This window comes from Apium graveolens, chromosome 5, assembly GCF_009905375.1.
Source record: "Apium graveolens cultivar Ventura chromosome 5, ASM990537v1, whole genome shotgun sequence".
NCBI classification, from domain to species: domain Eukaryota; kingdom Viridiplantae; phylum Streptophyta; class Magnoliopsida; order Apiales; family Apiaceae; genus Apium; species Apium graveolens.
The window spans coordinates 113,048,661-113,120,749 of record NC_133651.1 but is presented as its reverse complement, the minus strand read 5'-3'; the positions used below and the strand labels follow the sequence as shown (position 1 = coordinate 113,120,749).

General features: G+C 37.5%; 1 non-coding gene across 1 annotated transcript; it reads right to left on the bottom strand.

The window, feature by feature from the left end:
- Window positions 1–31,540: 31,540 nt before the first annotated feature.
- LOC141663420 (small nucleolar RNA R71) lies at window positions 31,541–31,647 on the bottom strand. Its single transcript, XR_012551492.1, has one exon. It is a non-coding gene; the product is annotated as a small nucleolar RNA R71 (small nucleolar RNA).
- Window positions 31,648–72,089: the final 40,442 nt, after the last annotated feature.

The window sequence follows — 72,089 nt, the reverse complement described above, 5'->3', positions numbered from 1 at the left end:
ATAATTTTTGGATCGTTATATGATTTTAAAATGATTTACGAATTTATTAATTATTTTCTGTATAATTACAAAACTATTTCATAAAACCGGTAATCGTCCAACCTCAACCGTTTTTACATTTTTACAACCCGAAATTCTTCGGAAAACTCCTTCCTAACCTAATCTAATAATTCCAGACATATTTCGTGTTTTGACTTTTTCAATCCGTCACGGTGCAAAATTTTCGATACGATAATCATTTCGATAAATCAACAAAACTCGTATTCTCGAAAGACGGGATAATGTTACATTATTTTCATATAAAATGTTTTATAAGAAGCCCGGATACGGGTATCAAATCAGATCATTTTTCCAGTTACTTAGCGGCTGAGTAACTTATTTACGATCCAACATGTACCAATATTCCATAAATATAAATAGCCCTCTTCTTATTTCATTTTTATTCGTATAATCATAATCAATCAGTAAAAATATAGAATTTACAGAGAAAATCCTAATTAATCATCTTGTTCTTGAAAATCAAACTCACAAACGAAGGCGTTATCGAACTCCGATTTGAGCGTGTCATATATCAAATCGAAGCTCTCAAAAAGTTCTTTCTGAATCAATCATCACTTTTGGTGCATAAATCAAGGTTAATTTCTTATTTATTTATTTTAATTTTAATTATTTAATGATCAAAATAGGAATTTTTGTTCTTGATGTTGTTTGTGTGATTTGATGGCCTAGTTTTGTAGATAATTTTGTCCTGGTTATTTTGGTATATTATATGATGATTTTGGAGTTCAATAACATATAGAAATTGAGGTTTGATTCTCGGATGGTAAAATTAGGGTTTTTAATTATTTGAATGTTCTTAATTCGATTTGGGGATTTCGTTTTGGTTGATTATGGGTTTGATTGAGTTGCATAAGCTGATAAATCATTTCATGATCAATCGAACCATATAAAAAAATCAAAGATTGGAGGCCCGGAACGACTCGCCGGAAAACCTCGAGTTCACCGGTTTTTATGGCGATTTTCGCCGAATTTTGCGTTAGGATCGTTGTTTGTTGTGTTTAATGATGCTAATAGATTCCTGGAAGTATTTAGAACACAAGCCACACCAGAAACAGGCCAAACAATACAGTATTTACTTGAATTAGCCTCGCCAGATTATTTTCCGGCCGTCATGTTCTTCAGAATTTGGGTGACCCATTCGGGTCAATTTTGACCCAGTGTTTGACCCGGTTTTGATCCAAATAAATTCATTATTTCAAAAATTTATTTTAATTATTTCAAAAATAGAAAATTGATTTTAATTATTTCAAATAAATTTGGTTTTGGCCCGGTTTATATTTATTTTTCAGAAATTGATTTTAATTATTTCAAAAATTCCAAAAATCCATTATTTAATTTCTGAAAATTATTTTTTTGTTAAAAATAAATCTCAATTATCTAATTAATTAATTTTAGTTGATAATTAATTATTTCATTAGTAAATTAATTTAAATATTAATTGATTAATTAATTTAATTAGTTATTAATTAATTTTAATTAATTAATTAATTAGATTTAATTATTTATTTTGATTTAAAAATTCCAAAAAATAGTTTCGAGCTTTAAAATATTATTTTAAATTATTTTCAAAGCTCGATGTTTATTATAAAATTATTTTAACATCAGATTCAGGTGTTCAAACCCTATTATTTAATTATAAAATGATTCGGAGTCCCATTTTAATTCCGAAAAATGTTCAAAACTTCATATTAAATACCTGGAAAATCATTTTAACCCCGAATCTTCTTCGAATAATTATTTTAATTGAATATCTTACGTGCTACGTGTTATATGTGATTTGATTGATATATAATATGACTGTATGTGCATTGTTTGACATTTTTTATCATAACTTTCAATCCGTACGTCGGATTTGGTTGAAACGAAGGGTAGTTAGAAGTTTTTAACGAATAGAACAAGATGAGAATGATTATTGATACATACAGGTAGTGTTTAACAGAGGAAGCGGGACGTAGAAAGGGAAAACAAGTAGTCAGTGAGTGGGAACCAATTGACAAGTACGAGTAAAGTAAAAGCGAATTGATAAGGCAAGTGTTTCTGCCCTTCCTTGTAGTATAATTGCAAGTATTCCTAATAGTTCTTGTTCTATATTGCAAGTACTTTGAAGTACTTAACCCTAAATCCTGATTCTTATTGATCCTGAGCCGCAGGCCTGATTTCTTGTAAACCATTGATTATTGAATTCTTGGATACGAACCACACCTATACGATACTACTCCACAAATACATATCTACCACATACTGATTCTTGATATGAGATTACTTAACATACCAACCCTTATGTCTTGTATAACAAAAGACCAATTCTTGTAACTTTTGAACTTTTGGTCTTCTGCTTTCTAATTTTTTCCTTGATTGAAAACCAACCTTTATGACTTCCTTGTTATACCTTCATGGAATTATGAATCACCCTATACTTTAAGATAAGTGTTGTTTATGATTCAGCTTATTGAAATTTCATTGTTTATCATGCTGTTATTATAGAATTGGATTGTTTTCAAATATGGAACAGATTCATGATCGGACCAGCTTCGTGGTTATAATAGGCCAATGTGTGCCTTGGATCCAGTATATAGAGCAAAGCTGGCAGCCTTGCTCGGGGTTAGTGCATGACTGATCAACAGCCTAATCTTGATTTTTAAAATGAAAGTGAATATCCAATTCTAATCATTCCTTATCAGTAAACTTGATTTCTTATATCATTTCAATTGATCATTTTTTAAACTCAGTGTTGTCATTGCGACTTGCTGAGCTAGTTAGCTCACTTTTGCAAACCTGTTTATATTCTTTTCCAGTTAAAAAGGAAAGTGGTGGTAGCGAGGATCCCCAGACAAGTGGGCGAGCTAGGTATCCAGGTTGAAATGGGATAAGCTAGCAGATGATATTTGGCTTAGTGTGTGTTGATAGTTTGTAATAAAGTTTACTTCCGTTATAAGATAAATAAACTGGGATTTGGAACGTTTGTAATATAAATAAGGTTGTGGCTTGTGGGCATACTTCAAACTGCTTCGATCCGTGGAAAATGGTAAGTAGGGCCATTGCATATATATTATTATATTCATAAACATGTTTAAATATGGTGTGTGTGTGTGTTGTGGACCTCAAACTTCTGACCCGGATTTGGAGGGCGCCACAATTATGGCTAAAAAATTAGGAAAAAAGAGTGCATGTTGAAGTGGATTTCAAAGTAAGGGGATGCAAACTTCAATTCATGAAAATAGGTATACGAAATTGAGTTTTGGCCAAATATAAGTGGTGCAAAATGCAATTATCTCCTTGTTATAATAATTCATCTTAATCAGACTAATTTTGCTCTAGAGGCGCCTATTTTCCTTCGTACTAATATGATCCAACCCCGTAACTCTTTCCTCTAACGTAGGTTTTTTGGAAATTACTTTTTTTAAGTTATTTTTGTAAGACAGATAGTTTTTAAAGTTTTTATCTGCTAGAATATGATTTTCAAAAATATAATTTTACAATCCGATACAGTTTCGAATGCAATCAAACTAAATCTTAGGCATTTTTCAGATAACTTTAAAAAAATTACATATCTTGTTATTTTTTAGCGCAACCCATTTTTTGCAAATAAATATGTTATTGCAAACAAATTTAAAAAGAATAGTATTATTGATTATTTTTCTATATAAATATGTTATTGTTTAGTCTGCGAATAATCCTAACATTTTTTCTTGACAAACAAAGAGATTTTATTAACTTGATAAATTACTCAAAAAACATCCTTGACTTCAATCGGGACATTTCCCCTATTAAAAGACCGATCTGGATACAAATATGATACTTTAGTTAGGTTATGAGCCACCATTATGGTGGCACCTAAGAAGCAGGGATACGTGGGTCGATGCCGAGTCCCCGTGTTAGATTTTCGAACACATGTATACCTATATTGGACACACGGATTCTTTCATGATACTGATATGAAATTTTATCTTTAGGAATTGTAGTTAAAATCAATTTTGAGCAAACTACATTTATAATATTAAGTATCCATGTCTATTAGTTACTATAAAAATATTAATTATCGTATTCATTTTGCATTAACTAAAAGGATTTTACTTGTATTTTTGTGTTATAAATTAATAAATGATGCATTCGATTCATTTTTCATGCAATTTTTGATATTGTTAGTAAGTTTTAGTATGTTTAATATGAAATATATATGATTTTTTTGTTAATTTTTCCCGTGTCCCCGCACCTGTATCCCGATATTTTTATATTTGTCAAATTCACGTATCCCTGTACTACGCACTCGCACTCCCGCACTTGTGTCCTTGCTTTTTAGGGTGGCACCATATTTGTAGACCGCTTAATAAATAAAATACACCGTGTTTAGCATTTTAATCAAGTGTCGACACTCAATCATCACCCGTCAAAACGGTGACACCTTGTCCGCCTGACTTTTGATAGCCTGAATCGTGACTAAACATGTTTTGGAATAAAAACTAGAGTGCGTTATTAATTAATTCTAGGGTTTGTGAGCTTCGGGCTTTAATGGTTGCTCTCACGTTCGGGACTATCGGTCCTTACAAGATGCCTACTTATCCCTGTGTAGTAGAGAATCAAGCCAAAAATATAGTTATAGGTTGAGGGGTAGAGCCCTTTATATAGAAGTGAATCTAGGATTAGACTTGTGTTGGGAGACTTGGTGGATAAGTCTCCAACTTAGATGGTGATTAAGAGTCCTATAAAGGAAGGAACTCCAAAACCTTCTGTGTAGGACTTTGAGTCCATTTAGGACACATGTCTCTGCTCTTCCAGCCGTATTGGGCCTAGTCCGTGAACAGCTTGTGTTCGTGGACCTTGACGACCTCTACTGGTGGGCCTTGTCTACATGGGTTGTCTTGAGTCTGCTACGAGCTCGGACCAGACAGGTCTGTAATGGACTTCAGACAAGAAGCCCAAGTATAATTAATGTGATATTTAATATGTCTTTCAGATGTATTTTTATCCATATCATTTGGCCCCCAACTTCCTGGAATATTGCTCGAGTTTTTGTGGGAGTTATAATGGTCTTTTCGCGACTCGGGGTACTTTTGGCCCTTCTCAGATATTGTCCCTTCATGGGTATCGGCCCTTCATGGGTGTCTCTATTTTATTATAAAGTGTGGAGCGACCTACACGTTTACAATGACTTATTAGTGTGAGCATACACACTTAAGGCCTTTGTACAAGCTATTTGGATAGTGTTTAACACTAAACAGTTCTAATCTGGACTAAAAACGAGCATTTATCACCCCTTAACCTTCATCAAGGTTAATTATAGGGTGAAAGATCCTAACAGGCCCTACTCGGGGCTAATTAATCGAGGTTAATTTACATGTACAAGCTGCTAACTAGGCTTAAAAGAGCCTAATTTTAAGCTAGAATGCACTATCTGGCCTTAATCGAGACTAAACTGCCCTAAATGGGGCTAATTTATCTTAATTAGGACTAATCAGCATGCATAAGACACTAATTATCCCTAATTCGCATTAATCACATGAGTGAATAGGTTAAACGGCCCTAATCGGGGCTAATTTCATCATACGGGTCACTAATTCCCCCTGATTCGTGTTAATTACGCGTAATATACACTAATCGGCCATAAATGGGGCTAAAATTCACTAATGGCCCTAATCGGGGCTTAATTTTAAATCCTGAATATTTTAAAAAGAATCGAATTTTTCTATTTTTTTCATTTTTGCAAAAAAATTCAAAACATTTCGCTGGGGAGTCACCGGGTCTCTGCAAGACCTCCTGCTGCAGGAGATCCTGCTCGTCCACATGCCCCTTATTGTAGCCTGGTCGGACTCATGTGGTCGAACACCTCCTGGTCGGCCAGGGGCAGGTCCCTATGTCCCACATGTCCCCTGCCGACTAGGGGTGCTTGCTCCAAATTTTTTCCCCGTAGAACCTTCTACTCAGACTCAAACCCTTTGTGCTCTTTGATAGGCTATTTTTACTCTTAGTTATCCATGGAATTAATCTCATGGTTGCTCTAGAGTTTCTCAGGGCTCTGCTACGCTTATTTTAGTGAACTTTTCGTACTCATTCTATTGAACGTTCTGTACTCGTTCTAACTGAACATTTTGTGCTCTATTGAACTTGTTCTATAGGAAGTCTTATACTTCAATGAACTTGTCCAAACTTGTGTACTCCAACGTACTCGTTCTCGTAGACGTTCTAGTCTTCACAAAACTTAGCTCCGCTGAGAGTTATCCTTTTCAAGAAATTTCCAAGAGACTTCTCAGGAGGGTCTTCAGAACAACTTTAGAAGGCCTCAGGGCTCTCTTAGAGGAGCTCCTAGTCGGCCTCAAGGCACTAATTTTAGCATGGTCAGCCAGGCTTGGTCTTAGTAGGCCTCGTGGCCAATCTCAGGGGGTCTGTTCGGGCGGGAGGAAAAATTCCCTGAATTTGTCAAGGTGAATGCTTTACTCTTCACAAAACTTTTTCCATGAATCCTCTGGTCTTCACGGAACTTGTTCTCGCTGACCTTCTGATCTTTATGAAATTCATTCTTGTGGACGCCCTAGTCTTCACGAAACTTGTTTCCTTTGGAGGTCAACCCCTTCTTACAAATTCACATAAAATTTCTCAAGGGAGCCACCAGAACAATTTTGGAAGACCTCAAGTGTAATAACCCCAAAATTTTGAACTTTTTGTAACCCTTATGAATAGTGTTTTTGCTGATATTGCTGAATAAGAAAACTGTTCATGCCACACTATGTAGGGTTTCTTTTATGGATATTCTGAGATTTTATTGGTACTCTATATGATATATAAGTGTATATAAAGATCGTCAGAATCCAAATTTGAACCTTTTAATTTTTCCCAAAAATCCACCAGATATCAAAAGAATTGAGTATAAGGTAACAGGATAAAAAGGATTTAAATTCAAAGATTTTATTAGAGGATCATAAAAAAGAATATAATGTATTGAGAAAGGTTAAGGGAACCTAAGTAATAAGACCCCGGGTATGATCCCTCAAACGATAAACGAAAACGAAAGTTAAGCGAACCGTATAACAGATCAGCGACCATTAGCCAAGTAATTAGAAGCTAATCAAAGAGATTAGAGGGGATGATGTCATCCAACCAATGAGAAGAGGACAAAGGAGGGAGGGTGACATCACATGATGACAAAAGCATGACATAAGGGAAGGAATTGTTGGATGATTGTGAGCCACACAAAAGTTACCATGGTAAAAAGGTAAGAAATCAAAACAAAACAAATCAAAAGCAACCAACCAAGCCAAAACATTTCATTTTCATCAAAAAACACAAAACACCTCCATTTTCAAGAAGAGCTCTCGGCTTTTCTTCTTTTTCAAAGAGGAAAATTCCAAAATTCAAGATCCAAGCCTTGTTAATTAGTGAGGTAATTATCTAAGACTCTTTATGCATAGTTATGGATATCCTATAAGTTTGAGCTCCTAAATCATTCACAATCTCTTCCTAAAAATCATGGAAGAAGATGGTGAATAGTGTTTTTCAAGAACTAAAATTTTTGTTCTTGAAGTTTTGTTTAGTTTAAGCTTGGATAAGGACTTTAAGGGTGATTCCAAGCCATTCTCTTGATTCTCCACTCTCCAAGGAAGGTATAAACTCCAAACCCTAGCTTTAGTTTTGACTAATTAGGAATAAATATGATTGATATAGTATATGTGAAGCATGATGCTTGTTTGTTTAAAGTTTGGTTGAGTTTGTAGAGATTAGTTGGTTTTGTGGTGTTTTTGGAGTTGTAAATCTTGATAATTAGTTAAAGAACTTAAGTAAAGCTTTTAGTTCATGTGGGGAATAAGTATAAATTGTTAATGTTGAGTTGTTGGGGCTGTTATGATGTATTATGGATGGATTTTTGATTTGGTTGTGATTGTGGATTGATTGTGGGTTGAATTGGAGTGTTTTAAATTTGGGTAATCGCGTAAACATAGCCGTCGTAATGTCCGATTTACTTTAGGCTGTTTTTGTTCTTAACATTAGGACCCGGGAACTCACTAATAGGTTTTGACCATTGCCATGATTAGATAGTTCATGTTACGATCTTCGTTTTGATATGTAGTTCGTTTGATTCCGATGTACGATTTAGGAGAAACGACCGTTTTAAGTAACTGCGTTTCGCGACCAAACCATTACCCCTCGCCTTACTTTGAAACATAGGTTAAAGACCTTAAAGGACTAATTGGAGTATGAAGCAATTATGTTAAGTGGATTAGGCAGTTGGTAAGGTACTCGCGAAAGAATCGCCTTAAAACTCGTAATGGTTAATTTATTAAAAATGGTGGAGCCGAGGGTACTCGAGCGACTTAAGATAATCAGTAAGCGCAAAGCGAGCGTTAGAGTCTAATTTGGTTAAAGTATAGATTTACAAGTGACTTTGGTTTAATTCCAGCTTACATGTTGTTTATAGGTTACCAGACTCGTCCCAAGCCATTTGTAACCCCCAGTCGCTAAGGCAAGTTTTCTACCTGTATAACTCTTGTTGTGATGTATATGTGTATATGCATGATCTTGTGATAAATGCATATTTGTTATTAGCAAATTCTTGCGATATATTGGAGCATGTGATATGGTATATATGCATGTCTGTTTCGTATTCTTGATGTATATATATGTTGGTTCAAATGCTTATTAGTTGCATAATACCTATGCTAGAGATAAGCAGTAGTTGCGTATACCCTGAGTACAGGGGACCCAAAGGTGAACCCTTTTCTATAAACCGGGAGTAGATGTTCCCGAGTATATGATATATATATATATATATATATATATATATATATTTATATATATATATATTATAGTTTTCAAAACTATTAATCGAATAAGGTTTATTCGATAACTTTATTTTTATTAAGGAATATTATCTTGAATATTAATTCGAGGACTTATGACTCGGTTTATTTAATTTAAGGAATATTATCTTGAATATTCATTCGAGGACTTATGACTCGGTTTATTTTATTTAATGAATATTATCTTGAATATTCATTCGAGGACTTATGACTCGGTTTATTTTATTTAATGAATATTATTTTGAATATTTATTCGAGGACTTATGACTCCGCTTATTTACTAAATGATATTCTTTATTTTATTAAAGAATAATGTTTCGATAATCAAACTTATTTTCGATTATTCAATTAAAGATCATACTTTCGTATAAGTATATCTTTGGTTAATTATTATTATTCATTTGAAGTATGAGTTTTAAAACTTCTACTTCAACTATTATTATAAAAATCATCCTTGATGGGAATATTATTTAAATGATAATATTCAGATATTTTCTAATATATCGGTACTGATTTATTTTATTAAATCAGCATTACTCCAAACACTCTTTAAAGTGTTTTCGAGTCTTCAAAATGATTTTTAAAGGTTAGAGCGGATCCCAAAACTCGTTTTCAAATTTAAGATCTTCCTTTTTGAAGGGGACTTGAATACTCGCTCAAAAATTTAAGGGATCCGGCTCTGTGGTGTATTTTATATTCGCAACGAGGTTGCTGTTTTGATAAATGAATTGATTACTTACCCAACGTTCGGGAAGTAAGTACATCTATTTGAGTCGGCATAAGCAACATGGGCTCAGTGGGCGTCCATGAAAGTGTAAGTTGTTCAGTGGGAGTCCATCAAATGCGTAAGTGGCTGAGTGGCAGTCCAGCATAAGGTCCTATTGCGGCCAGGGTGATGACCAGTGGGGAATTCGTCCATCTACTAGTAGAAAAGGTTACTTATTGGTATCTTTGCCTGATCAGCAAGATATCAGGTTTATGCCAAGGTTTTCTCCTTTCCAAATTCATTGGATATTGCAACTCTGTTTATAATTTTCATAACAGAGATTTTCAAGGAGTGTATGAAATGTATATATATATATAGGTGTATATATATATCAGGACTTAATGAAGTATCTCGTAACTTCATTATTTATAATGATGTTCAAAGATTGAATCTATTCAAATCTTGTCTTGTAGTCTCATCTATGTGATGAACTTTTGAAACTAATTATAACTTGAACGGTGGTAGTTCAAGTAGTATTTGGAAAAGATATAAGTATATTGGAGTATCTTGTAACTTCATCTTTTAAACTTATATCTAGTAAATGATTATCTTATGCATATCAAAGGTTTCAGAAAAATGTTGAGACAAGGTTAGATATATGAGATCACCTTGCAACGATATTTTTATACAGTTATACACTGGAACTCCGTGTGTATTATGCATGGAAGAGGACTTCCAAGATTTTGAAAAGTATATATGTATATATACTTAATATTTTGCGACTTCATCGCATTAAGATATCAGCTTGGTTCATTTCTTCTTGACCAAGACTTTCACGAGTACTATGAGAATGCTCATATATTGTTAATTATTATACATATTATTTTGGTGGGCTTATTGCTCACCCTTGCTTTCTTCTTTCATCACACAACATCAGATAGACAAGATGAACAGGACCAAGCTCCCAATTTGCGAGCGGATAGGAAACGTTCCGCAGTTTCCTATAGGCGTTGATGTCGCTGTAGCTGAGGTAGGAACTACCAATAGGCTAGGCTTTCAACTTTTGATGTACCAGACTTATGTATCTTTATCAATTGTAATAATGGCAAAGAAATGTAAATTTATTCAGAAACCCTTTTATGGTGTAATGGCATATAATTTTGGAATAAAATGACTCGTGTTATTTTTGGATATTCATCTCTGAGACTATAACTTGTGGTGTGTGTGTTTATTGTGGGGTCACAGTACAGAGTAGTTGATTGTTTATTAAGATTGTGTGTTATTAAGGGAAATGGAACTCGTGACAACCCGGATCCCCGACCCCGGATTTGGGGGTGTTACAGAAGTGGTATCAGAGCCAAGCGTTATAAACCTCAGAGATGATGTGACGTTAAGATAATAAGTTCACTAAGATAATAAGAACTCTTGCCAAGTTCATAGTCGGACTACCTAACGTAGTAATGACAGTTAAAACCCTTATGGGAACCCTTATAAATATCGTGATAGAAGTATAGTTCGTTATCGTATATGGTAGCGGGAATCCGAACCCTGAGGTTGAGGAGCAACAACGCGATGATGTTTTATTAGTTATTGGAGATCAGATTGTGGATCCGATAGAGCGTCCTAACACGGGACCGGATGATGTTCATATTGAGGATGTAGCGGTTGAGGATGTTGTCCTAGAAGGGATTATCGCTGAGAAGGATCCTGTGAAGGATCCTCACAAGAATGAATAAAGGACCACTGAGGAATTGATGGCCATGGTTAGGGCAACTACCAGAGGTAGGATTGGCCGGTCACTACCAGAGGTTCGTTCAAGTTTGTAAAGATAGTAGCCCCTTTAACGCGACTTACTCGTAAGACTGAGAAGTTCTAATGGACAGAGAAATTCGAGAACAGCTTTTAAGAACTGAAGCAAAGATTGGTGGCGGCCCCTATGATGGCATTGCCGGATGGAAAAGGAGATTTTGAGATGTGTAGTGACGCTTCGCATAAAGAATTAGGGTGCTTCTTATACAGCACAACAAGGTAATCGCGTACGCGTCAAGATAATTAAGGGAATATAAAAATTCGATATCCTCACCCATGAGCTTGGGCTCGTGGCAATAGTTTTGCCCTAAAGATTGGAGGCACTACTTGTATGGAGAGAAGTGCGAGATTTACCTAAGCCATAAGTGCTCTAGTACATTTTCCCGTAGAAAGAGCTCAACATACGCCAGAGGAGGCAGTTAGAGCTAATCAAGAATTATGATTGGGAGATTCTTTATCATTCGGGGAAAGCCAATGTGGTGGCTGATGCCCTTAGTAAAAAAGGAGAAACTCAAGATGATAATGTCTTTGGGAGAGTTTATAAGAGATTTTGAGAAAATGGAAATAGGAGTGAAGGTAACCGGAGCCGGTACCGAAAAGATGTTTGAGATTGCAATATAGTCCGAATTATCGGAAAAGAACATATTATGCCAGAAAAAGTGATGAATGAAGACAGAGAGCCAACAATTAGATATTAAGATTACTACCGAGAAAGATGATAAGGGAATAATGAGGTATTCCTACAGAATTTGGGTTCCAAATGTTCAAGAGCTTAAAGATGAAATCTTAGATGAAAGCTAGTTTGAGAAATAAGATTTAGAGCTAACCTTGAACGTGATAGTCAGGGAGGTCGCCATCAAGATAGAAGGAACCCATAACATAATGGAGTGGAAAATGAGGATTTTAACGTATAAGATAACCCCAAGTATGGGAGAAGGATGAAACATTTCATACTAAGGAAACAGAAAGTCGAGTAAGGAAAGGAGACCCGAGACGGTACTCCTATACGGCAATTCATGGACCTGTCTAAAAAGAACTTAGACTATTATCCCCAACCACCACCTTGAGGAAACAATGCGGCGAGAAATTCTTTCAGGTTCTTTAAGTCGCTAAGCTCTCAGAGTTCCGAGGAACAAGCTGACCCAGTCGAGGCAAGAGCCTGGCTAAAGGAAATACAGGAATCATTTGAGATTCTAAATGATTGACGAATCACAAAAGACTGTTTTTGTCACTTACCCTCCTAAGAGAGAGACCACCCACTGGTGAAAGACCAAGAAAGGCACGGAGCCAGAGGTTAGAATAAACTGATTAAAGTTCAGTCAATTGTTTTCGGGAAAGTAATTCCCACGGTTATGGAGAGAGTGTAAAAGCTTTAGAGCCAGAACAAAGGCGGACGAGTATGATGAAATATGAAGCTAAGTTGTAAAAGTTGTCAAGATTCGTTCTGATGACAAGAATCTCAGAATGATGTGATGTTTGAAATCAATGCTTATGTTGGGTTGGTTCATGAAATAATGATAAGAGAAAGGAAAATAAAAAGAAATTGAAGTGGAAAGGAATATAAAGGCAATAGAGATTGAGGAATGATAAGGAAGTTGGGTATGAGGAAACCCTAAAGACTCGTAGCAATAGAAATAGAAAAGTATGTAATCGTCAGGATGAGGGTGATTCACCATGAGTTAAATAGATGGTTGAAGGCATAAGATATACATATATTTTATCCCCTGTAAGTTGGGAGGACTCAAGGAAACCTTGAGATAGTTCGAAGGATAAATAATGAGACGCGGATAGACTGAGGAGACAAGTAAGAAATTAGGAAAATTGGATGAAGGAAGTGACCTTCAAGAATATGAAGTGTAAGACCGGTGGCTTGATACCCAGAAAGGGAGACGTCAGGTATGAAAGATATCCCAACATTGAGGTGACTGTTGAGATAAACAACAAAAGTAAATAAGGAATTATTAAGAAGAAGTTCACGTTGAACACGACCAATATCTTCCTGAACATCCTTGTTATCGTTACCAAATTAGGCAAGAAAAGCGGATAACCGTTGTTATCTTTTGGAGGCCATATTGATTGACCTCATTTTGAATACAGATGTTATTGTGAAATTAGGCATATACCATCGAGGTGGAAATGATTGAATAAGACACCCTTATCAGGGATATATGACTTGATTTATCCATGGAAGGATGCATGTACCTTTTTAAAGGTGAAATTAAGGATAAAACATCGGTAACTTAAAATAAATCCTAGGGGAATGCATAAAGGTTGGCATTTCACCCTTAATAGGGATAGAATGAGTTTTGACAGTATGAATTGGAAAGGATTAAGGTAATAACAACCTTTAAGAATCAGTGGAGAAATTTTTCAGAAGTATATAGACAATGATTCTGGTATTAATAAAGGGTATCTTGATATGCCCTGTAACTAGGGAATACAGGAGGAACGATTCAAGGATAACCTTAGAGGTTTTACAAGGAGAAAGGTAATATTCAAATTTCTCAAGAATAGAAATGTTGATAAAGGAAATATGACGTAATTATAATGATGCCAAGTGGGGCACATGTTAAACCACGAGAAAGTATGGATCGAACCAGTAAAGGTCAAAATTGTTCAGGGCAATTAGGGCCTAAGATAAAAGATGTTCTAAGTATGATTGAGAGTCAGTCGTGACAGTGATTAACCTCTAAAGACTGAGGCAATAACTTATGGAAAAATGGTGATATTTTTTTTTACTCATCAGATTTCAAGGAAAACATCTTCACACAAGTAGTGATTGAAGTGAGGTAGAAAATTTAGTTGGAGGTGGTTAAAAGGACATGATTGTAAGGAAATTTTACTATCAGGAAAGGCCAAAGAGGTGGCCAACACTTTAAGTGTAAGAGGATAATTATAGGCGCTTGTGCCAAAGGAATACAGTGATGATGGTTAAAGTTGTGAAGGTTGTATTATGGTTTAAAAGATTGACATTCCTTCTGATGACTGTGCAATACCCAACCATAATAGTAGTTGGTAAAGGTTTAATTCGTGTAATCGCCATGAGCAGGCCATCTATCTCAGAAGGTACTATCTTGAGATAAGCCAGGACCATGTTTCAAAAAGGACTAGACGAACCTTTGAGTTAAGTCTTCTATTTAGGGCGTATGATTAAGAATGGTATTAACCTGCTATCGTTGCTTTGATTGAAACTCTTCTGCAATTTTATCTGCTTCATGTCATATATACGTCAAGTTCTAGAGAGTTCTTCATGAATCATGAACGGTGATCATGTTAACTCTTTAGAAGTATTCTATACGACATGTATGGACTCCGTATGGTAAGATATTAAGATTTCACGGAAAGTGAATGACGACAGTAGGTCAGTGGTGGACCATAGTAATGCAGCAATGATTCTGCGAGTAATGAGCTGATTACAACCGTGAGAGTTGTATTGGAATGGATGTTGAGATTGAGTACCACTAATCGGGTCGTGGTAGTGTATAAGTTATCATTGATAGACTAATTAAGTAGAGTATCTACCTATTGAATATTTATTCCCTTTTATGAAAAGAGAGTCGTATTACTATATGAGGAAGGTTGCGGTGCAAGCATAGAATTCTAGTAACGATGATGTCTAGAATGAGATCCCAGATTCGATTTTCGATATCGAGGGAGTTTCAAAGGTGATTGTGTATAAGCTCGAGGAAGAGCATGGGTCCATAGAATGATGGACGGAATAGCAAAAATATTTAGGCATGTGAAATACGATGCTATAATACTTGATGTTGATATAAATACATATATGTTTTGTTCTCCTATGATAAACCTCTATAGTTCAGAGGTAGATTCCAAGCCAGATATTTTGTGGGAGTATATTTTATATATACAATTATCTTCAGTTCGTCCTTTTCTCTTCTTTTCATTTCATGTAAGCTGAGAAGAACAACCCTTCCAGAAGGGGAGGTATTGCCGAATGACTATCTATCTGTGTGATAGAAGCCTAGTAGGATACCACATGTTGTTTAATTGCTTGTCAAGTACTAAAGGCCGGCCACCTTCTGTACTAACTATGCAATGAAACAAGTGTTCATGATCATAGTGATCTCTCAACAAATTCCTTTACTTCTATATGATTGATCAAACTTTGGGAAATAGAAACAGCTGAAAAAGGAGTAGTAAAGTTGTGGTGGTATTCGGAATGGAAACACATTCGTGATACTAAGGTTGATGTGGTTATTAAAAGGTTATAGAACGCTAACGAGCAAAAGTATAACCAGTATAATATTAGGAACGGAAGGTAGTAGCGATTACGAACTGGAAAAGAATGGGTATTGAGAAGTAAAAGCTCTAATGCTAAAAGCTATAATGAGAGTCTGTGCAATAGACTTGAAAGAATTTGGAATGATCACTTAACACGGATTGAGTTTTCTTACGACAAGAGATCATATGTCAGTATTGAGATGTCGCCTTATGAGATCCTTGAGGGAAGATAATGTCGATCTCCCTTATGTTAGGATGAAGTTGTAGAGCGTAAGATGCTCGGACCCGCAGTAGTCCAAAGGACCAGGGATGTAATAAGATCTAATCAGAGGATGGCTGGTAGTAGCCCAAGATGGACATAAGAAGTATGTTGATTTGACAATGAAAGGACAAAGAGAATGAAGGAGGGAACCTTGTATTGTTAAAAGTATTCCCTTAAAAAGGAATTGATGAGGGTTGGAAAGAAAGGAAAGTTTAAGTCCACAAATTGTTGGACCCCTGAATATATTAAGACGTATTGGGAAGTTAGCATATGAGTTATACCTACCCCCGAACATGTGGCAAGTCATAACATGTTTCACGTATCAATGTTAAGGAAGTGTAATTCGGATGCCAGATAAATAGGGGGATATGAGCGCATAGACATGTAACCAGATCTGACTTATGTGGAGAAACCAGTAAAGATTCTGGATAAGAAGGAGCAGGTGCTTCGGAACAAAGTGATCAAGCTAGTCAGAGTGCTATGGCAGAATCATAATGTAGAAGAATCAACTTGGGAACTAGAGAGCGCAATGCTAGAAAAGTACCCCCATTTATTTTCTATTTGATTCCGGGACGGAATCCTTTTAAGGAGGGGAGACTGTAATAACCCCAAAATTTTGAACTTTTTGTAACCCTTATGAATAGTGTTTTGGCTGATATTGCTGAATAAGAAAACTGTTCATGCCACACTATGTAGGGTTTCTTTTATGGATATTCTGAGATTTTATTGGTACTCTATATGATATATAAGTGTATGTAAAGATCGTCAGAATCCAAATTTGAACCTTTTGATTTTTCCCGAAAATCCACCAGATATCAAAAGAATTGAGTATAAGGTAACAGGATAAAAAGGATTTAAATTCAAGGATTTTATTAGAGGATCATAAAAAGGAATATAATGTATTGAGAAAGGTTAAGGGAACCTAAGTAATAAGATCCCGGGTATGATCCCTCAAACGATAAACGAAAACGAAAGTTAAGCGAACCGTATAACAGATCAGCGACCATTAGCCAAGTAATTAGAAGCTAATCAAAGAGATTAGAGGGGATGATGTCATCCAACCAATGAGAAGAGGACAAAGGAGGGAGGGTGACATCACATGATGACAAAAGCATGACATAAGGGAAGGAATTGTTGGATGATTGTGAGCCACACAAAAGTTACCATGGTAAAAAGGTAAGAAATCAAAACAAAACAAATCAAAAGCAACCAACCAAGCCAAAACATTTCATTTTCATCAAAAAACACAAAACACCTCCATTTTCAAGAAGAGCTCTCGGCTTTTCTTCTTTTTCAAAGAGGAAAATTCCAAAATTCAAGATCCAAGCCTTGTTAATTAGTGAGGTAATTATCTAAGACTCTTTATGCATAGTTATGGATATCCTATAAGTTTGAGCTCCTAAATCATTCACAATCTCTTCCTAAAAATCATGGAAGAAGATGGTGAATAGTGTTTTTCAAGAACTAAAATTTTTGTTCTTGAAGTTTTGTTTAGTTTAAGCTTGGATAAGGACTTTAAGGGTGATTCCAAGCCATTCTCTTGATTCTCCACTCTCCAAGGAAGGTATAAACTCCAAACCCTAGCTTTAGTTTTGACTAATTAGGAATAAATATGATTGATATAGTATATGTGAAGCATGATGCTTGTTTGTTTAAAGTTTGGTTGAGTTTGTAGAGATTAGTTGGTTTTGTGGTGTTTTTGGAGTTGTAAATCTTGATAATTAGTTAAAGAACTTAAGTAAAGCTTTTAGTTCATGTGGGGAATAAGTATAAATTGTTAATGTTGAGTTGTTGGGGCTGTTATGATGTATTATGGATGGATTTTTGATTTGGTTGTGATTGTGGATTGATTGTGGGTTGAATTGGAGTGTTTTAAATTTGGGTAATCGCGTAAACATAGCCGTCGTAATGTCCGATTTACTTTAGGCTGTTTTTGTTCTTAACGTTAGGACCCGTTAACTCATTGATAGGTTTTGACCATTGCCATGATTAGATAGTTCATATTACGAGCTTCGTTTTGATATGTAGTTCGTTTGATTCCGATGTACGGTTTAGGAGAAATGACCGTTTTAAGTAACGGCGTTTCGCGACCGAACCATTACCCCTCGCCTTACTTTGAAACATAGGTTAAAGACCTTAAAGGACTAATTGGAGTATGAAGCAATTATGTTAAGTGGATTAGGCAGTTGGTAAGGTACTCGCGAAAGAATCGCCTTAAAACTCGTAATGGTTAATTTATTAAAAATGGTGGAGCCGAGGGTACTCGAGCGACTTAAGAGAATCAGTAAGCGCAAAGCGAGCGTTAGAGTCTAATTTGGTTAAAGTATAGATTTACAAGTGACTTTGGTTTAATTCCAACTTACATGTTGTTTATAGGTTACCAGACTCGTCCCAAGCCATTTGTAACCCCCAGTCGCTAAGGCAAGTTTTCTACCTGTATAACTGTTGTTGTGATGTATATGTGTATATGCATGATCTTGTGATAAATGCATATTTGTTATTAGCAAATTCTTGCGATATATTGGAGCATGTGATATGGTATATATGCATGCCTGTTTCGTATTCTTGATGTATATATATGTTGGTTCAAATGCTTATTAGTTGCATAATACCTATGCTAGAGATAAGCAGTAGTTGCGTATACCCTGAGTACAGGGGACCCAAAGGTGAACCCTTTTCTATAAACCGGGAGTAGATGTTCCCGAGTATATGATATATATATATTTATATATATATATTATAGTTTTCAAAACTATTAATCGAATAAGGTTTATTCGATAACTTTATTTTTATTAAGGAATATTATCTTGAATATTAATTCGAGGACTTATGACTCGGTTTATTTAATTTAAGGAATATTATCTTGAATATTCATTCGAGGACTAATGACTCGGTTTATTTTATTTAATGAATATTATCTTGAATATTCATTCGAGGACTTATGACTCGGTTTATTTTATTTAATGGATATTATTTTGAATATTCATTCGAGGACTTATGACTCCGCTTATTTACTAAATGATATTCTTTATTTTATTAAAGAATAATGTTTCGATAATCAAACTTATTTTCGATTATTCAAATAAAGATCATAGTTTCGTATAAGTATATCTTTGGTTAATTATTATTATTCATTTGAAGTATGAGTTTTAAAACTTCTACTTCAACTATTATTATAAAAATCATCCTTGATGGGAATATTATTTAAATGATAATATTCAGATATTTTCTAATATATCGGTACTGATTTATTTTATTAAATCAGCATTACTCCAAACACTCTTTAAAGTGTTTTCGAGTCTTCAAAATGATTTTTAAAGGTTAGAGCGGATCCCAAAACTCGTTTTCAAATTTAAGATCTTCCTTTTTGAAGGGGACTTGAATACTCGCTCAAAAATTTAAGGGATCCGGCTCTGTGGTGTATTTTATATTCGCAACGAGGTTGTTGTTTTGATAAATGAATTGATTACTTACCCAACGTTCGGGAAGTAAGTCCATCTATTTGAGTCGGCATAAGCAACATGGGCTCAGTGGGCGTCCATGAAAGTGTAAGTTGTTCAGTGGGAGTCCATCAAATGCGTAAGTGGCTGAGTGGCAGTCCAGCATAAGGTCCTATTGCGGCCAGGGTGATGACCAGTGGGGAATTCGTCCATCTACTAGTAGAAAAGGTTACTTATTGGTATCTTTGCCTGATCAGCAAGATATCAGGTTTATGCCAAGGTTTTCTCCTTTCCAAATTCATTGGATATTGCAACTCTGTTTATAATTTTCATAACAGAGGTTTTCAAGGAGTGTATGAAATGTATATATATAGGTGTATATATATATATCGGGACTTAATGAAGTATCTCGTAACTTCATTATTTATAATGATGTTCAAAGATTGAATCTATTCAAATCTTGTCTTGTAGTCTCATCTATGTGATGAACTTTTGAAACTAATTATAACTTGAACGGTGGTAGTTCAAGTAGTATTTGGAAAAGATATAAGTATATTGGAGTATCTTGTAACTTCATCTTTTAAACTTATATCTAGTAAATGATTATCTTATGCATATCAAAGGTTTCAGAAAAACATTGAGACAAGGTTAGATATATGAGATCACCTTGCAACGATATTTTTATACAGTTATATACTGGAACTCTGTGTGTATTATGCATGGAAGAGGACTTCCAAGATTTTGAAAAGTATATATGTATATATACTTAATATTTTGTGACTTCATCGCATTAAGATATCAGCTTGGTTCATTTCTTCTTGACCAAGACTTTCACGAGTACTATGAGAATGCTCATATATTGTTAATTATTATACATATTATTTTGGTGGGCATGTTGCTCACCCTTGCTTTCTTCTTTTATCACACAACATCAGATAGACAAGATGAACAGGACCAAGCTCCCAATTTACGAGCGGATAGGAAACGTTCCGCAGTTTCCTATAGGCGTTGATGTCGCTGTAGCTGAGGTAGGAACTACCAATAGGCTAGGCTTTCAACTTTTGATGTACCAGACTTATGTATCTTTATCAATTGTAATAATGGCGAAGAAATGTAAATTTATTCAGAAACCCTTTTAAGGTGTAATGGCATATAATTTTGGAATAAAATGACTCGTGTTATTTTTGGATATTCATCTCTGAGACTATAACTTGTGGTGTATGTGTTTATTGTGGGGTCACAGTACAGAGTAGTTGATTGTTTATTAAGACTGGGTGTTATTAAGGGAAATGGAACTCGTGACAACTCGGATCCCCGACCCCGGATTTGGGGGTGTTACATCAAGGCTCTCCTACAGAGGCTGCTGGTCGACCTCATGGATTCATTTTGTAGCTTGGTCAGCCAGAGCTAGTCTTAATGGAGCTTGGGGCCCTCTGGAGTGTCCTATAGAGGCTCCTGGTCGGCCATAAGACCCCCATTTGTTGGCTGGTCAGCATGGCTAGTCTTAATGGACATTGAAGCCCTCCTACAGAGGCTCCTATTCGGCTACAAGGCCTACATTTGTTGACTGGTCGGCTAAGGCTAGTCTTAATAGATATTGAGGCCCTCCAGGGTCTTCTACTTGTAGGATCCTCATCCTAATGTCTTTCTGACCTAATTATTTTCTGAATAATTACCAAAATTATTTTATAAAGCCGGGAATCGTCAAACTTCAACCGTTTTTGCGTTTTAAAACTTGAAACTCTTCCGAAAACTCCTTCCTAATCTAATCTGGTAATTCCAGACATTTTCCGTGTTTTGACTTTTTCAATCCGGATTACGGTTTGACCCGTGCGCGGCCCGACGCAAGATTTTCGATACAATAGTTATTTCGGTAATCAATGAAACCCGTATTCTCGAGAGAATAGATATTTTTACATTATTTTTGTATATGGTGTTTTATAAAAAGCTCGGTGTTGATAATTATTCAATTCTGATATTAAATTGTATCGTTTTACATTTACTTAGCGGCTAAGTAACCTATTTTTGGATCCGATATGATCCAATAGGATACTCGTTACGTGCTTAAGATGCATTTATATGAATCAATCCGTAATTTGGATACGTGTTTATTAGCGTTACTCGTTTTATCTCATTTTATGTGTGTGAATGTATTTTATACGTGTTCGAGTTTTTCGGTTAAATTAAGTATCGTTTTTATTTTTCGAAAATTAATGAACCAGGACCCCACCGGGACGTCAAACCCTACAAAATTCGTGTTTTTATTTTTATAAAATCAATCGTATTTCAAATACCCAGTATTTCTACAATTTTGAAATATTCCAAATTTTTGGGGAATTTTGATACGAATTTTACATTTTACTGTTTTTAAAATTATTCCCCGTAATTATAATTCTGGGACTTAATTATTTTAATTAGGGAATAAAAACACCCTAAATTGATTTTGGGGTATTTATTTTTCAGAAAATATAAATAGCCCATTTATTCTTTTATTTCATTTTTATTTTTATTAAAAACAAAAATCAAGAACTTGTTCTTGGAGGTTTCAATCCATTCTTGATCTTAATCTTGCGATATCTGGAGATCCGTTGCTCCGTTTTTGACGATCTAGTAGTCGAATCGAAGCTCTCTTCGAGCCCGTTATTTTGATACCAGAATCATCAACTCAGGTGGAGTAATGCTTAAAAAACGTAGTTCATCATTTTAGTACGAATTGGGTTCTTGATTTTCAGGAGTTTTTGGTTGTTTTTGATGTTAGGATTAGCTTTAACATGTTATTTAGAGTCGATTCATACCATTTTTGTGTTCGTTCTATTGTCGGAGGGCTATAGTCGAGTTTTTGGTTTTGTTAGTTTTTATTTTTCGATTTTCTAGTTTTTATGATAATTATTGGATGATTATGATGATAGGAATAGATTATACATGATTTTAGCTTCGTTTTGATATATAAATTGTAAGATTTGGTGGAGTTTTGACTTGTTTCGCGATTTCGCCGGAGTTCTTGAGCTCCATGTCGGTTTTAATGGTGATGGTGGCCTGATTCGGAGCTACAGGGATGATATGAGATGATTTTTGTGTTATTGTTGCTGCTGGTTGAATTGTAGATCGAAGACGATTAAAAACCGTGGTGTCAGCACTCGTTTTTGACCAAAACGAGGCTCGCCGGATTTGGTTGAAGGTTGCCGGAGTCCGACAAGTTCTTCAAAGTTTTCCGGTCATCTTCCTCCTTCAATATCCTGTTTGATCCATCAAAGAAGATGACCCCCTTTCCAAAACATGTTTCTGGGAATTATTTTCAGAAAATAATTCAAAATTCATTTGAAATTCCAAAAATTGTTTTTAAATTCAAAAATTAATTTAGTTAATTATTTTAAATAGTTAACTGAATTATTTTAATTCCAAAAATTATTTTCTTTTATTATTTTCAAAAAAAAAATCAAATTTGATTTAATTATTTATAATTTATTTTAGTTAATTATTTATGGATTTGATTGATTGATTAATTCATTTAATCAATTAATTTTATTTATAAATGGTTAAATAAAATATAATTATTTATAATTAAGCCAAATAATTCCTAATAATTATTTTGGGGCTTTTAAAAATATCCATAGAGTATTAAATATTCAATTAATACTATTATTAATTGAATTATTCGTATTTTATTCGTAGAAAATCAACCGTTCGTCCGTTTAATACGAAACGAACGCGTACAGACTCAGAAAAATATTCCGCTTTCAATAAAAATACTTTTGAGACCCAAATCATTTTTTTCGAAAGGTTACTTGTTTTACAAGTCATTCTAAGTCGATTATTGATCGATAAATCGTATTTTGACCCAATTTCAGTTTTAAACGTAACGACTCCTGTGTTATATGAATTATGTGATACGTGAGTTATGTGATTACGTGTTATATGAATTATGTATGTATGTGGATCAAGAGTCCTGTGATTGTCTGTTATATTTATGTGTGGGCTATCGTATGGGTAGACGATAGGATTTTGACGCGTAGTTCGTCGAGTGATTATCGTTTAGACGATTAAAGTTCTATATTTTAATTATAGATGCGGAACTCTCAAGTCGATCAGGACCAGATGGAATGGGTAAAGAGTAGAGTTGAATAGTATGGAATCTTGGGTTGCAGCACTGCATGAGCAGCAGACCAAATGATTTGTTGAATAAAGACGGTGATATTTTGAGGCAGAATGTCAGAATAGATGCGTTTTTGCGAGTGTGACTAACTGCTAAAACCCAAAGGCAAGTATCCCTATCATCACTTATTGTTCAAGTGATATTTATTTAAAATCTTATCATGCAAGTATTGCTTTTCCTATTCTCAGTTCAAGATAGATAAATGTTTTATATATCGCTGAATTAAATAATTCTGTTTATGCAAGTACCCTCTGCTATTCTATGTTCAGAATAGATTTACAAATGTTTTGGGTTTTGAGAAAAATGATTTTGTTGCAAGTATTCCTGCCCAAGTGAATGGGGGAATAAAATTATTTCGGGTGTCGAGTATTATGACCCTTTTTCAATAAAAGGTTTTGAGATTGAATGGTTACTGATTGCGTAAGAGGCCGAAGCACCGGTCCAGCGTGAGCTATTATACAGAAGTGTAATACGGAAGTGTAATATCTTAAAAGGCTTGTTATGCATTTTATGGCGCCCTATAGGTACCGTATGTCTTCGGGATACGGGTAGTACCTATATTAACGGTATGGCTGCGGGATACCGGTGTTGTTTCATGACTGATCATCAGGAATATCATAGTGCATAATTTGGTTCCAATCGATATTATTATATTGCTTTTGATAATCTTATAAGGAATAATTTATCAACTGTTTTTGTTTTGGAATAATGGTAAAGTGCGGTTTTGATTCAGATTTTGATTTATGCTGATACTTACGTTGTTGTTAAATATCAAAGATGGTATTAATATAGATGAATGATGTTGACTTCAGTATGGAATGTTGTGAGCATCAAAGTTCGTATTGATATCTAATTTGATATGACAGCAAAATATATATTAATTTGAAGAGTTCGGTTTTGAATAAAGTTTATGATTCAATCCATAATCATTGTTTCATGTTATTGTGATTTACGATATTTCCGTAAACACTGTTTTACGAGTTTTATTCTCGTCAAGATTCAAAGTATTGCTGAAGCATCTCGCTCAAAAATATCAAATTGGTTTTGAATACAATTAAGGAATTAAATCTAGGATTCCTCAACTAAAATTTTATGATTCAACAATTATGATTTTAAATGTTCTGCTCTAATGCAGATGTCGGTTTTATATCAAAAAGACCCTATATATGTCATAATTATCTTGCTGAGCATTTCTTTCGCTCATACTTGCCTGTTTTTAAATTTAACCTCCAGTGAGGATTAGCTTGTTGTTTACCCGCGTAATTCGAGGAAGCAAGAGGAAGCTTTTCGAAGGTGGTTGGTCCAGGGTTTGCGGACTAGTGTAAGTTTTATTATGTAAAGTTGTTTATATTATATTATATTATAATTGTGTATTGTATTTGGGCCTAGTATACTTCTTTTCGAAGTTATACTAGCGGGTTAAGTTTTAAGGTTGAGAATTATTAAAAGAGTTTTAAAAGAAAGTGAAAAATTTATTTGTGGAATTTGGAATTCTTATTTCTAGAACTGTAACCTTAAAAGATCTTGGAGTAGTTAGGGGTCATTTATGATAATTATCTTCCGCTGGCATTTATTTATCGATTAAACAGGTTGTTTTGGATTGAGGTTTCTTCGTGACGACCAAATCCTCTGACCCCGAATTTGGGGGCGTTACAGTTGATGCTCTGCATTGTGGGTGTTGGCCTTATCTATGACCTCATCAATGAGATCGAGAGCGAGCCTCATGCCTTCTTCGTTGGTCTATGGCTCATAGGCTTTGATCTCAGGGGATCAATGAGTGATCTCGAGGGGCACCACGGCCTCGGCTCCGTAAGCCATCATAAACGGAGTAGCTTCAGTAGTTACTTTGCGGGTGTATGATATGCCCATAGTATAGATAACAACTCATCTGCCCAAGTGTTTCTTGAGCGTGGAACCCTTTTCTTAAGTCCATCAAGGATGATTATGTTAGCAACTTCCCTCTGCATGTTTGCTTGTGGGTGAGCAACCAAGGTGAAGCGAAGCTCTATGCTGTTATCATCGCAGTACTATCTAAATTCTGCATTATCAAATTGTCGCCCATTATCCGTGACAAGGATGCATGGGATCCCAAATCGGCATATCATATTCTCCCAGAAGAATTGGGAAATTTGCTTGGTGGTTATCTTGGCTAGTGTTTTAGCCTCAATCCACTTCGTGAAGTAGACTATGGCTTCCACAATGAACTTCCTCTGTCCCGATGTTACAGAAAATGGTCCAAGTATATCCTTTCCCCACATTACAAAAAGGGATTGGTGTGTTAATAGATGTAAGCCTCTGTGGGGGATGTCGTACTATTGGAGCATGCCTCTGGCACCTGTCACATTTCTTCACATAAGCCTTTGCATTTGCTAGCATAGTTGGCCAGTAGAATCTCAACCGAGTTATCTTGCGTGCCTCCTGGGCTTCGTCGGGAAGTCACCCAATCTCTAAGTGGGTCTTGATCGAGTCTATCCAACAGCTTGTCACACCAACCGGTGCTATCGGATTTATGACATGAATAGTAGGGGTCTTCAGGACCTGGAAGTAGACACTTCTCGGATAGTTCTCGATTTCAGATGAGGCAAACTGGGACAAGGCATCCGTCATACTGTTCTCCTATCTCAGAACATGTTTTGCATACCATTCATCAAATTGAGTCAGTATTCCCTTTACGACTCTCAGGTACTTGGCCATATTATCATATTTGGCCTCAAACTCTCCATTAACTTAAGCAACCACAAGTCTTGAGTCCCCATAGACTTTCAGGTTTTTGGCCTTCACGGCTCGAGCCAAGCCTAAGCCAGCTATCAATGCTTTATATTCTGCTTCGTTATTCGTAGTTGGGAAGTCCAACTTCAAAGCATACTCAATCATAAACCCATCAGGGCTTCACAAAACTAGGCATGCACCACTAGATTTTGTTTTGGACGCTCCGTCAAAATGGAGAACCCAATCATCTTTCAGGGTCATTTATTTGTCCTTCTCCTTCCCTCCTCCTTCTAGGGTTACTATATCTTCCCCCGACTTCTTGGTCGTTAATGGTGCATTCGACCACGAAGTCTGTTAAGGCCTGAGCCTTGATGGCCGTTTGAGACTTGTACTTGACGTCAAATTCTCCTAACTCAATTGCCCATTTAATGAGCCTTTCACTGGCCTTCGAGTTATGTAGAATGTTTATCAAGGGTTGGTCAGTCAGTACTTCGATCTTGTGAGCCTGAAAGAATGGTCTCAACTTCCTTGAGGCTGTAATGAGAGCAAGCGCGAACTTCTCTGTGGTGGAGTAATTCAACTCTGCTCCATGGAGCACCTTGCTTACATAGTATACATGCTTCTGGAGTTTCTGTTCTTCCTTCACGAGGATTGAACTCACGGCTTGTTCATATACTGCCCGGTATAGATAAAGGGTGTCCTCCAGACTTGGTTTGGCCAGCAACGGGGCTTCAGTCATGTACTTCTTTAGCTGTTCAAAGGCCTTTTGGCTCTCAGCTGTCCATTCAAAATTCTTCACCTTCTTAAGGCTTCTGAAAAGGGGAGGCACTTGTCTCCAGACTTGGAGATGAACCTCCCTAGAGTTGCGATCCTTCCTGTCAACTTTTGGACGTCCTTGATGGAGTGTGGTGGCTCCATGTTCAGGATTGCTTTGATCTTTTCGGGATTGGCCTCTATTCCCCTCTTACAGACCATGTGACCCACAAATTTCCAGAACCAACACCAAAAACACACTTGGTGGGGTTTAACATCATCTTGTGGTGTCTCAGCACTTCAAATGCCTCTCTGAGGTGACTAATATGATCGTCCTTGCTTAGGATTTTGACTAACATGTCATCAACATAGACCTCCATGGTCTTCCCAATTAGATGGGCAAATATCTTATATACCAACTTTTGGTAAGTAGCTCCTGCATTCTTAAGTCCAAAATCCATAACAAGGTAACAAAAGACTCCAAAGTCAGTTATGAAAGATACCTTGGGGGTGTCATCCTTATGCATTTTAATCTAATTGTAACCACTGAAGCCATCCAAAAAACTTAGCATCTCGTGTCCAACAATGGCGTCGATCAGGGTATCAATCCTTGGTAGATGTAAGCAGTCCTTTGGACAAGCATCATTCAAGTCAGTGAAGTCAATGCACATCCTCCACTTCATATTGGCCTTCTTAACCATTACGGGGTTAGCCAACCATTCAGGGAATTACACTTCCTCAATGAATCCAGCTTCCGGGAGCTTCTCGACCTCCTGTTTAATGGCTTTCAGCCTATTAGGGGCATAATTTCTCTTCTTCTTCTTTATAGTATTTTGAGTCAGATTGATGTTTAACCTATGAGTTATAAGTTTTGGGTCAATCCCAAGCATATCAGTTGTTGTCCAAGCAAACACATAACTGTTCTTTTATAGAAAAGTTGTCAATTGGCCTTTCAAGGGATTGTCCAGAGATGCTCCAATAAACGTGACCTTCTCCGGGTCTAAGGAGTCTAGGGGAATTGGGACCAAATCCTTTGTTAGATTCCCTCATAGTTCATCATTCTTATGGACATCCATGTCTTCTAGGGGGAGGACCTGCCCCTCAGTTCCATCAAGCCTAAGTACTGCAACATAGCAACTACGGGTCATTTTCTGATCTCCTTTCGTTTTTCCAACACCATTCCTAGTTGAGAACTTCAGTACCATGTGGTAGGTTAAGGGCACGACCTCAAACGCATGGATCCATGTTCTACTCATGATGGCATTGTAAGTAGAGGCTGCCTTAACAGTCTGAAAGTTCAACATCTGTGTGGTCTCCCTGGGCTCTTCCCCGATAGTCACGGGAAGTTGTATTGCTCCTTCGACTTTGCATTCCATATGGTTAAACCCATAGATGGGTGCGCCGGATGGAGTTAGTTGAGAATCATTGTATCCCATTCTTATGAATGTGTCATGGAAAAGAATATCCACAAAAGCTCCATTATTCACTAGGACCCTCATAATAGGACTCTTTTTATTTACCGAAGTGGTAACCAGAGGATCATCCTGAGGAAATTTCAAACCTTCAGGGGCTGGGTCACCAAATTCAAGCATCATCTCTGACTTAGAACACTTAGATGGTTCTCCAACTATGTTCATCGCCTCTCTCGTATAAGCTTTTCGAGAGTTCCTTGTAGTACCAGTTGTTGTAGGACCTCCTGAGATCATATTGATTACTAGCCCTCGGGGTTGTGGGTTGTGACATCTGTTATTACCCCTTCAATAATCATCTCTTCGATCATTGCCTCTTTTTTGGCCTCCAGCCTCTTCACCCTTGGTGAAATATCCGAATTTTCCTCTTAGTATCAAATAATCGATCTCATCTTTAAGTTTCCTATAATTATCGGTATCATGACCAACATCTTTGTGGAACCTGTAGTATCGACTCTTGTCTCTTTTCTCAGGGTCTCCCTTTAGTGGCTTCGGCCATTTGAACTCTTTGTCCTTCACAATTTTCATAAGGATTTGGCTCCTTGGAGCGTTCAACCTTGCATATTCAATGAACCTTGGTTGCTGATTCTTCTTAGAAGAGGAGGAGTCAGAGCTTTTTCTAATTTGAGGATACTTTTCCTCGGCATCGTACTCCTGATCCGTCTTCCACTTCTTGTTTCCAGCGGGTTCATTACTCACAGTTGTCTTCTTCATACTTTCCTCCACCTTGATATACTTTTCAGCCCTATCCTGGAGCTGCAGCATGCTTTCGGGAGGGTGCTTAGCCAAGGACATCTTAAAGAAGTCGTCTCTAGTCCCTTGCTGTAGGGTTATCATAGCTACCTTATCGTCAAGATCAGGGACCTTCAAAGCCTCCTTCGTAAATTGATTCAGATATTCTCTCAGCGACTCATTTGCTCTTTAGACTATGCCTATGAGAGAGGCCGAACTCTTCTCATGTACTCTGCCACTTAAAAATTTCTTGATAAAATCTTGGCTCAAGTCCTTGAAAGATCCAATAGAATTTGGGGGTAAATGGCTGTATCACCTTTGAACCATACCCGATAGGGTTTGAGGAAAGGCCCGGAACTTGATAGCGTCGTTCACGGGCTGTAGCAACAGGTGTTGAGTGGCATTTATGACACTTTATAACGCTTCGTAAAGCTTTGGATTGATGTTTTGTACTCGAGTAATTAGTGTTTTTAACGTGTTTTTGTAGTGTTTTTGCATTTCAGGCATTTATCAGTAATACAGGTGAATTGGCATTGTTTGGATGCTAATATGGTGTTAGGATGGTGTCTAGAATAAAAGTTCATGAAAAGACTAGCTCAAACCAGCAAGAAAAGAAGAAGTCAATATTTTTTCCAGAGAGACGGCGCGCCCGTACTGTGATAGCGCGCGCCCACGCCAGGATGGCAGAATGTCAGCGCGCCCGCACTGGTCAAGCGCGCGGTCGCGCCAGGTCGGGAATTAAAATCCTGTTTCTTATGGAATTTTGATCCAGAAGACTTCTACTCTGCATGGGCTGCTATATAAATATAATTTAAGGTCGTTTCTCATAACAAGATGTACCAGAGCTTAAGGAGAAGGTGTAAGAAGACCGTAGAGCACAATTCAACCAAGGCGAAGAAGATCTAGTTTATTCTTGTGATTCTTTGTTTTAAGTTGTAACTTTGGATGCTAGTTTTCTTATTCGTACCCCTATACTCTTGTTTCGTACTTAGTTTTATTAAGTATAAAGACTACGTTTATTATATCACGTTTTCATCGGAACCCACGTTGATGATGATTCCGATTATGGGCTAATCGTTATCGTGGGGTTCTAACGGATTTATTTATGGATTTCTTTAGTTAATTCGTTTCGATGCCTTAGTGTGTGGTGATTGTATGATAACCTAGTTTTGGTTGTGCTTATTCGTCTTATGAGCGTCGTGAACTTATAAGATAGTCTGTTAATCTTTAATGAAGCGAAAGTGAATTTAAGGGTTTAGAACTTGCCATGCTAGCATAGGTTCATGTATTTGTTATGCATGATTCGTAGGTAATTTTAACCATCTTACTTGACCTATGTAATCACGAGAGATAACTTGTGCATTAAACCGTTATATTGTCAAATTCTATAGATATATAGGGTCTCAATATAATTGGTGTATATTCAGCTTCTATCTCTTTTGTGGATGTCTGGTAGTATGGTATTCGTACAATGAAAGTTGGTGTTTATCAGTTTTGTATTATCTTATTAGTGTCATCCACAAAAGAGAACATATGTTTATCAGTCTGGTAGTATGGTATTCGTACAACGAAAGTTGGTGTTTATCAGTTTCGTGTTATCTTATTAGTGTCATCCATAAAAGAGAACGTGTTAACCATACTAGTGTTGCATAAATACATTGATTAAAATTAACCTAAACCTATCCATGTGGGAACAAACTAGAATTTATTCTATATTACTTGTGATCGTGTATACTTTCGTGAATATTAGCGCGTGTTTTAGCCCTAACAAGTTTTTGGCACCGCTGCCGGGGATATAAGGGTTAATTTTTAGTTTATGTGTTTGTCATCATTGGTCGTTAAAGTTCATTGACTTGGACATTGTTATTTACTTAATTCCTTGTCGTGTTTCAGGTACTCTAGCGAGCGTGTATACATACGCGTTCTCGGTCTCATAAGAGGACACTGGATCAAGCTGATGAAGAAGTTGTAGTCGAGGAGAAAGTTGAAGAAGAGATCTTAGTTGAGAAAGAAGAATAGACTCTTATTGTAATGGGAGAACCAGAAGCGAATCCAAAGGCTTTGATGGACTACTCTCAACCGAAGATCGATGATATTCAGTCTAGCATTGTTCGACCAGCCATCTCGGCTAATACCTTTGAGATCAAGTCGAGCATGATTCAGATGATACAGAACTCAGTTCAGTTTAGTGGTTCTCCAACAGAAGACCCCAACATGCACATTAGTCATCGAGATCTGCGACACTTTCAAGTTCAATGGAGTTTCTGAAGATGCTATTAAGTTGAGACTTTTCTCATTCTCTCTACGGGATAAAGCTAAGTGATGGTTACATTATTTACCACCAGGGCCTATCACCAAATGAGAGGATCTTGCTCAGAAGTTCTTAACCAAATTTTTTTTTATGGCGAAGACTGCGGCAATCAGAAATGCACTTACTCAATTTGCTCAGCAATCTAGAGAATCTTTATGCGAGGCTTGGGATCGATATAAGGAGATGCTTAGGAAGTGTCCTCATCATGGGATGCCTGACTGGATGATCATTAACTGTTTCTATAATGGTTTGGGTGCTACTTCTAGACCCATGCTTGATGCAGCATCAGGAGGAACCTTGTGGGCTAAAAGCTACGATAAAGCTTATGAATTAATTGAATTGATGGCTGCTACTGAATCCCAGAATCCTACTCAGAGACTAACTCAGGGGCAAGGTAGCAAGAATTATGGAGTTGGATGCAACTACTGCTATAGCTGCTCAACTTAAGGCTTCGACGATGAAGGTGGATTCTCTGTCTAATTATGGAGTTAATCAGATCACTAGTGTCTATGAGCTTTGTGCTGGTGCCCATGAGACTGATCAGTGTGTCATTTCTAGTGAATCAGCTCAGTTCGTGAGCAACTTTCAGAGGTCGCAGCAACCTGTACCAGCCACCTATCATCCTAACAACCTCAATCATCCTAACTTTAGCTAGAGCAACACTCAGAATGCGGTTCAGCAACCTTATCAGCAGTATCCAGCAAAGCAGTACAACCCCCTGGTTTTCAGCAACCGCAATATGCACCAAGGCAACAACTCCAGCTGCAACAGTCTAATGAAAAATCTGAATTGGAAGAGTTAAGGCTCATGTGCAAGAGCCAAGCGGTTTCTATTAAGACCTTAGAAAATCAAATTAGGCAAATTGCCAATGCCTTGCTAAATCGTCAACCTTGGATACTTCCTAGTGACACTGAAGTAGCAGGAAAAAGGGAAGCAAAGGAGCAGGTAAAGGCAATTACATTGAGGTCTGGGAAGGTTGCGAATCCCGAACACTCTCAAGGTTCGGATGAAGAAGCTGTAGCTGAGGAAGAAGTGCAGAAGGAAGCTGAAGTGGAACCAAGGAAGACTATTGTTGAACACACTCCTCCTGAGGGTAATACAGGGGAGAAACAGACCTATCCTCCACCTCCCTTTCCTAAAAGGATGTAGAAGAAAAAGCTGGATAAGAAGTTTGATAAATTTCTGGAGGTGTTCAAGAAACTTCACATCAACATACCTTTCGCTGAAACTCTTGAACAGATGCCTAGTTATGCGAATTTTATGAAAGGTATTCTCTCTCGGGAGGTGAAGCTCGATAATTTAGAGACCGTTGCTCTCACGGACGAATGCAATACTGTGCTGCAACAGAAGTTGCCTCTGAAGCTTAAAGATCCTTGAAGCTTCACTATTCCTTGCACCATTGGAAAAGTGTTGTTTGACAAATGCTTATATGACTTGGGAGCTAGGATCAATCTGATGCCTTTGTCAATCTTCAAGAAGTTGAACTTGCCTGATCCAAAGCCTACTTATATGACTCTGCAACTGGCTGATCGTTCTATTACATATCCGCGAGGCATTGTTGAGGATGTTTTGGTCAAGGTGGATAAACTCATTTTTTAGCAAGATTGAAGTTGTATGTATATCTTAACAATACTGGTTTGGATAACTCAACATAGGACATGGACTTTGAAATAATCTATGTTCCACTAGAATCAGTACATATTGGTTATTGGGTATATGCACAAAAGGTTTTGTTAGCTGTAGTGAAGAAGACGTCAACAGTGATCTGTATGAAGTTCATTAATATATTTAGGCATCGGAAGAATAAGGTTGGAGTCATTCGAAGCAGTTATCAGAATCAGTGTGAAGAGCAAAAGGATTCCTAGTGTAGTTGGTTATATTTGGTAGAAATCTTAACAGTGGTTTATACGGGTATAATACGAAGGCCTGAGAACGGAACTAGTCGTCTGTGAACCGGACCCGTGCACTAGAAGTCAGTGATCCGTGAAAGGAAATGGAGTATTATTTTAGGAACATTGTTAAGTGGGTTTTGTACTCGATAAGTCTGGAAATATTTTGAGGTACAAAATCCCGGAGATTAGAAGGCCTCCAGATATAGAGGAGTACAGCCCGAGGACTTACTGGATCTATTTTTAATCAGTGACTGATTTTTGATTAAATGAATAAATGGAAACTAATTCATTTATTTATTTAATTTATATCACAATTGATTTTAAAAGAAATAAATTAATAATTGATTTTTTATTAAATAAATAAATGAATTTCAAATCATTTATTTATTTAATTTAATATCAATACTTAATTTTGGAAAAATAAATTAATATTTGAACTTTTAATTAAATAAATAAATGAATTTATTTATTTAATTAAATAACAAAATCTTTATTTTTTTGTGATTTTCTGTCAGCCAGTTTCTTTTTAGTTGCACGCATGCACAGTCATTCGGTTGTTTGCAAATCAAATGAATGAAGCCAGGAGGTGTACATATTTGATTTATGAAATTGAAAGAAAGTGGAATGCATGTGAGCAGTTGTTTGATTTTTTTATTTTTCAAAAGAAAAACGAACTCAGCTTGTACAATAAACAGAGTAATGGTCTGTGGTTTGATGTTTGCACGCGGGATCCGCATACTCATTTTGATCAAAAGAATTGAACCAGTACGATTCAACTCTAGCACCTGTGTTTCTTTGTCTGGCTCAACCCACATGCGCGTGATGCACACGCGCTTTCATCCTTACTCTCTTCTCCGCGCGTGTACAGCACGCAGCTCCTCCTGTCTTGGTTCTTTTCGCGTCTACGACAATCAACTACTCCTGCGTTGCTGTTGGTTTTTGTTCAAAATAAAAGAGATCAATTGCCTTATTTGTACAACACAAAATGCAATCTACTGCTCGAGTCGCCACAGAGATTTTGGAAGAGGTCGCCATAGAAATATAGTGCATAAATTGACTAAGGCAAAGACGACAGTAGTGATCGCCGCACAGGAATGCAACTTAAATTTTTCCAAGGCAATTGTGCACTACAGGGTACATCTTGGTCGCCATAGAAAATGAATTTTGAAAAATAATTGCAAGGCAACAGCTCACCTCTCTACTGTGATCGCTATACAACTTATTCTTGCGAGCTGTACAATTTTAAATGTGTGGACATGGTTAAGCCACATTTTTTAGTCCTTATCTCTCCTACATTCTACCTCCTACAAAACCAAAGAATTACAGCAGATTGAAAACACTTTCCAGCAAAAACTCTATCGAAGCTCTGCAGAATTTTTTTTCTTGGAGAGTTGGTTGATTTCATTTATTGAAATTAAGGAGAGAAGTGCTGCCCAATTTGTTCCACGCCAATTAAAACCTTACAAACTTGTAACACTCATTATTTAAAGCTCTCTTGATTGTATTTAATATCTTTTGATAGAAGCTTTAAATTATTAGAGTGATAGATAGAACCTTAGATCGATAGGTATTATTTTGGTTCTCTCTATATTTAATGCTTCAAGTTATTTATATTCGGAGTTATAAACAAACCTTTACGGTTTAATTTCTTAATAATAAGAATTATTTCGTGAATCTCTTAGTGTTTGTTTATTTCATTTTCGAGGTTTATTTTCCACTGCAATTAATTTTAGAAAACGAAGAACATACATTCACCCCCCCTGTATATACATTTGGACCTAACAATTGGTATCAGAGCTTGTTGATCGATATACAGATCTGATATGTTAGATTAGTAAGTTTTGTTGTTGATTTTGGTTGTACGGAGTCTGGGAGTGCTTTCGGTGTGTAAAGCTGATTTAGATTTGTTGGTTTTGACTTGACTGGTTTAGTATTGTTGACTAACTGGGTTATCGTATTTTGAGACGGTATATTACAAATTTTTCTCAGATCTGAAAAGATGAGTTCTCATAAAGTTAGTGGTATCAAGGTTCCTGAGTTTGATAAATCGAGATATAATCTATGGAAAAAAAATGCTATTGTATATTCGGTTGTCGAATCCAAAGTTTATGAGAGTATTGAGAGAAGGAAGACATGTGCCGATGAAGGATCATCCGAAGTTGCCTAATATGAGGATGACATATCCTGAAGCAGAATGGAGTGCTCGTGATAAAGAACTGATAGCTCTGGATGAAGGCATGCAGCTTATTTTGGTGGATTTGATGGATGCTGATATGAGTCACCAAATTATGGTCTATAAAAGTACAAGGCACATGTGGGAAACCATAGAACTGCTTATGGAAGGAAATGAAGATGTCAGGCAGAATCGATTAGATATCTTGACTTCACAATGTTAAGTCCTTGCCTGGAGATAGTATTACTCAAGTCTTTGAAAGACTGAACAAGCTGCTAAATGAATTAAGTATTTATGGCAAGACTTATCCTTAGAGAGAAGTCAACAGGAAGTTTATGCTAGTCCTACCTCACCACTTAGAGAATAAGCCTTCATCTGTTCGTGAGCATGTTGACTTTGAAACCATGACACTTGAGAAGTTGTATGGTAAACTGAAGACTCATGAAATGGAGCAAGAACAAAGGAATATCATCTATGATGGTGTTACAGTTGATAGAAAGAATGCTGAACTACTCAAGACAACTGCACTTGTAGCCAGTGGAATCAAAGAGCTTGACATTACTGCTGAAAAGCCTAAGTCTAAAGCTGAAACGCTCTTTGAAGCTGAGATGGATGATGGAAACCTCTCTGGGAATCCAAGTGACTATTACACCACTGAGGAGCTGTAAAGCATGGAAAATCCTATCATGGCCAACTTAGCTGGGATGTTCAGTAACATCAGGTTTAGAAGGAAGCAAGGCTTTAGGGGTTCTGGAAGCAGCAACCGTGGTCAGAGGTCAAGTTCATCTTCTGGATCAGGTTACAAGACAGGGATGGTTGAAAGAAGCAAGTTCAGATGCTATAACTGTGATGAGGTTGGGAACTTTTCCACTGAATGTAGGAAGCCTCAATAAACAAGGGATAAAGGCAAAGCTTATCAGAAGAAGGGCTCGGGTAGCTCAAGGAAGTATCCAGTGAAATCTTACATAGCTGAGGGGAAGAGCTGGGATGACACTGATGATGAAGAAGAGCAATATGGAAATCTTGCATTGATGGCAGAATCTTCATCTCAGGTAACATTTCCAACTATTCGTGCTTTACCTCCAGATAACTTGTGTGAGAATGAACACTGTGTCGCCTTCAGGCAGACTGTCCTAGTGTATGGAAATGTTATTTCTCATCACTATCTTAATGCACGATACAATATAAAGGAATGCATTGAATAACATGATGCCGTGAAAGAAGTGTATAGAAATGTTATTACTACACTAAGATGTACTCAACTTGATGTCGAAGACCTTAAAGTAGAACTAAAGAAAGTTAAAGATGAAAATGATAAATTAGTTCTAGATAGGGCCAGTGTTGAGAATCGTAAGCAAACCAATATATATTAGAGCTTAAGATTACTAAGCACCTTGAGAAAGAGGAAGAGCTTAAGAACAAGAATGCAGAATTAGAAACTAAATTGCATGCTTTTACTGATTCTGCAAATCTTGCTAAGAAGCTTATATCTGATCAAGTAGTAGGTGGAAAGGTTGGGATAGGTCTAGACTACGAAGAACTTAGAAAAGCTTCTAAGAAATGAGTAGTTTAAAATGACCCTATGAAGAAAGTTGTTAATCCCTCTAGTATACCTCATGTTCTTAAGGTAGCTAAGAAGCCTCTTTTTAAGAAATAACTGTTGAGCCTTTTGATGATGATAATCTTTATATTCATCATGAGATGCTTGTTGAGGATCTCGAGCTCTCAAGGAGACAAAGGTAAAAAAACCTATGTCTGTTGCTAGTGACTCTGACTTATCTTTTATCGGACTAGGTTTTACTTCCAAGAATAAGAAGAATAGAAGTAGAAATGGCAGGATAGACTCTAATGGCCCTAGGAAGTTATATAATAGTTATGGTTTTGCTGGTCACCTTACTTATGCTTGTAGAAAGGTTAAAGTAGACAATGTTAAGAATGCTCATGTACATAATATGCCTAACATGCCTAAAGTTTCTAAGTGTGATAAATCTGTATGCATGCTATGTGTAGTATCTTTTATGCACACTTATCTTGATTCCACACACTCACATAATACATCTCATGATCATGATAAGCAAGTTAGTAAGAACACTGGTAGATCAAAGACTGTAAGCCCTCCTAAAGCTAGTAAAGTGGCACATGTCACCAAGCCCAAGAGCAAGTCTATTAGTGCTTCTGAACGTGACAAGGAAATAGTCAATGATAAAGCAAAAATTGTTAAGCCTGTCAATTCTGTTAAGAGAAATGTTATATATTTAAATGCTTCTAAGTCTTCTGGACCCAACTTAGTTTGGGTACCAAAGAAAACTTAATCACTTTTGTTTTCAGAGCATTAAGTATAAGAAGGTCATGTGGATTCTGAACAGCGGATGTTCAAGGCATATGACTAGAGATAGAGCCCTTCTATTAAAGGTGGTTGAGAAAGCTGGCCCAGTGGTTACTTTTGGATATGACAACAAAGGTTATACTAAGGGATATGGCTGTTTGGAAATTGGCAATATAATCATTGAAGAAATCTCTCTGGTTGAAGGTCTTATGCACAATCTTCTCAGTATCAGTCAATTCTGTGATAAAGGATGTGAAGTGTTGTTCAAGAAGAAGAAGTGTTTGATCTCTAATCAGAAGAATGAGAAGCTGACTCTCAATAGAGTCAGAAAGGGTGATTTGTTCGTAGCTGACTATAATTCTGTAGATGGTCAAGTAATGTGCTTTTACAGTAAAGCCTCTCCGCATGAAAGTTGGTTATGGCATAAGAAGCTCTCCCACTTTAACTTCAAGACCATGAAATCTTTGGTTAAGAGGGAATTAGTGAGAGGATTACCCGAGATGGAATTCAGTCCTGATGGACTTTATGAAGTATGTGAGAAGGGAAAGTCAAATAGGGCATCACACAAGAAGAAGACAATGACTGACATCACTGAACCACTACAACTCCTTCAAATGGATTTGTTTGGTCTTATCAACGTCATGTCTATGTCAAGAAAGAAATATGGCTTAGTGATTATTGATGACTATTCCAGATACACGTGGGTGTTATTCTTACATTCAAAGGATGAAGCACCTGATATGATTATTAATCACATTAACAAGATTGAGTTAGAAGCTGGAGTGCCTGTGCGAACAGTCAGATCATATAATGGAACAGAATTCAGAAATGCAAAACTGAATGATTTATGTGTTGAGAAGGGCATCTCAAGATAGTTTTTAGCACCAAGGACTCCACAATAAAATGGAGTGGCTGAAAGGAAGAATCGAACATTGGTTAAAGATGCAAGGACTATGTTAAATGAAGCCAATCTTTGTACCTACTTTTGGGCTGAAGCAGTTAACACTGCATGCTATACTCAAAACAGAACCCTGATCAACAAGGTATATGAGAAGATCCCATATGAGTTAATAGCCAATGAGAAACCAATAGTGAGATACTTTCATGTGTTTGGAGGAAAGTGCTTTGTGCTTAAGGACGATGAGCATCTTGGAAAGTTTGATGCTAAAGCTGAAGAAGGTATCTTTTTGGGCTATTCTATGGAGTCAAAGGCTTACAGGATGTATGTGATTAGTGATCAAAAGGTTGTGGAAAGCCTTAATGTAACATTTGATAACGCCAAGCTCCCAAGTATTCAGAAGGAAGATGATAGTGATAATCTTGATGTTGAAGATCTTTCTGATGGAGAAGATGAACCTGAAGTTATTCCAAACAACAATGACAAAGGCAATGATCCTGATGATCATAATTTTGATGCAGATTCTGAAGGAAATGGTCATGAGACAAGTTACACTATCTCAGAGACTAGTCCTCAAGCTTCAGATTCTGGAGATCAAGCTGGCAACAACTCAGGGGGAGCAGAACAAGGAGAAGAACAAGGATCCGGTATTCAGACACAACACAATTCTGGAAATGCCGAGTCATCAAGGGATAGTCTACCAAGACATAGATTATGGATTAAAGACCACCCTCGGAACTTGATTCTTAGTAATCCAGACAGTGAAGTTAAGACTAGAAGAGCTACAGTAATGAATGTTTCTATTCTGGGTTTCAATCTCAAATGGAGCCAAAGAAAGTAGATGAAGCTCTTGGAGATCCTGATTGGGTGATTACTATGCAAGAGGAACTCAATCAGTTCGAATGACAAAAAGTGTGGAAGCTTGTACCCAGACCTAAAGACAAATCAGTGATTGGCATAAAATGGGTTTTCAAAAACAAGCTTGATGAAAATGGAATTGTAACAAGGAACAAGGCGAGACTGGTTGCTAAGGGATATTCTCAAGAAGAAGGGATTGACTACGATGAAACCTTTGCACCAGTTGCTAGACTTGAAGCCATCAGGATGTTTTTAGCATTTGCAGCACATTCAAACTTCAAGGTATATCAGATGGATGTGAAAAGTGCTTTCCTAAATGGTGAGCTTGAAGAAGAGGTCTATGTGGAGCAACCCCCTGGTTTCATAGATTCTGAGTTTGAAGAGTCTATTTTCTCTTCAAGGCTCTGTATGGTCTAAAGCAAGCGCCGAGAACATGGTATGACACTTTATCAGAATTTCTTCTTCAAAATGGTTTCACTAGAGGTGTCATAGATAAGACTCTGTTTCATAAGAATCATAAAGATGATACCATATTTGTGCAAGTCTATGTTGACGACATTATATTTGGGTCTACGAATGATGCACTTTGTTCAAGGTTTGCTAAGCTTATGCAGACTAGGTATGAGATGAGTATGATGGGTGAGTTGAGCTACTTCCTTGGACTACAAGTGAGTCAGATTTCAGAAATACATCAGAGATCTTCTGAAAAAATATCAGTTGGAAGACTCAACACCTGCTAAGACTCCGATGGCAACTGCCACAAAACTTGATTAAGACAAGTCTGGTAAGATGGTGGACATCACTTATTATCGAGGCATGATTGGATCATTACTCTACCTGACTGCGAGTCGTCCAGATATTAGGTTTGCTACATGCTTGTGTGCACGGTTCCAAGCTGATCCAAAGGAATCTCATATTATAGCCGTCAAAAGAATTTTCAAATATCTGAAGGGTACACCTAATCTAGGTATCTGGTATCCTAAAGATACGGGTTTTGATCTCATCGGATACACAGATTCTGATTATGCTGGTTGTAAGATTGATCAGAAGAGTACTTCAGGAAGCTGTCAATTTATTGGGAGAAGATTGTTTTCTTGGTTTAGTAAGAAGCAGCATTCAATTTCTACACCTACTGCTGAAACTGAATACATTGTTGCTGGTAGCTGCTGTTCTCGACTTCTTTGGATGAGAAACTAACTCTGAGACTATATACTTGATTTGAAGAATATTCCTATCTACTGTGACAACACAAGTGTCATAGAAATCTCAAACAATCATGTTCAGCATTCAAGGACCAAACATATTGATATAAGTTATCATTTCATTCGAGAGCATATAGCGAATGGTATTGTGGAACTTCATTATGTTCCCACAACGGATCAAATTGCAGACATCTTCATGAAGCCACTTGATGAATCTACCTTCAACAAGTTGGTTAGTGAACTTGTCATGTTGAATTTGTCCAATTAATTGGAAATCAACAAACGTAATTTGGCACGGGTAAACTTTACTATCCCAATGATGATGCTTTGAGGGGAAAGTAAGTTTACAAATCTATTCATTATATATATATCCATGTTTATAAACTTGTTTTGAAGCTAACTGATTACATGTGTTAAATGTTATATGTAAGTGGTAAGTAAGTTAGAGTTTTTGATGCAATATATTAGTCGTTTGAATATTTACATGTTATATATTTAATATGATGCAAACACTCATGATATTGATATTTATTTTAGCACACACACACATCTCATTATTGTTTGCACTTTGATCTAAGACCATATAATCTCATTTGTGATCGTTTCATGACTCTGATTTATAGTTTTAGATCCTGTGCAACTAATTTGAGTACTCTGATGATATCTTATGTGATTATATCATATTTCGGAGTGATTCTGTATGATTTTTGAGCTTCAGACCCTAAGTAACTTTGACAACAGATTTCTTGGTCACTCGGATTCTCCTTTTATACTAGAATAGCTCTGTCTGTTTTGTGCTAGCATAAATATGCAGCATAACTAGTGATAGTTATGACATGATTATGTCAGGAGTAGTTTTTAATTGGTTTAGCCTTGTGTTGACGTATCAATTGGTGTAGACTTGTTGAATATACTCTTGGCATAATTAATTGTTTTTATGACTTATGTGTTAACTATGTGTGTAACTCTGATGATCTTATTATGCTTATGTTTTGTTCTGGATATTTGATCCTGATATATTTCCTATACTTTGATTACCTTATGCAAGTCTTATAGTTTAGAACAATGTTACTTTCTTTCCTCTATAGTATTGATCTGTATTAGACTAACCTGAATTATTTTGAGCTAATGAGATTTGATTGAGTAGTACCGTCAAAAGAATCAGAAAGCATGATCATCTGAGACATCCTTCATGAATCCATAATATGGTAAGCAAAGGTAATAGATCTCTGATTCTGAAATCACTTTGTTCATGATCATCAAACTCTCTGATATTGTACTTCGAAAGTTTGTGATCTTCAACACCCTCAGTGGTTTTAGGAACTGACTAGGATCCTATCAAACCTCATAGGTTCTAGCCCAAGTCATTAGAACCAAACACTTCTCAAACAGTATTCCATTACCTTGCTCTGATACATCCCCCAGATTTTGCTCTGATTCACTTAATTTTCTTGAGATATCAACTCAGTGATCAGACAAAATTACCATTTGGTTTAGGATTTGTGTTGAGAATGAGGGAGATAGTGCCAAGAAGCACCACATATGGAAAGGTCAACCCTACAGCTCTGTCTCTCACAAAGAAGTGGAGTATCTATAACCTGAGACATCTGTAAGCCCATTTTTATTCTCTCAAAAGGATATAGAGCTAAAAAGACATATAAACAGTTACTAGGTGCATTCTCCCAACAGAATGTTATCTATTAAAAATTTGCCTGTCATCCAGGGCATCTGTATAAGAGTCACTACCCCTTGACCAAAATGTTTCCAATGCACATGTGAGATTCACACACACAAGAAAGGTATTGACGCAATAATTTATTGTCAAACCATATCAAGGTCAATGGCAGTAGGTTGAAATCTGGATCATGTTCTACTCTTTATCTCTGATTTTGAATAAGAACATATGATCCTGGTTGGTTACTTTGATAAGTCCTCACAGACTTTAGAAGAAATATTTAATCCCTAATGGCATATCGTTGATCATTGGTTATCTTCCCAGAATTTAAATCTGGAAATGATTTTGACTTAGTCAAAACAGAAACTTGTAAATGAGGATTCAGATATCAACTAACGAGTTTATAAGGTATACTTCTTCATGGAAGTTGAGGGATATCAGGAATTCTGCCGATTAAAAGAATCCTAATTTCCCCTCTCAGAAGAAACATTTTTGAATCTCTTGACTGAGACTTTCCATCCTTGAAGGTGGAAGGCAACTTTTCTATGAAAAGGATTTTCTTGCAGGTACACTTGGATGTTTGGAGCTTTGAGTGAGTGACACACTGTGAGACTGAGTGACAAACACTTGAGTGTAGAGTGGAGTGAAATACAAATGTGAGATCACTAAACATAAATCACACACTTACACTGTGAGGAATTGGTTACCAAATAGTCTCTTCACTTGGTTGGTTCATCCTAAGGTTCTACTCTGAATACATTTTGAAGGATTACTCAACTAAGGGGGAGAGATTATATAGAGATTATGGACTGACAATCTTTCTTTCTGTAACTAAGAAGAGGGATTTTATAACTTTATTGTACTAAGGAAGGGATTCTTCATCTTAGGGGGAAAGATTATTGGGCTTCGGTTACAAGTTCCAAAATGTGTCTATGTGCTTTATGGGAAGATCTGAAGATGATTGAAGACAATATTTGGAAGACGTATATATCTGTAACTTTATATAAGGGAGAGAAGAATCTGTTATCTGCTGAAGCTGAATGCATATAGAAGTTGCGGTAGATATAAGATAGTATTATTCCAAGTTCAGGATTGAAAGTTGAAAGTTGAAAGTTGATTGAAGATTTTTGGATAAGGTTAGTTGAGTTATCCTCCAAACTGTTGCTTCTCCATTATTATTTGACCGTCAGGTGTAACAGTCAAATAGGGGGAGATTGTTGAGCAAGATTGAAGCTGTATGTATATCTCAACAATACTGGTTTGGCTAACTCACCATAGAACAAGGACTTTGAAATAATCTATGTTCCACTAGGATCAGTACAAATTGGTTATTGAGTATATGCACAAAAGGTTTTGATAGCTGCAGTGAAGAAGACGTCAACAGTGATCCGTATGAAGTTCATTAATATGTTCAGGCATCGAAGGAATAAGGTTGGAGTCATTCGAAGCAATTGTCAGAATCAGTGTGAAGATCTAAAGGATTCCTAGTGTAGTTGGTTATATTTGGTAGAAATCTTAACAATGGTTTATACGGGTATAATATGAAGGCCTGAGAGCGGAACTAGTCGTCTTTGAACCAGATCCGTGCACTAGACGTCAGTGATCCGTTAAAGGAAATGGAGTATTATTTTTAGGAACATTGTTAAGTGGGTTTTGTACTCGAGGAGTCTAGAAATATTTTGAGGTACAAAATCCTGGAGATTAGAAGGCCTGCAGATACAGAGGAGTACAGCCTGAGGACTTACTGGATCTATTTTTAATCAGTGACTGATTTTTGATTAAATGAATAAATATAAACTAATTCATTTATTTATTTAATTTTATATCACAATTAATTTTAAACGAAATAAATTAATAATTGATTTTTTATTAAATGAATAAATGAATTTCAAATCATTTATTTATTTAATTTAATATCAATACTTAATTTTGGAAAAATAAATTAATATTTGAACTTTTAATTAAATAAATAAATGAATTTATTTATTTAATTAAATAACAAAATCTTTATTTTTTTGTGATTTTCTGTCAGCCAGTTTCTTTTTAGTTGCACGCATGCACAGTCATTCGGTTGTTTGCAAATCAAATGAATGAAGCCAGGAGGTGTACATATTTGATTTATGAAATTGAAAGAAAGTGGAATGCATGTGAGCAGTTGTTTGATTTTTTTATTTTTCAAAAGAAAAACGAACTCAGCTTGTACAATAAACAGAGTAATGGTCCGTAATTTGATGTCTGCACGCGGGACCCGCATACTCATTGTGATCAAAAGAATTAAACCAGTACAATTCAACTCTGGCAGCTGCGTTTCTTTATCTGGCTCAACCCACACGCGCGTCATGTGCACGCACTCTCATCCTTGTTCTCTTCTCCGCGCGTGGACAGCAAGCAGCTCCTCCTCTATTGGTTCTTTTTGCGTGTACGACAATCAACTACTCCTGTGTTGCTATTTGTTTTTGTCCAAAATAAAAGAGATCAATTGCCTTATTTGTACAACACAGAATGCAATCTACTGCTTGAGTCGCCACAGAGATTTTTGAAGAGGTCGCCATAGAAATATAGTGCACAAATTGATTAAGGTAATGACGGCAGTAGTGATCGCCACACAGGAATACAACTTAAATTTTTCCAAGGCAATTGTGCACTACAAGGTACATCTTGGTCGCCATAGAAAATAAATTTTGGAAAATAATTGCAAGGCAACAGCTCACCTCTCTACTGTGATCGCCATACAACTTATTCTTGCGAGATGTACAATTTTAAATGTGTGGACATGGTTAAGCCACATTTTTTAGTCCTTATCTCTCCTACATTCTATGTCACACCCCCAACTTAAACAGCAAAATAAATATAGCTATTACATCATTTTAATGAAGAATACACAACCAAATCCAAGATCTTACAGTTTAGGGTTTGGAACAGCCCAACACTACCAACTATTACATCTGATTACAAATACCGAGTCCTCACACAACTATTATTACTTATTCTACCTGAACTCGAACATAAGTATCAGCATCACAGATCTTACGGGCAGTCTGCTTGAATCTAACCATAACTGCTAGCTGTAATATCAGGGTAAAGCAAGGAGTGAGCCAAATGTTCAACAAGTGCTAACAGTACGACAGAAAACATAAATTGAGATATACTTTTAAGAATGACAATGGAAAGACATAACTAATGATAACGAGAGATAAAACTATGTGAGATGGCATCATTTTGCTTGCATCAAAATAATTTTAAAATCATGTCTTAATCAAAATCATTTTATGACGCTACGGATTACAGCCGGTGATCAGCCGCGAAGTAATCCCGAACCTCGCTGGGTTCTAAAACATTAACGGGAATCCCTAGGCAACTTTTAAGCCTAATATAAGTGTGGAAAGGACTCGCGTCTCAGTCCAGATCCACTATTCAAGAAAACATTTATCCCCCTTTGGGACTGAAAACCCACATTTTATTTATTTCAAAAGCTGATGCCGAATTGTAACAAAATCTCTTTTAACAGTAAATATTTTTATTAAGGGATTATAGATCAACTCGAAACATGGGAAATATGGTACTAAATCTCAGGGCCATAATTCACAAAACTTTACTCTATTAGGGTAACCAAAAGGTTTTCATATGTCAGAACTTGGACAGGAAAATATGGTGAGACTAATGGATAATATGAAGGGGAATGCCAAAATGGGCTTAAAGCAATGGTTTCTCGTCAAGGTACAGGTGTTGGATCATTAAGAAGATAAGCTTCACGAATACTATGGGTGTTACGGTAATGATCTCTAGCTCAGGATGTATATATATATATATATCAGAATTGTCAAGCTTTAGGATAGGAAAGAGGGTATCAATCAATGAGGAAACATGTTGGTAAGTTTCTGACTATCAGAGTTCAAGGTAAGGTTCTATAGGGGTTCAAGTATCAGGATGAGATATCAATACTTAGGAATCATCAGCATGTTAATCAAGAGGATCAATCAAGTAATATAACAACTCTTTATTTTATCATGGCATTTAACTATCATGAAAAGACTTTTGAACTACTTCCAATACATACTCGAGGGTTCATGGCATTTCTATATAATTCAAAGATAAACGAGAGATACGCTTGATTTAAACATATCAAAATGACTCAGGATAATTGCATCGATATATATGAACTGTTTATAGTAAATACGAAGGTCAAGTTGAATCACTTGCCTTGAGATAGGCTGGTCTGGTCTGACTGGTAGGAGCAACTAGAGCTTCACTCGACTTTTATGGCAAGTTTTCCCTCGTCTCGAGATCCTACATAAATAATAATAATCCTCATTATAATATATTCTTACCATCTTAACCTATTTACAACCCGAAATTAAACATGGATGGCACTTAGGCCTATACGCACCTAATTTATATCCACCTTTATATGTCAAATATACACACGTAGCCACATAATCACATATCGTATAATACCAAATAACACCATATATACCATAATTCAACACTAGGCTTGGATGATCTCGACTCACCACTTAAGTCACTTGGTCGCTAAACTAGACAAAGTCTTCAAATTTTGGCTTCCTAACTCGATGTGTCTTTCCTGAATTATCCAAAACCTATTGACCCTCACTTGTGCCTTTTGCTCTACTGAACTTATACTATCTTACAACTATGGTGGTCGACCTAATACTCACTTCTAAGTGTTCTAAAACTATGTGATAAGTGATAGTGCTCACTGGTGCAAATTTCAGAATGACAACTATAGTTTCTTGAGTGCATTAGGCACTCTTAAATTACAAGTTTTCCTTCAAAACTTTTACACAAGACTCTCCTGACCTAAGGGCATCTCACAAACTTGATGTGGCTCAAGGGCCTGGCTTGGGCCTTCTTGGGCCTAAGCTAAAAGTCCAAGGTTCCCCTGCTTTTCTGGGCAGAAAACGCCCTGACTTGAATTAACTTGTGACACATGGTTCTAACTCATATCCTATGAACTATGGTTGGAAAAACTTTTCTGACACTCCCTCTAACTAAGTCCCAATAGGGCCTAATGAGGGCCTACCCATGACATGGTCAAATCTCCCTATTTCTAAGTTGCAACAAAACTGTCCCCTGCTGGACATATTTTGTTATTCTACTTGTGCACCTAACCAAATGACATGAAAACCTCCAACCAACTCCTAGAACCTTTTATATACTCCCAATACTAACTTCTGGTGGCTTGGGCCTCAAAGTGCACACCAATGACATGGTCAAAACTCACTCTAAACCTCAGGGTACTAAACTGATTTTCTGCAGAAACTATAACTCTCATTTCTCCAAGGTTTTGACTTGACAAACTCAACTACCAACAACCCAATACTCAAACCAAGACTTAAACATGGTAATCTACTGAACTAACTCCCTTATTCTCAAAATAACCTTGGGTGAGATCATCCTTACCTAAGGTACAATTATGGCAAAACAAGAGAATCTACACTTCACAAATCACAAATCTTCATGCTTTCGAAACAACAAGGTATGCATTTTTATAAAAGATAATCACGAATTACTACCATGCAACAAGAAGCATAAATCAATATTAACACATTATACCTACTGAAATTAAGGCTCACTAACAAAATCTTTCCAAATGATCAAAATCTTACAACATTCTAAGAAAAATCCTCATGCATGCATGCCTTCGGGTTTTTCAAACCAAAACAACACATTTTCTACATATATTCCATCTTAAAATTGGCATGCAAGCCTATCATAAGGTATACCTAGATGATCACTTAGCATGCAAGGAGTTTTATCAAATTTTCACCAGAAAATTCAAGTCATTATCACATAAACATGCAAAAATTGATCAAAACAACAAGAATGATTTCAAGGACCATTCATTCGGCTCCCATATGGTCATGGCCGAATGAAATGGATGGAAATGGCCATTAAATCATCAAGATTTTCCTTCTCATGACTTGGCACTTATCCATTCATTGTAGTCCTCTCAAAATTAACCTTAAATCCATAAGAATCAAGATTGTATTTTGAGTTTCACTAAAACCTTTACATGCAACCCTTAAACTTAAACTTTCTACTCAAAACTCTTTGAAATATGAATGATCATGGTATGGGAGATAACATTTACTTGTATAAAGAGTAGAAGCTTGGTGGAGAAATGAAGAAAAATGGGGAGGGGTGGTTCTCGGCTAAAGGCCGAGAGTGAGGGGGAAGGAGGGCCGAGAGGAGGGAGAAGGGGAGGGAGGAGAGAATGAGGTGTGGGTGGAGTATGAGAATGATCATGATATTTACTTGTTTTTATGGTATTTGATTTGACAAAATTTGAGTGGAAAGGAGAATTGACAAGTCTATCCCTCCACTTATACTTGGTGCATTTTGCATGCAAGGGTAAAGAAGGAAATTGGCTAGAGAAATAAGAGTTAGTGGGGTTGGAATTGTCCTCTTTGTCCTTGAAAAGAATGAGAGGGTGGTTTGCATGCAAGGGCTTTCTTGTAATTTGCTAAATATGACAACTAAAATTTATAATGATTTATTTTTATAAAATAAAATACAAGTTCAAAAATTATAAAATTTATACTATAAAATAACTTGGATTTTTAGAGACTTTATAAAATCATTTTCAAAATTTGTGAACAAAATACCTTTTAAAAGAAAATTTTTCCAAAGCTTAGAATATTCCTTATAAATCAAAAATAAAGAAATTAAATAAACTCTTGCTTTGAAAAATCATATACTACACAAAGCAAATTTATAATGCAGAAATTTTCACTCACACTAGCGTACAATCATTGAATATATTTTCATTTGACTTTAATATTATACCAAATCCACAAATAATATTACATAAAATGCCGGTCGTAACATCCTCTCCCCCTTAAGGGATTCTGTCCCCAAAATCTAAGAGAAAAGATGAGGATGCCGGGAACGCATATCAGACTCTAACTCCCAAGTCGACTCTTCGACCTTAGGGTTCCTCCAAAGTACTTTTACTAACTTTACTGACTTATTTCTAAGACTCTTTACTTTCCAGTCGAGTATTTTAACCGGTTGCTCCACAAATGACAGGTCTGCCTGAATTTCTATAGGTTCATATTCTATCACATGGCTAGCGTCATGATTGTACTTCTTAAGCAACGACACATGGAACACTTTATGCACATGCTGATACTGAGGTGGTAAGGCCAACTCGTAGGCCACCTTTCCTACTTGACTCAAAATCTCAAAAGGACCTATGTATCTAGGTGCTAACTTCCCTTTCTTGCCAAATCTCATCAACCCTTTTCTAGGTGACACCTTCAGCAACACAACTTCGCCAATTTGGAATTGAACGTCCTTACGCGCTGGATCCGCATACTTCCTCTGTCTATCTTGAGCAGCAAGCAACCTTTTCTGAATTAACTTGACCGAGTCATGCAACTGTTTTACCAAATCCGAGCCGAGAATTCTTCCTTCTCCTACTTCATCCCAACTTGTTGGTGATCTACATTTTCGCCCGTACAAAGCTTCGTATGGTGGCATGCCGATACTGGAATGATAGCTGTTGTTGTAAGAGAATTCAATCAACGGCAAATGGTCATCCCAACTTCCTGCAAAATCGATTGCACAACTGCGCAACATGTCTTCAATTGTTTGAATCGTCCTTTCACTCTGGCCATCAGTCTGCGGGTGGTATGCCGTGCTCATATTCAACTTTGTGCCAAGACATTCCTGAAATTACTTCCAGAATCTCGAGTTAAATCGGGGATCTCTGTCTGAAACTATTGATACGGGTACTCCATGCCTTAGTACGATTTCGCGCACATACAGATGAACCAACTTGTCCAATGACGACTTCTCGTTTATTGGAAGGAAATGTGCCGACTTCGTAAGACGATCAATTATAACCCATATTGCGTCATGTCCGGATTTCGTTCGCGGTAGTCCTACTATAAAGTCCATAGCGATTTTTTCCCATTTCCATTCTGGAATCTTCAGGGGCTGAATTAATCCGCTTGGTCGTTGATGTTCTGCCTTTACTTTCTGATAAGTATAGCACTTCGCAACCCATTCTGCCACGTCTCGCTTCATATTTGGCCACCAAAAGTTCTTCTTTAAGTCTCGATACATCTTGGTGCTTCCCGGGTGGATTGAAAATTTCGAATTGTAAGCTTCATGGAGGATCTCATTCTTTAATTCAGGTACATGGAGAATCCATATTCTGGGTGAAAACCTTAGTATCCCTTGCTCATCCCTTTGAGTATTAGTCTCCTCTCCAGATAACTGATTCTTCTCTGTTTCCATTACTTCCTCTTGACACTTCTTTATCTTTTCCACTAGTGTTGGCTGAAAGGTCATTGCACGATAAACTTCCTCGACTTTTCCATAAGCACAAAGTTCCAATTCCAATTTTTCGATTTCTTCAGATAACTCTTTTGATGTTATTATCATATTCAATCTATCCTTCCTACTCAGAGCATCGTCCACTACGTTCGCCTTTCCAGGATGGTAATTTATCGAGCAGTCATAGTCCTTGATCAATTCCAGCCATCTCCTCTGCCTCATATTGAGCTCTTTCTGAGTAAAAATGTACTTTAAACTCTTGTGATCCGTGTAGATTTCACACTTCTCTCCGTAGAGGTAATGTCTCCAAATCGTAAGTGCGAACACTATGGCGGCTAGTTCCAAGTCATGCGTCGGGTACTTTAACTCATACGGTTTCAACTGTCTTGACGTATATGCGATCACTTTACTGTGTTGCATCAACACACAACCCAAACCCTTATGTGAAGCGTCGCTGAATATTACAAAATTCCCTTGATCATCTGGATATACCAACACTGGAGCTGTTACCAACTTCTGCTTTAACTCTTGAAAGCTATCTTCACATTCTGCACTTCATTCAAACTTTTGATTCTTTCTGGTTAACTTGGTCAATGGCGTGGCGATCTTCGAGAAATCCTTGAGGAATCTTCTATAGTATCTGGCCAATCCTAGAAAACTTCGCACTTCCGTAGGAGTCTTTGGCCTCTCTCAACTCATAACTGCCTCAATCTTTGCCGGATCCACTTTAACTCCCTCATTTCCAATAACATGCCCCAAAAATTGAACTTCCTTTAACCAAAACTCACATTTGGTAAACTTGGCATACAACTTCTCTTGTCGGAGTATCTCCACTGCTATCCAGAGGTGCTGCTTATATTCTTCTTCCGACTTAGAATAAATAAGGATGTCATCAATGAATACCACGAAAAATTTGTCCAAATACTTCTTAAATACCCGATTCATCAGATCCATAAATGCGGCCGGAGCGTTGGTCAATCTAAACGGCATTACTAGGAATTCATAATGCCCATATCTGGTCCTGAATACGGTCTTATGAATATCTTCTTCTTTGATCTTTAATTGATGGTATCCCGATCTCAAATCAATCTTCGAAAAGCATTTTGCTCCCTTCAACTGATCAAAAAGGTCATATGTCCTTGGTAGCGGGTAGCGGTTCTTGATCGTTACCTTATTCAACTCCCGATAATCTATGCATAGTCGCATACTCCCATCTTTCTTCTTTACAAACAGAACAGGTGCTCCCCATGGCGACGCACTTGGCCGTATCACTCCCTTATCCAATAATTCTTGTAGCTGGCTCGCCAACTCTTTCATTTCTGCTGGTGTCATCCTATATGGGGCCTTTAAAACTGGTTCCGTGCCTGGAGCAAGGTTGATTTCGAACTCAATTTGTCGATCTGGTGGTAAGCCTGGTAGTTCATCGGGAAACACATCGGGGAACTCGTTAACTACAGGCATATCTTCCATGCTGAGGCTGCCTCTCTCTGAATCCACTACATATGCCAGGAACGACTCACAACCTATTCTAAGTAACTTCTTAGCCTGAACAATTGTAAGAAATAGTTGCTCTTGCCTCTGCCCCTTAAATACTACCTTCTCTCCACTCTTCGTCTTTAAATACACTCTCTTGGTCTTACAATTTATCTGAGCGATATTCTCTCCTAACCAATCCATTCCTAAAATTATATCAAACTCTCCCAACTTGAAGAGTATCAAGTCGGCTGAGAACTTATACCCCGAAATATCAATCTCACACTTTGGACAAAATTGATTCACAGTAATCTTCTCTTGGTTCGCAATTACCACATTTACTACCTCACTCATAACCATTTTATCACATTGGAGCTTATCAACAAAAGATTCTGATATGAAAGATCTTGTTGCTCCCGAATCAATCAATACTTTAGCTTTGACATTATTGAGTAAAAGTGTACATGCTATCACTTCAGAATTCTGAACAGCATCCTTCATCTTTAGATCAAATGTCCTTGCTGTTGCTTGTGGGGTTGGTGCGGGTGGTGGAGGTAATGCCAATACCTCGGCTGGCACACTCGCACTAGTACTTGCCACATTCATTAGAGCTTTGACTGGTCCGGTTGCCTTGCACTCCCTAGCTATGTGTCCAGTCTTCCCACACTTGTAGCACGTAACTCCTGGCTTCGGCATCTTGCACTCATTTGCCAAATGTCCCTTCTGATTGCACCTATAACAGGTCATGCTCAGCTTATTGCATACTCCGGGGTGCCTTCTTCCACAGTGCTTGCATTCCGGTCTCTGGAACCTGTTTTCTCCAACTTGCCCTTGGCTTGCCTGGTTGTTCCCTTTTGATTCTTGCCTTTTGCCCAAATTTCCCTTCTTTTGAAAATTTTCGCCCTTCTCGAAACCAATCCTCTTTATATTCCGATCTTGCGAACTTCCGGCTTCAGACTTTTCTCCATAAAATGGAACCTTCCTCTTCTTGTTATCCCTCTCTTTCCTTGACTGCATCCCATTATTCTCAATCAGAGCAGCTTTCTTTACTACTCCCGCATAAGTTTCAAGCTCAAACATAGCCACCCTATCTCTGATCCAAGGCTCCAATCCTTGCTGAAATTTCTTTGCTTTTTCCTCCTCAGTGCTGGTATAGTTTGTCACAAACCTTGACAACTCAGTGAACTTCTTCTCTTACTCCAATACAGTCATGTTCCCTTGCTTCAACTCAAGAAATTTTAGCTCCATCTGATTCTGCATGTACTTAGGGTAATACTTGTCCAGAAATAACTTCTTAAATCTCTCCCAAAAAACCTGCTAAGTGACTTCCATAGCCTTTACTGATTCCCACCAATAGATAACTTCTCCCTTCAAGAAGTAAGTAGCATACAGCGTCTTCTGATCGTCTCCTAACTGTACCAACTCAAAAGCCCTTTCCATCTCCTTGATCCATGTGTTAGCTATCACTGGATCAGTGGTATCATGAAATACAGGTGGATTCACATTCTGAAAAGCCTTGAAAGTGACAATTTGTCTAGGTGGTACTGGTGGTTTAGGTGGTTAGTGTGGCTCACGGTTATCTTGGTTTTCAATTCATTGTTAAAGAGTTAGTTGTTGTTGTGCTATAACATTGGTTTGCTGTTGCAAGGTTTCCAGTAGTCGAAGAATATTTGGGTCTGTGGTGGAGGTGGTTGTTGGGTTCTTCTTTTTGGGAGGCATGATCCTGAAATAAGAGTTGTGTCAAAATAGATATGAATGATAAAATGATTCGAGGGTATCGCATGGCATTCTCATTTACATATGGGGTCAAGTTTCCAAATTAAGCAGATATGATGATAAAAACATAAAATAACAGTCGAGAGCAAATGGAACAATAGCACATGATTATTGAAATTTTAAAGGTCACAGTACATAGGATTGGGACAGTCTGTTTCTAGGAATAACATGCTTATTTAAAGGAAAAACGGAAACAATTGGGGATTCCATCGAGTCTGATAGTACAACAACATGAAAGGTAAATGGAAAGAACTAAGGCTCCACTCCATCTGAACGGGGCTTGGTAGTCTTTTCCTCTCAAAGCGTCTTCACAATGCTCTGGAGCTCATCCGCCACCATCTGAATGACATACTGGCTGGTGCGGTCCCGGTGCGCTGGCATCTCCTCAAGCTTAGTGTTGACGTACTGAACCAAGGTCTCAAGTCTCGCAATCATCTGCTCCTTGGGCTTCCCTTCATAGTTTCGGCTGTCCGGATACACGTTCTTCAGTCGGTCTATCAGTCGGTCGTACTTGCCCTGAAGCATGTCGAACTCGCGCCTCAACTCGGCATACACGGAGAAAGCAATAGTGTCGTCTGACCCAAAGGATGACGAGGAATGCGCCCTTTGCTGACAACCAATAAGAGGAGTATTAATAATAATTTACTTAACCTACTCTCTCGCATAATATCTATAACCTACATACAAATCCTATAACCTCTTTGGGCTGTCCAGGGACTCTAAACCGTAGCTCTGATACCAAAACCTGTCACACCCCCAACTTAAACAGCAAAATAAATATAGCTATTACATCATTTTAATGAAGAATACACAACCAAATCCAAGATCTTACAGTTTAGGGTTTGGAACATCCCAACACTACCAACTATTACATCTGATTACAAATATCGAGTCCTCACACAACTATTATTACTTATTCTACCTGAGCTCGAACATAAGCATCAGCATCACAGGTCTTACGGGCAGTCTGCTTGAATCTAACCATAGCTGCTAGCTGTAATATCAGGGTAAAGCAAGGAGTGAGCCAAATGCTCAACAAGTACTAACAGTACGACACAAAACATAAATTGAGATATACTTTTAAGAATGACATTGAAAAGACATAACTAATGATAACGAGAGATAAAACTATGTGAGATGGCATCATTTTGCTTGCATCAAAACAATTTTAAAATCATGTCTTAATCAAAATCATTTTATGATGCTACGGATTACAGCCGGTGATCAGCCGCGAAGTAATCCCGAACCTCGCTGGGTTCTAAAACATTAACGGGAATCCCTAGGCAACTTTTAAGCCTAATATAAGTGTGGAAAGGACTCGCGTCTCAGTCGAGATCCACTATTCAAGAAAACATTTATCCCCCTTTGGGACTAAAAATCCACATTTTATTTATTTCAAAAGCTGATGCCGAATTGTAACAAGAATCTCTTTTAACAGTAAATATTTTTATTAAGGGATTATAGATCAACTCGAAACATGGGAAATATGGTACTAAATCTCAGGGCCATGATTCACAAAACTTTACTCTATTAGGGTAACCAAAAGGTTTTCATATGTCAGAACTTGGACAGGAAAATATGGTGAGACTAATGGATAATATGAAGGGGTAATGCCAAACTGGGCTTAAAGCAATGGTTTCTCGTCAAGGTACATGTGTTGGATCATTAAGAAGATAAGCTTCACGAATACTATGGGTGTTAAGGTAATGACTCTAGCTCAGGATGTATATATATATATCAGAATTGTCAAGCTTTAGGATAGAAAAGAGGGTATCAATCAATGAGGAAACATGTTGGTAAGTTTCTGACTATCAGAGTTCAAGGTAAGGTTCTATAGGGGTTCAAGTATCAGGATGAGATATCAATACTTAGGAATCATCAGCATGTTAATCAAGAGGATCAATCAAGTAATATAATAACTCTTTATTTTATCATGACATTTAACTATTATGAAAAGACTTTTGAACTACTTCCAATACATACTCGAGGGTTCATGGCATTTCTATATAATTCAAAGATAAACGAGAGATACGCTTGATTTAAACATATCAAAATGACTCAGGATAATTGCATCGATATATATGAACTATTTATAGTAAATACGAAGGTCAAGTTTAATCACTTGCCTTGAGATAGGCTGGTCTGGTCTGACTGGTAGGAGCAACTGGAGCTTCACTCGACTTTTATGGCAAGTTTTCCCTCGTCTCGAGATCCTACATAAATAATAATAATCCTCATTATAATATATTATTACCATCTTAACCTATTTACAACCCGAAATTAAACATGGATGGCACTTAGGCCTATACGCACCTAATTTATATCCACCTTTATATTTCAAATATACACACGTAGCCACATAATCACATATCGTATATTAATACCAAATAACACCATATATACCATAATGGAACACTAGGCTTGGATGATCTCGACTCACCACTTAAGTCACTTGGTCGCTAAACTAGACAAAGTCTTCAAATTTTGGCTTCCTAACTCGATGTGCCTTTCCTAACTTATCCAAAACCTATTGACCCTCACTTGTGCCTTTTGCTCTACTGACCTTATACTATCTTACAACTATGGTGGTCGACCTAATACTCACTTCTAAGTGTTCTAAAACTATGTGATAAGTGATAGTGCTCACTGGTGCAAATTTCAGAATGACAACTATAGTTTCTTGAGTGCATTAGGCACTCTTAAACTACAAGTTTTCCTTCAAAACTTTTACACAAGACTCTCCTGACCTAAGGGCATCTCACAAACTTGATGTGGCTCAAGGGCCTGTCTTGGGCCTTCTTGGGCCTAAGCTAAAAGTCCAAGGTTCCCCTGCTTTTCTGGGCAGAAACCGCCCTGACTTGAATTAACTTGTGACACATGGTTCTAACTCATATCCTATGAACTATGGTTGGAAAAACTTCTATGACACTCCCTCTAACTAAGGCCCAATACGGCCTAATGAGGGTCTACCCATGACATGGTCAAATCTCCCTATTTCTAAGTTGCAACAAAACTGTCCCCTGCTGGACAGATTTTGTTATTCTACTTGTGCACCTAACCAAATGACATGCAAACCTCCAACCAACTCCTAAAACCTTTTATATACTCTCATACTAACTTCTGGTGGCTTGGGCCTCAAAGTGCACACCAATGACATGGTCAAAACTCACTCTAAACCTCAGGGTACTAAACTGATTTTCTGCAGAAACTATAACTCTCATTTCTCCAAGGTTTTGACTTGACAAACTCAACTACCAACAACCCAATACTCAAACCAAGACTTAAACATGGTAATCTACTGAACTAACTCCCTTATTCTCAAAATAACCTTGGGTGAGATCATCCTTACCTAAGGTACAATTATGGCAAAATAAGAGAATCTACACTTCACAAATCACAAATCTTCATGCTTTTGAAACAACAAGGTATGCATTTTTATAAAAGATAATCACGAATTACTACCATGAAACAAAAAGAATAAATCAATATTAACACATTATACCTACTGAAATTAAGGCTCACTAACAAAATCTTTCCAAATGATCAAAATCTTACAACATTCTAAGAGAAATCCTCATGCATGCATGCCTTCGGGTTTTTCAAACCAAAACAACACATTTTCTACATATATTCCATCTTAAAATTGACATGCAAGCCTAGCATAAGGTATACCTAGATGATCACTTAGCATGCAAGGAGTTCTATCAAATTTTCACCACAAAATTCAAGTCATTATCACATAAACATGCAAAAATTGATCAAAACAACAAGAATGATTTCAAGGACCATTCATTCGGCTCCCATATGGTCATGGCCGAATGAAATGGATGGAAATGGCCATTAAATCATCAAGAGTTTCCTTCTCATGACTTGGCACTTATCCATTCATTGTAGTCCTCTCAAAAACAACCTTAAATCCATAAGAATCAAGATTGTATTTTGAGTTTCACTAAAACCTTTACATGCAACCCTTAAAGTTAAACTTTCTACTCAAAACTCTTTGAAATATGAATGATCATGGTATGGGAGATAACATTTACTTGTATAAAGAGTAGAAGCTTGGTGGAGAAATGAAGAAAAATGGGGAGGGGTGGTTCTCGGCTAAAGGTCGAGAGTGAGGGGGAAGGAGGGCCGAGAGGAGGGAGAAGGGGAAGGAGGAGAGAGTGAGGTGTGGGTGGAGTATGAGAATGATCATGACATTTGCTTGTTTTTATGGTATTTGATTTGACAAAATTTGAGTGGAAAGGAGAATTGACAAGTCTATCCCTCCACTTATACTTGGTGTATTTTGCATGCAAGGGTAAAGAAGGAAATTGGCTAGAGAAATAAGAGTTAGTGGGGTTGGAATTGTCCTCTTTGTCCTTGAAAAGAATGAGAGGGTGGTTTGCATGCAAGGGCTTTATTGTAATTTGCTAAATATGACAACTAAAATTTATAATGATTTATTTTTATAAAATAAAATACAAGTTCAAAAATTATAAAATTTATACCATAAAATAACTTGGATTTTTAGAGACTTTATAAAATCATTTTCAAAATTTGTGAACAAAATACCTTTTAAAAGAAAATTTTTCCAAAGCTTAGAATATTCCTTATAAATCAAAAATAAAGAAATTAAATAAACTCTTGCTTTGAAAAATCATATACTACACAAAGCAAATTTATAATGCAGAAATTTTCACTCACACTAGCGTACAATCATTGAATATATTTTTATTTGACTTTAATATTATACCAAATCCACAAATAATATTACATAAAATGCCGGTCGTAACATTCTACCTCCTACAAAACCAAAGAATTACAGCAGATTGAAAACACTTTCCAGCAAAAACTCTATCGAAACTCTGCATAATATTTTTTTTTCTTGGAAAGTTGGTTGATTTCATTTATTGAAATTAAGGAGAGAAGTGCTGCCCAATTTGTTCCACACCAATTAAAGCCTTACAAACTTGTAACACTCATTATTTAAAGCTCTCTTGATTGTATTTAATATCTCTTGATAGAAGCTTTAAATTCTTAGAGCGATGTAAAGAACCCTAGATTGATAGCTATTATTTTGGTTATATTTATATTTGTTGCTTCGAATTATTTATATTCGAAGTTGTAAGCAAACCTTTACGGTTTAATTTCTTAATAATAAGAATTATTCCGTGAATATCTTAGTATTTGTTTATTTAGTTTTCGAGGTTTATTTTCCGCTGCAATTAATTTTAGAAAATGAAGAATATACATTTACCCCCCCCCCTCTGTATGTACATTTGGACCTATCACTCATCTTTCCGGCTGATTTTGTAATTCTTAATTTCGAGGAGGATAAGAAGATTCCCATAATCTTGGGAAGACCTTTCTTGGCTACTGGCCGAACCTTGATAGATGTGCAGAAAGGTGAGCTCACCATGCGATTGTTGATCAGGATGTAACTTTTAATGTGTTCAATGCCATAAAATACCCTACAAAAAATGAGGAGTGCTTAAAGGTGGAGTTGGTCGATTCTGTGGTTACTTCAGAACTTGATCAACTGCTAAGGTCTACCGCCTTAGAAAAGGCCTTGTTGGGGAATTCTGATAGTGAAGATGACGAATGTGATGAGCAATTGCAATATATGAATGCTTCTCCCTGGAAGAGGAAGATGGATATGCCTTTGAATCTCTTGGAATGGAGGAGCTGAACAAATCTCCAAAGTGCCTCAAGCAATCTATTGAGGAAGCTCATACACTTGAGCTTAAACCATTGCCTGAACACTTAACTCGAACAGTCACGGGGTGGAGAGTTTGTATGGATTACAGGAAGTTGAACAAGGCCACGAGAAAAGATCACTTCCTTCTGCCGTTTATTGATCAGATGCTTGACAGATTGGTTGGGCATGAGTACTACTTTCTTCAAGCAGGTTTTTTCTGGCCCACCTTGTTCAAGGATGCTCATCAGTTTGTTTTAAGGTGTGATCGTTGCCAAAGAGTGGGAAATTTGTCAAGGAAGGATGAGATGCCATTAAATGTGATGCTTGAAGTCGAGGTCTTTGATGTATGGGGAATCGATTTCATGGGGCCTTTTATCTCGTCTTGCAATAATCAGTACATCTTGCTAGCAGTCGATTATGTCTCAAAATGGGTCGAAGTTAAAGCTTTACCGACAAATGATGCAAAGGCAGTGCTAAATTTTCTTCATAAGCAAATTTTCACAAGGTTTGGAACACCTCGGGTAATCATAAGTGATGAAGGATCGCATTTTTGCAACCGTAAGTTCACTTCTATGATGCAGCGTTATAATGTGAATCATCGAGTAGCTACTGCCTATCATCCGCAAACAAATGGTCAAGCGGAAGTGTCTAACAGAGAGATAAAGCGCATTCTAGAGAAGGTTATTTGTCTGTCAAGGAAGGATTGGTCTTTAAAGCTCGATGAAGCTGTTTGGGCTTACAGAACAGCATACAAAACTCCACTGGGGATGTCACCATTTCAGTTGGTGTACGGTAAAGGATGTCATCTACCGGCGGAGCTTGAGCATAAGGCCTACTGGGCATTGAAGAAATTGAACCTGGATTTAGATGCAGCTGGTAAGAAAAGAATGCTTCAGCTTAATGAACTTGATGAATTTCGACTTCAAGCGTACGAGAATAACAAAATATATAAGGAAAAGGTGAAGAGGTGACACGATAGGAAGCTACATCCTAAGTTATTTGTGCCAGGGCAACAAGTTCTGTTATTCAACTCTCGGCTCCGACTTTTTCCTGGGAAGTTGAAATCAAGGTGGTCTGGACCTTTTATTGTCAAAACTGTGTTTCCACATGGAGCGGTGGAAATTTTTGAGAATGATTCAGACCAAGCATTCAAGGTTAACGGTCAGCGGTTGAAGCACTACTATGGGGACATGGCAAACCGAGAGGTGGTTAGTGCCATGTTGTTGACTACGTGAGAAAGGTACGGAACGTCAAGCTAATGACGAAAAAGAAGGGTTGCGTGGGAGGCAACCCATGAATTGTTGTTACAGGAACCCTTAGAAGTTAATAACCTATCCAAAAACACAAAAAAATCAGAAAACAGGGGCTGAAAAAAAAAATTCCAGAGACCCTCTGCGCGCCCGCGCAGCTATGCTGAGCGGCCGCGCAGGGGTCGAGTTCCAGAAAATTTTTTTACAGTTCAGAAAAAAAAAAAACAAAAACACAAAAACCCATTACAGCCCATAAACCCACGAATTCTTTTCCCATTACCCCATGATTTTATCCCTCAACCCCACTCCTAATCTAATTTAACCTACTCCACACCCTATATATACATACACCTATCCTACATATCACCCACAACTTCCTACACTTAAACCCTCTCATAAACATCAAAAATCAGTTCTTACACACTTTTATTCACAAATCAATGGCACCCAAGAGAGCACGCACTATTGACAGCAGCAGCACAGTTCCTACTGCTGATTCATCAAGGGGTACTGCTGCAAGGCCTCGGTTAACTGACAGAGCCGCGGAGGAGGAGTACACTAGGCTGTTGGGGAAGCCGATTCTGAAGGAGAGGGGGTTTTTACCATCAGGGAGGGATGGTGAGTTGTTGCCCATGATTGCAGAGAAGGGGTGGATAGCTTTTTGTGAGTCACCCGAAGCAGTACCGATGAGTGTTGTTCGCGAGTTCTACGCGAACGCGAAGGCTGAAAAGAATGGGTTTTCTGTAGTTCGTGGGCTGACGGTTGATTATCATCCTGCGGCGATTCGCCGTGTGATTGGACAGCGAGAGAGGAAGCCCGAGGAGGAGAACTGGAATGAAAAGACTGCTGAGGACTTTGACTTGGATTTGATTTGTGCGACTCTCTGTCGACCTGGCACAGTTTGGAACCGCAGTCCATCCAATAATGAGTATCGTCACTTTCCGGCGATCGCCATGAACAGGTATGCCCGTGCATGGAATGCATTTATATGTGCTAATATTTTGCCTTCTTCATATGCACACGAGGTCACAGTTGTTGTGGGGAATTCTGAATGAGGAATACTATGTGGACCTTGGTGAGTTTATCTACCAAGGAATTCTGAAGTTTTTGAGGGGAGCAAAGCATATGAACATCCCTTATGCATCCACGGTTACGAAGCTATGCCGGGCAGTAGGAGTGAACTGGCCGGCTCATGAGCAGTTGCAGTTGCCAGCAGCTCCGATAGATTCTGGCACTCTGAATTGGATGCAGGAGTGGACCGGTGGTGAGCCTGAGGAGCATGGGCTGGGTTATCGTCTTCCAGGAGGGCGTCCAGCACGAGGTGCTACTATGGCCAGGCCAGGGCGTGGTGAGGCTAGTTCTTCGAGAGCTCAGGAGGGTGCTGGGATGGGTGATGCCCAGTATAGGAGGCTTTCACGGCGGATGGATGCCATGTATGAGACGCAGAGCAGGTTTGCTCAGGAGCTCACCCTTGCGTTAGGGACTGCTTTTCGAGGCCTTGGAGCTGATATCCAGTGGCCAGTTTTTGGTGAGGACTTTGCATACCCGCCGCCTGATACTCCACCCACTGAGGGTGATGATGATGATGACTCCGAGTAGGTATACCCTGTGTTCCTTTCTACTACCTTCACTGGGGACAGTGAAGATTTTAAGTTTGGGGGTGGTAGTTAAGGAATATTTTGTGTGTGTCATATAGCTGCATATTCATGATAGTTAGTTAATATAGTTGCATAATTTTTGCCATATAGTTTTTTTATATATATAGCTTTATTTGTTTGTCATATCATATAGCTCATGCATATACCATGATCCCTTTTGCAATGATTTATCGACCGAATTGTGATATTGATGTGAGTGTAGTGATAGCATTAAAGTGATATTAAGTTGTGTAGGTTGATATGCATGCTAGAAGCACTTGTATTGTCACTAAGTCTTAGAGAATGCTTAAGGACTAGATTGTTGTTATGATCTGATTATTTTCGAGGATAATCTATTTATTATGCTTAGAATTTGATAATAGGTTCTTAGTGGTAAAGGCATGAAGAAAAAAAAATGGAGTAAAAATGGAATTTGTTGCTAGTTGTGGCTAGGCGTCAAATGGCTAGTAGCCGGCTCGTATGTTATGCGAGTAGTCTAGGGTTGAGCAAGATGGAGCGAAACGCACTTGCTCAGATTTAATAAAAAAAAAATTGCATAATTGATCAAGAGTGGGCTCTTTGGTATTCGAGTTATTAAGTTCTTAGGGGACTTTGTGCCTAGTGACCTAAGGCTTTTAGAGTCTGGGATCCGCTAACCTAACGCTCGTTACATGGATACCATTGTATAAGTCTTTTGTGGACCTCACTCATTGCACGGTCAAATAAGCATTTGAGTTGTAAATAAAAAGCACGATTCCGTAGTAAGCTCCAAAGTTCTTGTAGTGTTGTATATCACTTTGTGCCTAGAATTTTTATTCTTTGTATAATCGTAGGATTGCCTTGAGGATAGTCTAGTCATAGTAATTGGTCTAGTTCTGAAGCATATCTGTTAAGCATTTGCACACACCACGTTTCTGGCTGTATGTCCGTTTGCATGAGTTTATTGATCTTTAATGTCTAACTGCATTCGTTGAGACGTGGCAATTTGGTTGGTTAATTGTAGTAAGGGGGATCGTTGCATTTTCATATAGATTGCATTCATGCATATTTTTATTTGTTTTTGAGTCTGTGACGCTTGAGGACAAGCATCGATTTAAGTTTGGGGGTGTGATAAGTGACATTTTATACCACTTAGAACGTCTTAAAATGGCTTAAATTGGTGTCTTGAAATCAAGTATTTTGTGTATTTGATGCGTTTTTCTAGTGTTTATGCATTTCAGGGTATTAGTTGCATTTCGGAGAAGGAATCATCAAGAATAAGCCTTGGCATGTGTTCACCATTGCGAGAGGAAAAGAACGGGCAGATTACGGCGAAGAAACGGAGCAATTCTGGAAATTTTCCAGTAGGGTCCTGCGCGCCCGCGCAGCAATGCTGCGCGCCCGCGCAGCAGCCTTGCGCGCCCGCGCAGCTATGCTGAGCGGCCGCGCAGGGTCGGGGAAAAAGATATATTATTTTAGACTTCTACTTCTGTTTGGCTTCCAACTTCTATGTAATCTGAGTTTTATGGGACTATTATATAAGTAGATTTGAGACGTTTTTCACAGAGTATTAAGAAGAGATTATGTTTTAGATTGTGTTTTGCAAGAAGCGAAGGAGATAAGGAAGAAGACCGATTTAGCACACAGCAGCGAAGAGGAAGCATATATTCTTGTGATTCTTGTTTCGTTGTAACGTTGGATGCTAGTTTTCTTGCTTTGACTTATTTACTCTTGTGACGTACTCTGTTTTAATATAATCAGTTTAGTTGATATTTTCTTGTGTTTGTTTATCATGATTTCATATGAACCCATGATGGCGATAAGTTCTATTATGGGCTAATCGTGATCATGGGGTTGCAATGGATTTATTATGAAATTCTTTAGTTAATTGTTTAATACTTTAGTGTGTGATGATTGCATGATATCTAGTATTGGTTGTGCGTATTCGTCTTATGTGCGTCGCGAACATATAAGATAGGGTGTTAATCTCTTGTGAAGCGACGGTGGATCTTGAGATTTAGAACTTGCCATGCTAGCATAGGTTCATGTACGTTGTGCATGATTAGTGAGTAACTCTAACAGTTTTATTTGCCCTATGTAATCAAAAGGAATAACTTGTGCTTAAATCGTTGTGTTGTCAATTTCTGTAGACATATAGGAACTCAACATAATTGATGACTATTCAACTTCTATCTTAATTGTGGATGTTTGGTAGAATGGTATTAGTACAATGAAAGTTGGCTTTTATCAGTTTTGTGTTATTCGATTAATATCATCACTGTCACATGCTAAAGGTAATAACTATGGCTATAGAAGGAAGTAATAATGAAGTTGTGATCTCATGAGTGTTTTATTATTAATAAATTGAAGTGTTAGTTAAGTGGTTAATTAAGTAGTTAATTATAGTTAATATTTAATCAACAATTTTAAGTGTTATCTTAACATTGAGAAGTAATCATACATTGGTGAGTGAGTTTAATTAGACAATAACTTAGTCTGAGTCTCTGAGGGAACGAACTAGAAAGTATTCTATATTACTTGCGAACGCGTATACTTGCATGAATATTAGTGCGTGATTTCGCCCTAACAGTCATGTGGGCTTCTATAGGCGGTTCATCAAGGACTTCTCAAAAATTTCTAAACTTTTGTGCAATATTCTTGAGAAGGATGTCCCGTTAAAGTTTGATGATGAGTGCCTAGATGCTTTTGAGTTCTTGAAGAAGAGTTTAATCACGACACCTATCATAACTGCACCTGATTGGAATGAACCTTTTGAGATGATGTGCGATGCAAGTGACTATGCAGTTGGAGCAGTTCTTGGGCAGAGAAAGAACAACATATTTCATGTGGTCTACTATGCTAGTAAGACCCTTAATGGTGCTGAACTGAATTATACTACTACTGAAAAAGAACTTCTGGCTATTGTGTACGGTTTTGAGAAGTTTCAATCTTATCTGCTTGGGACGAAGGTGACAGTTTTCACTGATCACACTGCAATTCGATATCTCGTCTCGAAGCCTAGATTGATCAGATGCGTTCTTTTGCTTCAGGAATTTGAATTGGAGATCAAGGACAGAAAAGGTACTGAGAATTAAGTCATTGATCATCTCTCTCATTTGGAAGATCCAAGTGCAACTTCACTGGATAAGACATTGATAAATGAGTCTTTTCCAGATGAGCAACTGTTTGAAGTGCAAGAGGAAGAACAATGGTTTGCAGACATTTTGAACTATCTTGTAAGTAATATCATGCCTCCGGACTTGTCGTATGCTCAAAGGAAGAAGTTGTTTCATGAGGTGAAGTGGTACATGTGGGATGAACTATATCTGTTTAGGCAAGGAGCTAACCAAATCATCAGGAGATGTATTTCGTACAGCGAAATAGGGGGGATCTTGCGAGACTGTCATTCAACTGTTTATGGAGGCCACTATGGTGGAGAGGAGACAACAGCTCGTGTTCTTCAAGCGGGATTCTTCTGGCCTATATTGTTTAAGGATGAGCATCACTTTGTTTTGAAGTGTGATCGATGCCAGCGTGTGGGTAATATGTCCAAGAGGGATGAGATGCCTCTTAATGTGCTTCTCGAGGTTGAAGTCTTTAATGTTTGGGGAATCAACTTCATGGGGCCGTTTGTCTCATCTTGCAATAACCAGTATATCTTATTGGCGGTCGATTATGTGTTAAAATGGGTGGAAGTCAAGGTTTTTCCGACAAATAATGCGAAGGTAGTGCTTAATTTTCTTCATAAGCAGATATTCACGCGATTTGGGACTCCAAGAGTCATAATCAGTGATGAGGGATCGCATTTTTGCAATCGCAAGTTCACTGTCATAATGCAAAGATATAATGTGAATTATCGCATTGCTACAACCTACCATCCTCAAACTAATGGTCAAGCGGAGGTGTCTAACAGAGAGATCAAGCGTATTCTAGAGAAAGTTGTGTGTCCATCAAGGAAGGATTGGTCTTTGAAGCTTGATGAAGCCGTTTGGGCGTATAGGACAGCATACAAGACTCCATTAGAAATGTCGTCATTTCAGTTGGTTTATGGTAAGGGGTGTCATTTGCCTGTGGAGCTCAAGCATAAAGCGTATTGGGCATTGAAGAAGTTAAACCTTGATTTGGATGCAGCTGGTAAGAAAAGGATGCTTCAATTGAATGAACTCGACGAATTTCAGCTTTAAGTGTATGAAAACAACAAAATGTACAAGGGAAAAGTCAAGACGTGGCACGATAGGGGTTTAGTGCTCAAGTCATTTGTGCCAGGACAATAAGTTCTGTTATTTAACTCTCGTCTCCGTCTTTTTCCTGGAAAATTGAAGTCCAGATGGTCCGGGCCTTTCATAATCAAAATTGTGTTTCCGCATGGAGCTGTGGAGATTTTTGAGAATGATCCAGGCCAAGCATTTAAGGTAAATGGTCAGTGGTTGAAGCACTACTATGGGGATACGGCAAACCGTGAGGTGGTTAGTGCCATTTTATTTTCTACTTGATCTCGAGATTCTATGTCGAGCTAACGACGTAAACCAAGCGCTTCTTGGGAGGCAACCCAAGTATGTTGTACATTATTAGATAGAGAAAGCAGAAAGAAAAGAGAAAAACCCAAAAAAATCATAAAAACAAAAAAAAATCAGTGCCAACTACAATAGCACGGCGTGCCCGCGCTGATCTAGCGCGCGACCGCACTGAAATTCCAGAAACTAGGCGTGCCCGCGCTGATCTAGCGTGCGCCCGCGCTGAAATGGTAGAAACCGAGCGCGCCCGCACTGATCTAGTGTGCGGCCGCGCCGGGTCCTGAGTTCGAAAATAATAAAAACAGCAGAATAAAGAGAAAATTCAAGAATTTTAATACAAAATCAATTCCCACCCGAATTTTACTCTTCCACATCCCAATTTTCCCTCTCCAAATCAAATCCATTATTCTCATTATTCCCTTAATCAATTCCCACTCCTTTTCCATAACTAATTCTCTCCCAATTTCCTATATATACATACACTTATACACAAACTTCTCCATCACTTCTCAAAACTCTCAAACACACAATCTCTCTTACAAACTTCTATTCTCTCAATCTCAAAGGCACCAAAAAGACAGCGAACTCAAGTAAGCAGCAGCACCACCGATTCTTCGAGTACGGGTGGTTTGAGGCCAAGGTTTTTAACTCCTGAGGATGAGGCGGAGTATATGAGGCTGCTTTCAAAACCTATAGTCAAGGAGCGTGGTTTTCTGCCATCGGGGAAGGATGGTAAGTTGTTGGAGATGATCTTGGAGATGGGCTGGGTGGTTTTCTGCGAGACACCCGCTGTTGTGCCCATGAGTGTGGTGCGTGAGTTTTATGCTAATGCTAAGGTGGAGAAGAACGGTTTCACCGTGGTGATGGGAATGACGGTGAATTACAGTACGAAGGCGATTCGTAGGGTGATTGAGCAGGACGAGAAGAGGGAGGATCAAGAGAACTGGAACGAGAAGACTCCGAAGGAGTTTAACTTGGATTTGATTGTTGCTACCATGTGCGTGCCTGAGACTCACTAGAAGTTCAAGAAGGGCACAGATGAGTATACCGCATTTCCTGCTTCATGCATGAACAGGTTTGCACGTGCATGGAATACTTTTATTTGTGCCAACATCATGCCATCTTCTCATGTACATGAGATTACTATCGAGCGTGCTCGTTTGTTGTGGGGTATTCTGCAGGGGGTTATGTGGATCTTGGGATGGTGATCCATCAGGTTATTCTGAGGTTTTTGCAAGGGAGTACTATGGGTTCGATACCCTATGCGTCTATTGTGACGAAGTTGTGTGTGGCGGTTAGCGTTCATTGGCCCGCACATGAGCAGCTGCAGCTCCTTAGTGCTCCGATTGACAGTTCGACGATGTTGAATATGACTGAGTGGTATGGTGGAAAGCCCGATCCTAAGGGGCTTGGTTATTTTTATGACCATCTGTCTGGTGGAAGGCCAGCGAATTAGACTTATACTGGTAAGACTTCACAGGCTCGTCGAGCAGCGTGGAGAGCTCAGTTGGGAGAGGAGGATGGTCCTTCGGGATCTCAGCAGCTGCAGCAGGAGGAAGCACAAAGCAGTGTTGGTTTGAGTACGACGCAGTATAGGCGTCTAGCTAGGAGGATGGATGTGATGCATGACATCCATAGCAGGTTTGCACATGACCTCACCCAGGTGTTGGGGACTGCTTTCAAAGCCACCGGAGTTGACATCCAGTGGCCAGTTTTCGGTGAGGACTCTGTGTATCCGCCTCTAAACACTCCTGACACCCCACCCCTTGAGGGTGATGATCCTGGTTATGATTAGTATGCCTATTTCCTTGCAATTACCTTCATTGAGGACGGTGAATATTTTAAGTTTGGGGGTAGTAGTTAAGGATTTATGTGTTTTATGTGAGTCGCATGTAGTTTGCATATTCATGCTAGTTAGTTTGCATATTCATGCTAGTTTAGTTCATATAGTTGCATATTTGTCATGTAGTAGTTTTTTTTATTTTTGTAGTTTTTATGATAGTTTGTTCATATAGTTTCATACATTTGCATAATAACATGAATCCTTAAGAGATTTTGCCGATTGATTTGTGATATTGATGCTAGTGTAGTAATGTCGTATTTAGTGATGTTAAGTCTTATCGAGTTGATTTGCATGCTACAGACAATTGTATTTCACTAAGTCTTATAGGTTGTTTGAGTGCTAGATCATGGTCATGGTTTATTTATTTGTCAAGGTTTAATCGCTTGTTTATATTTAGAATTTAGGATATTCTTTTAATAATAAAATAACATGGATATTTAAAAAAATAAGAGAAAATTGGATTTCATTGCTAGTTGTTGTGGCTAGTTGTCAAATGGCTAGTAGCCGACTCATTTTATATGAGTAGTCTAGGGTTGAATGAGATGGAGCCAAACGCACTCATTCAGAAATTTGTGAAAAAAGAAAAAAAAAGAAAAAAAAGAAAATATATATGTGTTGATGCATAATTGATCACGAGTGGGATCTTTAATACTCGAGTTATTAAGTTCTTAGGGGACTTTGTGCCTAGTGACCTAAGGCTTTTTATAGTCTGGGATCTACTAACCTAACGCTCGCTACATGGGTATTATTTTATAAGTCTTTTGTGGACATCACTCATTGCACGATCAAATAAGCATATTTGTGTGTTTTTGTGTTAGCAATAAAAGCGTGAATCCATGTAAAACCTCTGATATAAGAATTGAAGTGTTATAAGTTATTTTAAGTCTAGCTTTTATTATATTTATAACCCTGCGATTGCTTTGCTGAGTAATGAGTCATTATTATTTATCTAGTTGTGATAGTATATCTGTAAGCATTTACATACACGCACGTTTCTGGATTGTGAGTTGAATTGTGGGGCTTGATTGATCTTTGTGTGAATAACTGTATTTGTTGAGATGTTGCTTGTTGATTGGTTAGTTATTCTATAGGGATCGTTGCATTCATATAGTTTGCATTCATGAATTTTTATTTCTTGTTCTTTGAGTCTGTTTATGCTTGAGGACAAGCATTGATTCAAGTTTGGGGTATGTTGAGTGGCATTTATGACACTTTGTAACGCTCCGTAAAGTTTTGGGTTGATGTTTTGTACTCGAGTTGCTAGTGTTTTTAACGTGTTTTTGTAGTGTTTTTGCATTTCAGGCATTTATCAGTAATATAGGTGAATTGGCATTGTTTGGATGCTAATATGGTGTTAGGATGGTGTCTAGAATAAAAGTTCGTGAAAAGACTAACTCAAACCAGCAAGAAAAGAAGAAGTCAATATTTTTTCCAGAGCGACGGCGCGCCCGCGCCAGGATGGCAGAATGTCAGCGCGCCCGCGCCAGGTCGGGAATTAAAATCTTGTTTCTTATGGAATTTTGATCCAGAAGACTTCTACTCTGCATGGGCTTCTATATAAACATAATTTAAGGTCGTTTCTCATAATAAGACGTAACAGAGCTTAAGGGGAAGGTGTAATAAGACCATAGAGCACAATTCAACCAAGGCGAAGAAGATCTAATTTATTCTTGTGATTCTTTATTTTAAGTTGTAACTTTGGATGCTAGTTTTCTTATTCTTAACCCTATACTTTTGTTTCGTATTTGGTTTTATTAAGCATAAAGACTACGTTTATTATATCATGTTTTCATCGGAACCCACGTTGATGATGAGTCCGATTATGGGCTAATCGTTATCGTGGGGTTCTAACGGATTTATTTAATGATTTCTTTAGTTAATTCATTTTGATACCTTAGTATGTGGTGATTGTATGATAACCTAATTTTGGTTGTGCTTATTTGTCTTATGAGTGTCGCGAACTTATAAGATAGTGTGTTAATCTTTAATGAAGTGAAAGTGAATTTAAGGGTTTAGAACTTGCCATGCTAGCATAGGTTCATGTATTTATTATGCATGATTCATAGGTAATTTTAACCATCTTACTTGACCTATGTAATCACGAGAGATAACTTGTGCATTAAACCGTTATATTGTCAAATTCTATAGACATATAGGGTCTCAATATAATTGGTGTCTATTCAGCTTTTATCTCTTTTGTGGATGTCTGGTAGTATGGTATTCGTACAACGAAAGTTGGCGTTTATCAGTTTCGTGTTATCTGATTAGTGTCATCACCATTACATGCTAAGGTTAAGAACGAAAAGGCTATTGAATTAAGTATATAATGAAGTTAGAATCCCATGTTTGTGTCATATATTATTCAACTCTCTTAATCTCTTAGTTTATGTTCTTTAGTATAATCTCTTAGTTAATCTTAGTATAAACAACCTCAATTTGTTATTCGTCTTAGCATTGGATAATAACCCTACTAGTGTTACATAAATACATTGATTAAAATTAACCCTAAACCTATCCATGTGGGGACGAACTAGAATTTATTTTATATTACTTGTGATCGCGTATACTTGCGTGAATATTAACGAGTGTTTTATCCCTAACAACAGGGCGTTAGAAAACGTCTTGACATGATTAGCAGGGTAGCCAGTACTATCGTATGCTTTGATGGTGGGATCTTGAACTTCCTTGAGATGCGGGCATTCATTATCTCATCAGTGAATGGTGGGTTTGAATCATCAGGATCTCTTAGGGGCATAAGATTACTTGGATCATCCCTTAGGGAAACAGGCCTTCTTGGTATTGGACCATCCAGGTCTATAATTGGAGGAAGATCTCTCCGCCTCGGAGCAAGTGGGGGTCTTGGGGTCGTGTGCGCCTCCAGTTCGCGCTTCAGCCTTTGGATCTCAGCTTCATGAGCCATGATCCTCTCCTGGACACCTTGGTGATTCGTTTCTTGAGTGCTCTTGGGTCGCTGGTTGGTACTGGTCATTGGTTATTTACCAGCACACGTCCTCCGCAAAGCGACCTCGTCGTCTGATGATTCAGAGTCTCTATCATAATACGGTCCAGAAAAATCCCAATCCTCTGAGATAGGAGCCAAGCCATGTATATATTGGGGCGTCAGCCCTTGTGCTTCACTTCGATTAGAGTGTCCACTTTCTCCAGCCCCGGGGT